The sequence below is a fragment of the Pinus tabuliformis genome, chromosome 1_1 (assembly GCF_031772625.1).
Source record: "Pinus tabuliformis cultivar Carrire ecotype Pingquan chromosome 1_1, CPIR1, whole genome shotgun sequence".
Lineage (NCBI taxonomy): Eukaryota > Viridiplantae > Streptophyta > Pinopsida > Pinales > Pinaceae > Pinus > Pinus tabuliformis.
Window position 1 is genome coordinate 688,821,512 of NC_142297.1, and position 72,089 is coordinate 688,893,600.

The 72,089-nt window shown below is 40.0% G+C and overlaps 1 protein-coding gene across 1 annotated transcript; it reads right to left on the reverse strand.

Moving 5' to 3' along the window:
* Positions 1-21,923: 21,923 nt before the first annotated feature.
* LOC149215288 (uncharacterized) lies at positions 21,924-22,835 on the reverse strand. The gene is made up of 2 exons (XM_089391063.1): positions 22,708-22,835; positions 21,924-22,583 (listed from the first exon to the last, which is right to left on the reverse strand). Exons 1-2 carry the CDS (start codon positions 22,833-22,835, stop codon positions 22,088-22,090), a joined length of 624 nt encoding a protein of 207 aa, XP_089247189.1. The 3' UTR covers positions 21,924-22,087.
* Between the last annotated feature and the right edge of the window lie 49,254 nt (positions 22,836-72,089).

Genomic DNA, 72,089 nt, shown 5'->3' on the forward strand with positions numbered 1-72,089 from the left:
CCAAATTTCCTAAGTTTAGACTTAGGAACCATTAAAAAAAAGTTAATTATTTTAATTAAGTCGTCTCTAGGTGGAATTTCCATAAACGATTTTTGGGTTTTGGATAATACATGTATTCTAGCCTCTCCACCAAATTTCGTGGCTAGAACACAAACGATGCTACACAAATCAACAAGAAGGACCTTCTAGTAGGTTGATATTATCATCCTTCTTTTCAATAGGGGGAGGTAGAGGAAGGTCCCTTGCTTTTCCAAGGTAGCATCTTCATCAAAATTTACATCCTTGCTAAAGTTGATTTTCCTTTGACGTTGCGCATGTATTCTAAAACCTTTAGAATTATCACAATACCCAACAAATGTACCTTTCTTTTTGGTGCCTTCTAGCTTGTTCCTCTTGTTCTTCGCCACATGAAAGTACATGTGGCAACCAAATATTCTTAGATGACCAATAGTAGGCTTCACACATGTAAACACTTCTTTGGGAGTTTTGTTACCGAGGGCTTGATGAGGAACCCTGTTTTGAACATAAACCATTATATTTGTGGCTTCTCTCGAAAGGAACTTTGGCAGCTTTTGATCTTGTAACATGCCCTGCGCAGCTTCCATGATAGAATTGTTCCTTTTTTAGCCACACCATTCTGGTCAAGATTATATGGTACAATATTCTCTTTCTTGGTTCCAGCCTCCTTGCAAAAATTCAACAAACTCATTTGTGGTATATTCTCCACCATTATTGGATCTGAAAATTTTGATTCTCTTCTGTGATTGATTCTTTATTAGTTCCTTGAAGTCTTTGAACATGTCAAATGCTTCATCCTTGTGCTTCAAATAGAATATCCATGTCTTTCTAGAGAAGTCATCAATAAAGATTATGTATTAGAGATGGCCGCCAAGGGAGTACACTGGCATGGATCCAAATAAGTTGGAATGAATGAGTTGTAGAATATCACTGGTCCTGCTTTTGCTGGAGTGCAATGGTCCCCTAGACTTCTTTCCACTAGCACATCCCAAACATACTCCTTCATAACTAGCTTGAACATCAGGCATCCCAGAAACCAACTCTCTTACTTTAGGCAAGGCTTCATAATGTAGATGTGCCAACCTTTGGTGCATTAGCTCACTTTGATGATTGATATTGTGGACCATAACTCACAGTGGTCTTCCATTGACTCTATAGAGTCCTTTAATTCTAAATCCCAATGTGAAAGCATCCCTCGTGCGAGATTCCATAGGTTAGGTGAGGACCTTTCCTCTTATGAAGGCTATTCTCACCCCTTTGTCTTCCAAGGCAGATATATATACTAGGTTCTTCTTTAGTCCTAGAACATACATAACATCATGAAGAAGAACAAATTCCCTAGAGTCCAAATGAAATTTGACAAAACCAAATCCCTATATAGGATGAGTAGATTTGTCTCCAAGGATGATCTTTAGATTTGTCACCGAATTCCTTGTACCCAGAGAATTGTCTAGAAGCCCCACTATCTACCAACCAACTATCATACAAATCTGGAGGAGAACTAGAAAGAGCAAAAATAAGAATATATTCAAGTTGAGTAGCAATTGCATTATTTTCAACTGAGGTCAAAGTCAACGATCAATTGAGGTCAAATTGCTAAAAAATATCGATCTTTGTGCCAGTCAACTTGGCCTTCTAGAACAAGTCCAAATTTGGTCAAAGCAAGTCAAACTTTCCATGCTCAAAGTTGGTCAAACCATCTCAAACAAAAGTAATCAACTTTAGATTATAGAGGTCAAAGTAAGCGACCAACAAAGGTCAAAGTTCAAACTGCTAAAAAATATCGATCTTTGTGCCAGTCAACGCGGCCTTTTAGAACAAGTCCAAATCTGGTCAAAGCAAGTCAAACTTTCCATGCTCAAAGTTGGTCAAACCATCCCAAAAAGAAGTCAAACTTCAGTCAATAGAAAGAGACGACCTCTTCCTCACACGTGTGAAAAGAACTTGCAATTTTCAGAGCTATACGAACAATAGAAGAGAAGAAGTGAATGTGTTGATGATGATCCAAGGTGATGTGCCTTGAGGTGTATTTATACAGGCTTTAGGAAACCCAATTTATCTTTAAAGCCAACCTGTACTTTTAGTGCACATGTGGGTCTTCCTTGACCAAATAAAATTCTTCCGCAAAAAGGGTCTTCTCTGGATGAGGAAGGCTATCTAAAGGAGGGAATTTTGCCTGATCTGCCAAATTAACAATGCCTACCAATTCCATTTCACAAAAGTGCTCGGTAATTTGTCCTAATCACTGCTTTGGGCATAACCTGTAATAATAAGGGTCCATGAATAACATTAGGCTTAATGCGTGATAACTACATGATGAGAAAAATATCAAGGCCTCAATGCAATTCCCACTGTGGGCATAACCTGCAATAATCAAAGTTCATTTAATTGGGTCCAATTTTACTCCTCCTAACCACATTTCTTTGAAGAGCCCAATTGGCTAGCCAACATGCCTATTCTTAGTGTCAAAACAAGTCTTGGTTCCATACCAAGTGCATATAACCAAACAACTTGCCAGTTAACTAATTTGTTGACACCATGCATATCATCATTTTGTATGGGTATTTTTCTAAACAAATCACAGGCATCCTCCATGCACCTAAATTCACCAAAATACTACAAGCTGCGAGAACCCTAGCAATGGTAAAATTATTTGGTAAAATAAGTTCAAGGCCTTGCCACCAGATTCATTTATGGCATATGCCGGTATCATTACATCCTTGGAGACCACATTGTATATAGGCATTTCTTCAAACACTTGCTATGCTCTCTCTTAAGAATGCAGGGAAACATGAAATTATTAGGCTGAAGTCTTGCTTTTCACATTTATTTAAACAATCTCAAATCTTCCTCTGAATGCCATGCTTGGCATAGATAGCAATCATCATCGTTCATGAAAGCAACATCTTGCATAGGTAGTTGATTCAAAACTACATAACCATCCACCAAACTGCCACACTTAGCATACAAACTCACAAGCTTATTTCCCAAAACAATGTCTTTCCATTGAAATCCCATTTGGATCATGTGGGCATGTACTAGTTTGCCTTTTATCAGGGTTTTATTGTTAAGATAGACCTGTAAGAGAAAATCATATGTAGAAAAGCACACGAGTTTACCTATTACATGTAAAATCAACAAAGCCTCATTTGTTCGGCCTTGTTTACAAAATGTTGTTGCGTCTCTAGGAGAGATAATGTACATATTGTCTTCAATTGTAATTATATTAGTTCTAGTGTTTTGGTCCTTAATCTGAAGCTCTTTTTAAAGAACAAGGCTCCCTCCTTGCAATTAACTCTTGAATATTGGTGTGATTTCTATGGCCGATGTTGTTTCATACTATCCCTCTCCCTTGGGCTTAGTTATTGGTAAGTGATGTGAATTTAGTTGTTAAGGCTTGAAATTAGCTTCCTCATACATTAGTTTAAAATTTTATAGAAATGATGTGGACCTAACAAATCACTAAATAACTTCATTCCCTCAGGGCTTCCATAAATATTAATATGGCTTCTCCCTCTTCTTTTTTGAAACAATCTCAAGGCCTCCTCAAGTATCGTTGTTCTTTGCAAATGCCATAATAACGACCTTCCAAGAGAATATATTTGGCTGATGGATTTTGAAGAGAGAATTGAGGGCTGAATAGTAATGAGTAGTTCTTCTCCCCTAGCATGGATGTTTCTCAACCAAAATGATGGGCATCTTTCCAACAACCTCAATATTAAAGTTTCGATTTTCTTACTGCAATTAGGGTTAGCACAATATTTATGAAATTCTAATAATTAATTTTGATGTAGATCTTCTTTTAACTTATTCCAATATATCATTCAGTGATTATACTTCAAAAATTCAATCATAAAGAACATTAGAATAGTAGAGATCACAACACACAAAAGACGAGAAGATTTGCCTTGAGAATGTTAGAAAATTGGAAAGGCAGAAAGATTTTCTTATGTTGACAATTACTTGTGATGTTCTTGTATCCTTATTCACTTTCTTTATCTTCTTCTTTTATACTCTTCTCATCAAGTAATCATCAAATCAAAACATGAATATCAATGGCACAAAATATATGCAATCAACCAGGAATAAAATCCGTAAGAAAGGGAAAACCTAGTCAAACTCTTCCACTAGTATATCCAAATCAAACTGAGACAAACCAAGACCTTAAACTTGACCAAAAGACCTCCCTCACTCCACCAAGTCAACCTTCCAAAATGATTAACCAAATACGAAAAGCCAATTTTAGTCAAACTCCTTCAACCTAGCCTCAACTTAGAATTTCGGTCCTCTAGCTTCAAAATTGCAGCCCTACAACTTCAGCCCCCCTGTAGCATCATAATTTCGCACTTGTGAAAGATAAGAGAGAGAAAATGAGGTTTTTCCTTCTTCGCTTAGGTTTTATTCTTCTTCGCTTCGTCTTCTTCCTATTTCGCATTTATTTTTGCCCTCCTGGAACTACAGATCGAATTGCTTGATTGACTCTGCCAAATGAGTCGAGTAGCTGCCTATTTATAGTGGTTTCTGGTTCATGTTTGAAGCCAACTTTTAGAACTTGAGGTCGACTTGGTGGAGGAGCCCTAATTGACTTATTTTACATCAAAATAATTTACTTTCTTGATTGATAAAGTCCAAGAAGGGTCTAATACATGATGACAAAGTCTAGTACTCAAGACATAAACCCAAGAAGCCTACAATGAAGGCTTTGATCTAGAAATAAAATAATAAATCAAGAAAGCCGTGCTTAATAAATAATTTTTTTTTCACAATAAAATTTCCTTTCCTTGTCTTTGACAAATACATTACATTATGAGTCAAGTCTCAAATACAATTATGAAGACTGACACTAGGTACATTATTAAACACTCCTTAACTAGGGAGGTATTCATCATATCATATATACATATGTACATGGAAGATCTCAAAATGATTTTCTCTATGAAGAGTCACAACACACAGTGCTACATATTAGATACTTGACCAAGGTATCTAATCGGGTGGGACTAAGGTGTGTTCCAAGCTTTAACCTTTCAAGGTACCATCATAATTTATCTCTAACACCAACCCAAGGATCTAGGTGCGTATCCAAGGTCGGAGCTCCAAGACCAACACCACCCTCCCTTCTTCGGGATCTAGATGTCATCACAGGCCAACCAAATGTCCCCCCAAGTGTCTTGTCGCCCCAAGAAGCTTCATCTCTCCGTGTAAACTAAATCAGATATGTCCATCAATTACGGCATGCTTCAACATGTTCAACCTTTTTATGGAGAGATTAACATGTACATTCACAATCCCAATTAGCAATAAACATTCAAATATATATACAAGTTAACAAAAACCTCTGGGATCTTCAAATATACTGATGCTCCTTAGGTCATCATCATATCAAACACATGTAGTCGGAAGCTTTACTTCAATTTTTCTCAGCAGCATCCAACTCAGCCTCAACACTTCTTCCAAAAACATCTTGTTGACAACTTTATCAATCACGAATAGCCATTAGTATTACTTCAACTATTTTCCAATTTCAAACATCCTTATGGCCTTTTCATTAAGTCATTCACTTCTTTTCAAGTTCCCTCTAAAGTAGGGAGATACACTTTCCTTTATCCAGGAAACTAGGGGACAAGTCCCTCAACTATTTATTCTAGTCACACAGGCTCTTCCTTTTTGCAACAACAATTCATCGAAAAATTTTGGACCTTTCAAAACTTCTTCATTCCTTAACATGGCAGGAAAATTACCTATCGACTCTAATGTCATTAAGGTTCTCACAACTCCCTTTTTCCATCATGCTCAACATCATCATCAAATTATCATCAAATATGAGGTAAGCATTTTCATCACCTTGAAGACTTTGTACCTGTAAACTTTCAGCAACAAGTACAGCCAAACACAAATAGTACAAGAGCATGAAGTCAAGCATGTCATTATAATAGGAGCATAATAAATAAGTTTTTTTTTTTTAGACATTCAAGACCTAAACCTAGTTAGGTTTTACAATTAATCAAGAGTTACATCCATTAGACTCTAAGTTGCACAAAGCACCGAAACATTTCAAAGATTCCGAAACAGGTATGTTTAGAAATGTCACCTCCCAAAAATGGAAATGTTGGCCGAAACGTCATATATATATATATAGAAATTTATATATAAGTGAATAACACACTATCTTGCAAGAAAAGAGGGAATGAAACCCATAGATGACAATTGGGAAGGAAAACCAAGTCTGTATTAACTCTCATAGATGATTACACGATGGTTGAGTTTTAGCTGAGTTTCAACCAAGTTTCAGAGTTTCGGGTTTCGGGTACAGGTACGTCGATGCGTCCATCTGTAGTGCTATGGTCCCTATCCTCTTTTCCCAACTCATTGGCCAGATGAGAGGTACTTCGCATGAGTCCCAAACTACATGGGTAAGATGTATGTTGGGGCCTCTGCAGGAGAAGGTGAACCACTCATCTTGCTCATCTGTCATAGGAGAAGGTGAACTATTCATCCTATGCATATATCATCAATCGTGGGGAAAGGTGAACCACTCACCTTATGCTCACATATATCATCAATGGGTATCACAAGGGAAGGTGAACCAATCACCCTGTACATAACATACCCTAAGGGAAGGTGAACTACTCACCCTTTGGTCGCACATAGCTCCATGAAGTACCCCAGGCCCCTAGGAGCTCCCAGAGCTCAATGTTCAACTGTGACCCTCATAGTAGGGTCTTTCCACAACTCCTAGCCTCTCTCTGAAGGAAGATAAATTTGACCTTACCAAAAGGCTTTTTGAGGATGTTGGTAACCTGCACATCCATCCTGAAATGATGGAGCTTGATTGATCCTCGTTGTACCATATCGAAATAAAGTGGTCCCTGATGGCAGTAAACTTGGAGCGGTCATGGAACATAGGATTCTCTAAAAGGAGAATCCCACTCTAATTATAACAACATACAACGGTGGTTTCTAGCAAATGCTCAAATGGCTTACTGAAGAGCTTCCTAAATCACTTCACAATAGGCCATACTAGCTATAATATATTCGACCTTGGCAGTGCTTAGAGTGTGAAAATTCCATAACTCGGAATCCTATTGCAACAATTGGAAATTATTCACCTAATTGTTATTTTTAATTAATAATTTATTTACTCTTTCCTACAACAAATACTTAATAACTCACACTGCAACCTACACAAATAAAACTGTGGAATAATAAATGCTGGAAGAAATGCTAGCGCACACACAAATTTACATAGTTATTTTTGGACCAATGTCCCTGGAAAAACCCAACTTGGGAAAATCGTTGCAGCAGTGAGGGTTTGATTTATTATGCAAAAATGAAATCTGAGTACATCTATGGAAGCCCAACTGGAAATCCAAAAAACAAGCAAAACTGATCAAAACACTGAAGGGAGTTACCCTTCTCCCACAAGAAATCTCTGGCTTGACTTCCCCTATCAAAAACTTGGCCTCCTAGAGCACTGCGACAGCCTCTACGCTGCTTTGTGTAGCTAGCTGGACGACTTGCTTCGGACTGGGCTCTGATCAAGTCGTTTTGCCTATGGATGCTGAGAAAATCGTCTCTCTGGCTCTCTGGGACTCCTTCCCAGCCTCTGGAATTGAGAACGATTTTTCATCTCTCCGTATCGAACTACCTGACTGAAGCAATTGCGCTGCCCATCGACACTGCCTCTCTCGGATAATTCGACTCACTTGCTACTGCCTCTCCGAATGTGGAAAATCCTCCAAATCACTATCTCTGCCCCACTTATTGGTTTGATCTCACAGGTTCTCTCTCCAACAACTGATTGTTGCTACTCTAGAAATTGATCTTCTCATGAAATCGAACCTCTCAAGTGTCTTCTCCAAGTGCCCATCGAATTCTTCTTATAATCCTCTTTTGGGACCCCAACGACCAAGATTAAATCTTAGTCAATGGCTAGGATTAACTTGAAGTCTATCTGTGTGAGTTTCTAGATCATTCACGCCTTGACTTAATTAATTATGATTAATTAACCATATTCCCTAAGTCTAGACTTAGGAAATATTTAAAAACTGGCTAATTATCTAATTATGTCATTTCTAGGCAGAATTTCCAGGAAATGATTTCTGGCTTTTGGACATCTCTTTTATTCTAGCCTCTCCACAAACAAATCCGATGCAACAAGAACTAACACTCCTTGTTAGTGAGGAATGTGTTCTAATGCTCTAGTGCACATCTTGTAGCAGCACCCTATGTCTGCATCATCTCCTGTCACGTTGCATAACTCTGATATTTGTTGCATCTGTGCTGCTGTTGACCTTGCTTAACTGTTGCCAACACTACATCTGCACTGCAACTCACTCTTCATCTGTTGCTGCTGAGATTGCAACATCTGCAATTGAAAAGCATCATAAATACTGAATTAACTTTGATCAGTATGATGCAACTATCTCTTGAGTCTCCGACTGCTACTAGCTACTGTTAGTTTTTGTTAGCATTGGAAGTGCTCTAGCCTTGAAAATTGGTGGAGAGGCTAAGGCACATGAGTTTTAAAGAACTCAGAAACCATTTGGTGAAATTCCACCCGGAATGTATTTTATTAAAATAATTTATATTTTTAATGGAGTTCCTGAGTCTAAACTTAGGGAAATTAAAATATTAACGGGTATTAATGAAAACATGGGTGGGAATGATCTAGAAGGCAGATCAAGTCATGTTTTAATCTTAGCTGTTGATTAGAGACTTAATCTCAGCCGTTGAAGACTCAACATGAACAGTATAAAATGGAGGCTTGGGGGTTCAATTGGAAACACACACAGAGGGAGAGAATTGATCTAGAGTTTGATTTCGAGGGCTAGGAAGCTCAGAAATTTGAACTAAGTGATCATTCAACAGCAGAGGGGTAGTGAAAATCCGGAAGGAGGACTTTCCAGAGAATACTGACAAAGAGGCAGAGAGAGCTTGCAGAAAGGAAGCACAGGAGTCGGGAGAGCTAACGCAGAAAAGCTATCTATCACGCAGAATCCAGAACTTCTGGAACAACCAAAACTGTCGGGAATTGCCAGAACAGCCAGGAGAGCTGACGCAGAGGAAACACAGTAGCTAGGAGAGCTAACGTAGAGGCAACACAGTAGCCGGGAGAGCTGACGCAAAAAAGCTGCCTGTCACCTACAATCCAGAACTACTGCAACTACCGGGAACTACTGGAACAACCAGAAGAGCTGACACAGAGGGTAGAGAAGGTGACGTAGACCCAATGTAGAAATAGTCAAGGTTAGCCAGTCTTGTGTTGAATCAACTAGAATTCTGCCAGGTGAAGTGACGTAAAATTCACTCACATTTTCCGCCATTATTTTTTTGTCTCTGACTGCATTAACTGGCACTAATCCATCCTACTACTGAATACTGTAGTCTCCCATAGCAAGGTATTGATCCAAGAGGTGGACTCCTCAAGGATCCTGCCCATATGTGTTTATTTGGGGTAGCATCAGATTTGCTCTAGCCACGAAAATCGGTGGAGAGGCTAAAGCACATGATATCTCCACTACCCAGAAATGGTTTGGGCAGATTCTAAACAGTTTGGAAGATATTAAAATAATTAATATTTTTAATGGAGTCCTAAGTCTAAACTTAGGGAAAATAAAATATAATTGTAAATTAATATAAAACTGTGTTAGAAAAGTCCAAAAGTCATAGATGAAGCCATAGTTAATCTTCATCGTTGATTAGGGACTTAATCTTGGCCATTGAATTCTCAATGAGAAAAGTATAAGAGGAGGCTTGAGGGTCACTTTGAGAACACACCGAGTTGATCAAGAATTCGATTTTCTGAGGCAGGGCTCGCTGAAGAAATCGAAGGAGTGATCAGAGTTGCAGCTGAGGGGTAGTGAATATAGAAGCAGAGAGGTAGAGAGGGTACCAACAGCATTAGCGCAGAAGCCCGGAGAGGGTGACGCAGAGGCTCTAGGGGCTGACGTAGTGCCTCTAGAGACTGACGCAGGGCGAGTTGGGCTGACGTTGGGCTAGAGAGGCTGACGTTGGGAGATTTCGTGGGGCAGATTGGAGCTGAGAGTTGTGGGATTGTTCATTCGAGGTTTTTAGGCGAAATATCTGTCTCCAACTGAGAGGTACTACTGTCGAGAGCATTCTCTGTTGGGTGAGAGCCATTTCTAGCACCCAGATTGTATTATGAAACTGATTAACAATAAAAACCCTCATATAGCTGCACCGTTTTCCCTCATTGGGTTTTTTCCGGGGACATTGGTCCAAAAACAACGATGTTGCTTGTGTGCTTTTGTTTTCCTTCAGTTGATGATTTGTAATGTGTTGAGCATGTACTTGTATTTATTTTCAGTATTTACATGGTAAATAACTTGTTAATTAGACAGAACAAGTAGGCAGAAATAAATCAGAAAGTACATGAAGGATTTCTAACAGTTAGACTTAGAAATTCCAACATGGTATCAGAGCGTGGTTGCAAATCACAGGAGAACTGAGGGCATCAGTCGAGCAGAGCAATAGCAGCAGAAACAACTGTCCCGAGTGACAGAAGTTGTTCCTAGCGGAGAAGCAACAAGGAAGGGGTGATGCAGTGCCTGCATCATCAAGTTTGAGTCGGGAGAAGGATCAGAGCAATGGCAGAAAGGAAGCAGACTTGACCTACGTAGTGCCCGATCATATTTCTCAGTCAGGAAGGATTGAAGCCCGTGGCCAGGGGTTGCGTATTTTGCTGGTTCTGGGATTGTGCGAGTCTAGAGGCTCTAACCTTCAGTTCGTTGGGGCATAGGAGGCTGTGGAGAAGTTGCGAGTGAAGCTGGTGGGGTACTGTGGTCAGAACAATACCTAACAAGGCAAGACTAAGGAGGAGGAAGTTGTTACCGAGGATTTCTAGCCAAAAAATTTGGATCAGTGGTGCAGCTGCACTAACGATCGGAGTGGGGGCATCTCGACATTGGCAGAGGGGTTTCTAGGAGGGAAATCAAGGCTCAGAGGGAGTCACGCCGAAAACTTCCAGAAGGGAAGTATAGGAGCAGCGAATTGGCAGTGAACGGGGTAAGAGACCAGGAAAAACTGGATGGAGCTTAAAACTTCATAATCTAGAAGGCCACTATCTTGTCCGTTCTAGACAGGAATTGTCTCAAGGACTTCGCCTTGAAAACGATAGCGATCCTAGTTGACCCAGTTGAAAATGACAAGTACAAGGAGGCAATGGCGAGGGCCAAGAGCATCATCCTTAACTGGGTTAGGGACCATGTAGTACCACATATTGCCGAAAAGGAAATGAAAAATGCGGTGTGGGAGGCCCTGACGAAATTGTATCACCATACTTCCGTGCAGTGGAAGATGCTACTAGAAAATCAGTTGCGGTCATACCAGATGTAGAAGGGAGAACAGATCGACATCTTCCTCGGTCGATTGAAGGAGATCCAAGATCAACTGACTTCCATAGGGGCCACGCTGGATCAGGAATTAATGGTGAGGACTGCATTAAACGCAGTCTCAGAGGACTGGGAGGTATTTGTCCAGAGCATACTGGGCAGATTGACCCTTCCAGATTGGGAGGAATTGTGGGCGGCTCTTCATCAGGAAGAGATCAGAAGGCTAACCAAGGCAGGAAGCAGCGAAAAGGGGATCAGAATCAAGGAGGAAGAGGAGGATGTTGCCCTAGAATTTGAGGGAAAGGAGGAGAAACGAAAGAAGAAGGACCTCTCCAAGGTCAAATGCTTCCACTGTGGGGATCTGGGTCATTATGCGAGTCAGTGTCTGAGGAAGAAGAGAAAGGGAGAGGCTTCTGCGACCAAAGTTGCACCAGCAAGGGCAGAGAAAGAAGTGGAGACAGATGATAACTATGCCATGAGTGCTCATGCACCTCATGAGAGGAAGTGGGGAGACATCGAGCTATAGTTAGACAAACTACAAACGATAAGGGGCAGGATCCTTGAGGTACGCAGCCGCTTGGATTATACCTTGCTACGGGAACCCCGAAGAGGAGTAGCAGTACTAATGGATGTCAGTAGAGACAAATGTGGATGGAACAACAGAGGGATCTACAGTGCAGGATTACAAGGACAATGTGAGGTAGCAATGCAAGATGCATGGAGTTGTTGCAGCAACGCAGAGGTCAAAGAAGGGGCACTTGTCAGCAACAGAGGGAGTTTCAGCCAATGTTTTTAAAACCGTTTTGAAAAACCGGTAACCGGTCAAACCGGCCGGTTAGATAGCTGGCCGGTCCGAACTGGCCAAAAAACCCGGTCCAACCTTGCATTTCACCATATTTGAGGCCCTAACCAGTGAAAACCGGCCGGTTTGTATCAAACCGGTCGGTTCCATCCTAAACCGGCCGGTTTATGGCATGCCCACCGATTCATGAAAAAAAGCGTTGGTGGTTTGTGGTTTAGGGGTTTTGGGGGGGAGGTAAAGGTATTTTCCCTCCAAAAACACCCTCTCCAAGCTATAAGAGACCCCTCTCACTCTCATTTGTCTCACACAACTGATTTGGAGTGTTTGTGAGTTTGTTTGTGAGCTTGGAGAGTGTGGAGTTTTTGCTGAAGTAGTCATCTTGGAGTTGGAGTTGGAGCTATTTTGGAGATAGTGTGTAGCTGTCAGTGGAGTTGCCATCTTCAAGAGGAGGCTAAGGGAGCTAGTTTGCCTTTCCAGGTAAGGATTTGCACTTGATAATTCCTCATTTGAGTCTGTTGTCCATGATTTTTTTTTTTATGTGTTATAAACTTCTCACTTCTATGATCTATCATGTATGCTATAAACTCTCTAGCTCTATGCTATCAAATTTTGTAGCTTGAGCCTTGCATGTGCATTTGTTTTCCTACATTTATCTTTGGTTTTCCATTTTGCTTAGCTGCAATTTTTTTTTAAATGGCAGATTTCTTTGCAAATTGTTATTATTTCAAGCAAACATGGCTCCAAAAGGAAAGGACAGTGCATGGGCTCATTGTGATGTAATTGATGGAAAAATGATATGCAAATTATGCCATAAATCTATTGGAGGTGGGGGTATTCTTAGGTTGAAACAACACTTGGCTGGGATAAGAGGCCAAGTAAAGCCATGTGATGCACCAAATGCACTGTTAGGTCCTATTAGGGCAGAATACATTTCCAATCTTGAAAAATTTTATGAGGATAAGGCTAGGGAGAAGGCCATCCAAGATGACATTGCAAGGAAGAGGGAATTAGTTGAAGCCATGAAAGAGAGTGGGTATGATGATTATGAGATTCAAGACTCCACTTCTATCCCTTCCACCAATGACCCCTTTCACTATGTTCATCCTTCTATTGGCCAACCATCAAAAGGAACAAAGAGAACAAACATCCAAAGTTATTTCTCATCTTCTGCCAACATTGCCTCTTCTAATCCCACTTCCTCCCAGCCAAGTTCTCAACCCACTTTGGATCAACATTGGAAAAGACAATGCAAAGAAACTTCTCACCAATACATTGCTAGATGGTGGCATGATTCAGATATCCCATTTAATGCTGCTCGCTCACCTTATTACCAAGCTATGTGGGACTCTGTTATAGCTGCAGGAAAGGGCTTCAAAGGCCCTAGTATGCATGACTTGAGGGGAGCTCTTTTGCAAAAAGAGATATCTTCCATTGATGAGTATTTGGTTGATTTAAAAGATTCATGGCTCAAAACAGGTTGTTCCATTATGTCAGATGGATGGTCCGATGGAAAGAACCGCACTATCATTAATTTCCTTGTTTCTTGCTCTCAAGGAACCATGTTTTTGAAATCAGTTGATGCATTTGATAAGGTAAAGGATGCAATCCTTCTATTTGAGCTTTTGGATAATGTTATTCAGGAAGTTGGGGAGCAGCATGTTGTGCAGGTCATCACTGATAATGCCTCAAACTATGTTCTTGCTGGAAAGATGGTTGAGGCCAAATATAAGACCATATTTTGGACTCCATGTGCTGCACATTGCATAGACCTCATGCTTGAGGATATAGGCAAAGTGGAGTGGGTAAAAAACACTGTAGAGCATGCCAAGTGCATTACAAAATACATTTACAACCACTCATGGGTATTGAACGTAATGAGGAAACACACTGGAGGCAAAGAGCTTGTTAGGCCTGCAATTACGAGATTTGCAACTCACTTCCTCACGTTGCAATGTCTCAATGGTCAACATAAAAACTTGCAGAAAATGTTTTCCTCTGATGAATGGTCTGAATCTCCATGGGCTCGTAGACCAGATGGAAAAGACACCAAAAAGAAAGTGTTAGACACTTATTTTTGGAAAAGGTCTGTAGAGCTTGTGAAAATTACCGAGCCCCTTGTTAAGGTGCTAAGGTTGGTCGATGGGGAAAGATTGGCCATGGGCTACATTTATGAAGCTATGGATCAGGAAAAGGAGCAGATACGGGCAGCTTACAAGGACAGGTTAGCTAAATATGGCCGTATATGGGAGATCATTGATAACAGATGGAACAATCAACTCCATCGTCCTATACATGCAGCCGGGTATTTTTTGAACCCAAGGTATCACTATAAAAATTGGCTAGGAGATCAGCATGATGGGGAGGTCACAGCTGGATTGATTGATTGCTTGGAGCGCATGGTCCCTAGCCATGTAGACCAGTTGGAAATACATAGACAACTTACTATTTTCAATATGGCAAGTGGTACTTTTGGCAAAAACTTGGCAAAGATGGCAAGAGATGTGGACCAACCAGGTAAGCAATTCCAATTTCCATTTTGTTTTTCATTTCAAGTTAAAATTGTTTACGTTCTTGAATCTTTACAATTCAAATTATAAACTAAGTTACTAATTAATGTCTTTTTCTTTGCAGCACATTGGTGGGAGTCATTTGGTGGCCAGTGTCCTCAATTGCAAAGGTTTGCAATTAGAGTCCTCAGTCAAACTTGCAGTGCTTCAGGTTGTGAGCGCAATTGGTCTGTTTTTGAGCGCATACACACGAAGAAGAGAAACCGTTTGGAACAAAAACGGTTAAATGATCTTGTTTTTGTGCAATACAACCTTCGACTGAGGAGGAACCAAATGATGAGCAAATCACCTGATCTAGATCCTATTGTGTTGGACGATATTGATCCAACATCAGAATGGGTGGAGGAGACTGAAGATCCTGTGTTTGAGGCTAATTTTGATATCGACATGGCTTTAGCGGGGGATGAGGCAGATGATGTGGTGGCATCAGAACCAGGATCAGTAGCAGCGTCAGGAAAGGCAAGGAACCAATGGAAGGCACTAGTCGTGCAGGTCGACAAACTCGTGCTTGCATTAGGTCCACTTCTATTGTCATTGGTGGCATTGATACTGAGGTTGCAGATCAGGCTAAGGCATCCTCAGACTCTGAACCAGATGATGTCTATGTAGCTCCTGATGATGATCCTGTGTCTAGTAGTGGTGATGGACTTGATGATTGATCATGTGTACACTGTAGACTTGTAGTAGGCCAATGACCTCATAGCTTGCAGCATTGTTTTTAGACTTTATAGGCCATTTAGAGCCTCATTTCTTATGTATTTTGCTATTTTGTCGATGATATGTATTGTACTCGGTGCCATTTTGATATATTCACCTTTACATGGTATATAAATGAGCAAACTTTGCATATTTTGTCTCTATTGGCTTGGAATCATGTTTTTACATCTTAAAAATAGTTTTGTTTCATTAAAAATTAATTATTTAATGTATTTTTTTAAAACCGGTTCTTTTATACCAAACCAGTCCCGGTTAGACCGGTTCCGGTCGATAAAACGGTTCATTAGGTGGACCAGTCCAGTCACCGGTTCCGGTTTTAAAAACATTGGTTTCAGCATCATGGGTGTCTCTAGCCTGACAGAGATGTTAGAGTTTGGAGATCAGTTACTTACTTCTCAATAACTGAGTTGTAGTGCAGCAGTTAGCAGTGGCAGTGCTATGGGTAGCATGATGCAACATGATGACAGCGGCTGTCGTACAAATGCAGCAGTGGTAGTTGCAGGGCCATGGGTAGCAGTACAGGGGATGTTGGGCAACAGGCCTAGCATCAGCACTGGGACCGATGCTGGATGATCAGGGTGTTTCTCAGTGAAGAGTATTACTAGAGCACAGTCCTCGCTGAGAGGGAGTGTTGATTTCGGATAGCATAGGATGTGCTCTAGCCACGAAAAATGGTGGAGAGGCTAAAGCACATGAGATCTCCAATACCCAAAAATGGTTTGGGCAAATTCTAAACAGTTTGGGAGATATTAAAATAATCAATATTCTTAATGTAGTCCCTAAGTCTAAACCTAGGGAAAATAAAATATTAATGTGAAACAGAAACAAGCACACACAATGACATTGTTATTTTTGGACCAATGTCCCCGGAAAAACCCAATGTGGGAAAATCAGTGCAGCTATCTGAGAGTTTTCTTATTAAGCAATTTCAAGTACAATCCGTTGGCATTATGATTCAGATTTGGCACTATGACACAGGTGTTGTCCTTGATGGCAACTCACTCAGATGACAGATCACAGTTCAACAAGTTAACAGCTCAAAGTTACAGATCAGACTTCACAGAATGAGGAAAGAGAAGTATATGCATGTTCACCTTGACAAAGTAGCATATACATGCGGGTTAACAGACCAAAAAGGGCGTATACATACACATGCACTTTCATAGAATGAAAGGCGTGTATATCTTGGAAAACTAAGTTTTGGTCCATGGTATTTTGATCCATGGTATTGGTCCAAGATATATGGTCCGAGGTATTGACCCTAAGTATTTGGTCCAAGGTATTGGTCCTAAGTGATTTTGGTCCATGGTATTGAATAAGGCCTAAGACTATAAAAGGATGAAAAGATCCTTAGCCGTCAACCTCCACTAAACGTTATCGTGATGTAGCAAAGAGCAGTGAACAGTTCGACAATCGTCAGCAAAGGCATAAAGCAGATCACCAGGTGAATCAGGCTCAATTTACTTCAAGGATGAACAGAGGCCACAATCAACCTCAGGTAAATCACACTCAATTTGCTTCAAAGAATATCAATGAACAGGTCAGTAGAAGGAACTTCAACTACAATCATCAAGGCAGTAGATTCAATAATAGCAGGAACTTCTTTAATGGTCAATGTTTCTCATGTCATAATTTTGGACACAAAGCTGTTCAATGTGTTGCTTACAAAACTATCATGACTAGAGAAGCACGAAATCAAAGAAATGTGATAGGGATCAAGAAAAGTTCCTATAATAGCTTTTCTCTTCTTGAAAATGAAATGGAATGCTCGATCTGTAACAACTTTGGTCATGAAGAATCTGAATGCAAGAGTAAATTTTGGCAAATAGCTCAAAAGGAGCAAACTCCATTAAATCCTAAAATATGGAGAAAGAAAGAACCACAAACAGAAAGATGTGGTATAGCCTTGTATGCAGAAGGACAAGAAAACCAGTGGTACATCGATAGTGGATGCTCAAAACACATGACAGGTGACAAAGAAAAACTACACTCATATAATGCCTTAAAAAAGGAAAAGAGTGTCTCATTTGGAAACGACACTCCTGTTGTCATAAAAGGTAAAGGCTCTGTTTTCTTGAAAGAAAAAGTTAAAGCTGGGAATATTATGTATGTTGATGGCTTAAAGCATAATCTGTTGAGTGTGAGTCAAATGTGTGATCAAGGAAATGAAGTAGTGTTTCGATCAAATGGATGTGTTGTTCGTGAGATTGATACAGAAGAAACCATGATTAAAGGGACAAGAACTCCAAACAACCTATACATACTCAAGGGAGGACAAAAACAGTGCTATCTAAGCAAAAATGATGAACAATGGTGATGGCACAGAAGATTGGGGCATCTAAGTTTTTCTCAAATAAGAAAAGCATGTAGATTCCAGGTTGTTCGTGATCTTCCTGATATTAGCATTCCAGAAAATACAATATGCAAATCATGTCAATTTGGTAAGCAAACCAGATCGCACTTCCCTGAAATGGAAGGATCAGCTAGTAAGCCTCTTGAACTTGTTCATAGTGATTTATGTGGATTATCAAGGAAAAAGTCACCTCGTGGAGAAGAATACTTTATACTGTTCACTGATTTTTTTCCAGAATGTGTTGGATAGGACTTCTAAAGCATAAAGATGAAGCACTTGAAAAGTTCAAAGCCTTCAAAGCTTTAGTTGAAAATGAATCAGATCGCAAAATCAAATGCCTCAGATCTGATCGAGGAGGGGAATTTACTTCGGATGAATTCTTTGACTTTTGTGAAGAACATGGAATAAAAAAGCAATTCTCCACCGCAAGGACTCCTCAACAAAATGGAGTGGTAGAAAGGATGAACAGAATTGTTCAACAAATGGCTCGTGCTATGCTAGATGAGTCTGGAACTCCTGCAACCTTTTGGGGTGAAGTTGCATTTGCTACTGTCACTATTCTCAACCAAGCAAATGTTCGGGTAAACAACACTCAAACTCCACGTGAACTTTGGTATGGTAAGACTCCTACTATAAAATATTTCAAAGTTTTTGGAAGCAAATGTTACATCAGAAGGACTGATGAAAAACTTGGTAAGTTTGAACCTAGAGTAAATGAAGGTATTCTCCTTGGTTACTCTTCCCGAAGTAGCGAATATAAATGTTATAATAAAAGACTTGGGAATATTATTGAAAGTATTGATGTTGTGGTTGATGAAGCATGCAAAAACCCAAAACAAATAAAAACAGAAGATTATGAAGAAGATGAGGATTATCCTTCCACATCAAATCACACTAATTCTGAAGAAGAAACCAATGAAGCACCAGAAGAAGAGATAACGGTAGAAGAAAAGACTTCGTCCAAGTATGTTCAGAAAAATCATCTAGAGACTCAAATTTTGGGACAAAAAGAGGCAGGTGTACAGACAAGAAGAACTATTACAGAAGCTTCACGCTATCTAACATTGCTATCCTCCACCGAACCCCAAAATGTAAATGAAGCATGGAAAGATGAATGTTGGGTCAAGGCCATGAATGAAGAACTTGAGCAAATTGAAAAGAATAATACTTGGGAATTAGTTCCTAGACCTCATGATAAAAATATCATAGGAATTAAATGGATATTCAAAAACAAGTTGAATGAAAATGGAGAAGTTATTAGAAACAAGGCCAGACTTGTTTGTAAAGAATATGCTCAACAAGAAGGTATAGATTTTGAAAAACTTTTGCACCTGTTGCTAGACTTGAAGCAATAAGAATGTTCCTTGCTCTTTCTAGTTGTCAGAAATTCAAAGTATACCAAATGGATGTAAAATTTGCCTTTCTTAATGGAGACTTAGAAGAAGAAGTCTATATTGAGAAACCAGACGGATTCATTCTTGGAAATGATGCAAAACTTGTATGCAGACTCAGAAAGGCTCTCTATGGTCTAAAACAAGATCCAAGGGCCTGGTATTACCGTCTTGACAAATGTCTCCATCAACAAGGTTTTTCAAATGGATCAGCTAATAGCAATCTATATACAAAGATTGACAATAATAAATTACTAATACTTGTTGTGTATGTTGATGATATCATATTTGGAAGCAATGAAGAAGCCATGAGTCAGAATTTTGCTTCGGTAATGCAGCAAGAATTTGAAATGTCCTTGCTTGGTGAGCTTACATATTTTCTTGGTCTACAAGTTCAACAAAATAAAGATGGTATTTTTCTGTCACAAACCAAATATCTCAAATAGATCTTGAAAAATACGGCATGGAAGATTCTAAACTAGTATGTACCCCAATGGTAACAGGATGCAGTCTCAGATCAAATGATGAATCAGCAACAGTACATCAACCAACTTACAGATCCATGATTGGCAGACTGCTTTATCTAACGGGTACCCGACCAGACATCATGCATGTAGTAGGAATAACTGGAAGATTCCAAGCAAATCCAAAGGAATCACACCTTCAGGCAGTCAAAAGGATTTTCAAATATTTTCAAGGGACACAGAATTTTGGTTTATGGTATCCTAGAGATACGGATCTTACACTTCATGCATATACAGATGCATATTGGGTAGGAAGCATTGATGATAGAAAAAGCACTAGTGGTGGTGCATTCTATATGGGTTCCAGATTAGTGTCTTGTTTCAGCAAGAAACAAAGTTCAATTGCATTATCTACAGCTAAAGGAGAATATGTGGTTGCTGCATCTTGCTGCACACAACTCCTCTGGATGATGCAAACATTGCAAGACATTCAGATCACATGTACTCCACTCATCTCCATTCTATGTGATAATACAAGTGCCATTAGTATTTCAAAAAATCCAGTCATGCATTCCAAGACCAAGCACATACCCATCAAATATCATTTTCTACATGAACAAGTACTTGAACAAAAGGTCAAATTGGAGTATGTTCCCTCCAAAGAACAGGTTGCTGATATATTCACCAAACCACTGCCCAGAGAGACATTTGAATATCTCAAACAGAAGCTGGGAGTAGTTGATGCATCATCCTGTTGTTAAAACCTACCTGTTTCAGAGAAAGGTGGTTATATGCGAGTTTCATGAAGCGTAGTCGCGTACATACATCAGTTTTTGTGGATACAGTCACGCATATGTTGGTTTGAAGAAAAGCAGTGGGCCAAACTCAGGAAGAAAGGGGTCTGATATGGTTCAGTGAATTATCTGCTCTGCTTGATGATGGTTACAGTCTGTGGATGACATGTGGAAATATGTTAGCTCTCATAAGTTGTTGATAACTTGATATATATCTGTTTGATGATGATGCCTTGATAACTCTTCTATTATATGAAAGGATCAGATCTGACAGTGATCATCTGGCACAGGTTCAAGGGGAGCATATGCTTCTAATAATGCATTGTTGGCACTATCTTAGATGGTACAGATTCACATAGTTTTTTTTTTTATTCAGGTGGAACAGGTTCAGGGGGAGAACATGGTTATTGGACTGGATGCTGATTGACAAATGCTGCTGATAATAGTTGTTATTGATCTCTGTTATATATGTCATGTATATATTTTAATGAAAAGGTCATGAAACGACCTATTTTGTTACCCCACTATGCATGGGATGGATGATGTAATGTTTTTGTTTTGACATATATAAACAATTGGTATATCCCCACTTGGTTGGGAGATGGATGTATGTATGAGTCATTGGTGATAGGAAGGTCATTTATGATGTATGTATAGACTCGTGTTCTTTTAGAACATCTTTTTGTAGACCTTGCTTATATTCAGGGGGAGCACAGACTCATTCATAAAGCTCAATCAACACACTTCAGCATATCAGAGAACTCAGCATGTATTCAGGGGGAGCATGACCCTTTGCCTTTGATGACAAAGGGGGAGAGTGACTTGGGGTTGCCATCAAGTCCAAAGGGGGAGATTGTTGGCATTATGACTCAGATTTGGCACTATGACACATGTGTTGTCCTTGATGGCAACTCACTCAGATGATAGTGTTGGAAATAATACTGAGAGGGGGGGGGTGAATTAGTATTATCAGATCAATAAAACTTTTTCAATTTCATACTCAGAAACATATACGCTACTTCAGTTAAGTGAACCAGCGTGTACACGCTACTGTGTCTAAAGCAACCAGCGTATAACCAGAAATCTTATGATTCAGTTAGTTTATCTTCAGTAAATGCATCAGGACATTATTAACCATATTAAAGATAAACAGGTGCAGTATAACAAAACAGATCATCACACAAAAGCCACACACATGAACACCATGATATAAGGTGGAAACCCCATGTGGGTGAAAACCAGTGTTGCACACATCGCGATCGGGATTTAATCGGCGCCAGGAAAAAAGCGGAAAAAATCGTTAAAATCGGGAAAAAATCGGAAAAAAGCGGGAAAAAATCGTTTGGCACAAAAATATTCATTTTTTTTCAATTTTTTTCAATTTTTTTAATATCTAAACCATCTACAACATAAAATAAATACATTGACACATAAATATGATAAAAAAACTAATATATAAGATGTTTAATATCATTTCTAGCGCTAAAATCACACATAACATTGAATCATGTCCTGAATAGTAAGTCCTGAGTCCCAAGTCCAACTCAGCCTCAAAATATCAACAAAAAATATGATAATGTATCTCATCATGTCATAATGTCATATACAATAAAATGAAAGTCTAATCCTATTGATTTCCTCTGCCCCTCTTGCGAGAAAATGGCACAACTTTCTCTTTCCCTCTAGATGTAGAAGCTGGTGCCTGTGGTGGTGGAAATGGCAGTGGAGTCTGACGTGCTCTAGAAGCTGAAGAACTAGTAGTAGCAGCTACAGGAGGCTGAGGTGGACGGAGACCACGTCCTCTACTGGTGGTAGTGGTAGCCCGGGTAGCCCGGGTAGGCGGTGTCACCTCCTCCTCCTGCTCCTCCAACTCCTCCTCCTCCTGCTCCTGCTCCTGCTCCTGCTCCTCCTGCTCCTCCCCCTCCTCCTCCCCCTCATCCTGCACTAACCAATCCTCAGTGGGATCCATGAGAGGCCTCTCGGTCTCAACCCTCCATTCAGCAGTGGTGTCAATCCCATCCAATGAGATGGCTTCCGTATCAGGTGTCTTCTCTAGTTGTTTCACCCACAATCGAAGATTGTAGTAGACATAGACCATGTCATTAAGTCTATGGGACTCCAACCTGTACAAAGTTCATGAAATAATAAATTAATAATTAATATTATAAAAAAAATATTGTTTAAAACTTTAATGAATTCAAAAATTTATTTGGAAATTTGCAATATTTTAAATGTTTAAGTGTTAACCTATTGCGCTTCTTGTTGTGTATTTTTTCAAATACACTCCAATTGCGCTCACATCCCGAGGAGCTGCATGTTTGGCTGAGGATGCGCACGGCAAGATTTTGCAAAAGGGGTACTCTGCCACCATACATCTTCCACCATGCGTCTACAACAAAATTACAAAGAAAATTTTAAATAAACATAAGAAAAAAATGGAATTTGAAGAAACAATGAAATTTGAAACAAAGTTACAAAGTACATACTACAAACTAAAAAATACCTGGGATTTTAACCGTCCTATCATTGATAGCCATCTCAAAGCCAAATGTGCCAGCTGACAACTTATATTGCTCAATTTGTCTAGAGACCTCCATACGTTCTTCTGGAGTTCTCACCATCTTCTGGACACAGGTTAATAATCCTTCCACGACCTCAACATCAAAATTAAACCCACATGCATAAGAAAATGCAGGGTTCAGGAAAAGGCCAGCAGCATGAATGGGACGATGGAGTGTGTTGTTCCATCGCTCATCAATGACGTTCCATAGAAGGAGTTGTCTCTGGAACCCATCATCTCCCTTGTCATCATAGTAGGACCGAATGGCTTCTTTGGCCCTATCCATGGCTTCATACAAATAGCCCATTGCGGGCTTCTCACCATCTACCAACCGAAGAACCTTTACCAAAGGTTCAGTGACAGCGCACACCTCCTGCACTCCCGCCCAGAAGTCTTCTTGGTATGAAACAAGTCTGCAGACGGCCTCTCCTTCTGGTTTGCGGCTCATTGGCGAAGAACGCCACTCCTCTGAAACAAACATTCTCTTCAAATCCCACATAGAATTCAAGAGGGATTGAAGAGATATGAAACTCGTCGCAAACCGTGTAATGGCGGGGCGCACCAACTCTTTGTTGTTGGTGCATTTTCTCATCAAGCTAAGCACAGATGTGTGATTGTAAATAAATTTTGTGATGGTTTTTGATGAGTCAACAGCCTCTTTGACAAAGGGAATTTTCCCTATGTCCTCTAACATCAAATCAATACAATGGGCAGCACAAGGTGTCCAAAATAAAGTAGGATGCCTGTCCATAAGCATTCTACCAGCAGCAACATAATTTGCAGCGTTGTCCGTTATGACTTGGACAACATTTTCTGCACCCACCTCCAAAATAAACACATCCAGCAAATCACATAAATTTTTTGCATCTTTGATTTGATGAGTTGCATCAACAGATTTGATAAACATAGTCCCCAAGGGACAACTAACCAAGAAGTTTATAAGGGTTCTCCCCTTTTGGTCAGTCCAACCATCTGACATAACAGTGCATCCTGTTTGTGCCCATGATGCCCTAAAATCCTCCAATCTTTGGGTGCAGTCACGCTTTTCATCTTGAAGAAGCCGGCCTCTGAAATCATGAAGAGAAGGGAGTTTGTACCCCGGGCCAACACTGGCAACAGCATCAAGAGTAGGTTGGAAAAATGGATTATTCCTTATAATGCTGAAAGGAATATCACTCCAGAGGAGAAATTTTGTCATCAACTTGTCAGCTTTTTCTTTTTCAGTTCTTTTCATCATTGAACCGATAGTTGGTTGTGAACCAGGTGTGGTTCGAGGAACAAAATATGATGATGCAGCAAACGGATTGACTGACGCTGCAGTAGAACCTGTGCCACTTGGCCCACTTCCTTCAACTGACCTTCTTAGTTGCCTTTTGAGTTCTTCTTTGGCGTCTCTAGTGTGCTCTAATTCTCCCAATGCTCTCATGGCTTTTTGGATAATTTCAGCATTTGTCTTTAGACAGGGCCCCACATCACGTCCAGGGATTTGTGCAAGGTGGAACTTCAACCTGTACACCCCCCCGAATATTTCCTTTCCACACAACTTGCAAATCAAGTTTTGTCTATCATTCGGAGTTTTAGGGTCACTATATTCCCAGAAAGGATCCAATTTCCTTGGCATGTTTGTTTTTGAATTTTGAATTTGCAAACCTATGGAAAAATAAGGATTAGGAAATAGGAATTTAGGATTACATAAATGATAATAGTAAATACAAATTACAATTTAGCATTTGCAAAATTACAAGCTAATTATTTCCAAAATCCCAATTTCTAAACCCAAAAAACAATGAAAAATCAAAAAAAATAAACAATGTTTAAAGAAAATGAGAAAATAAAAATCAAAAATTGGTTCTCATAGTCATAACAAATAACCCATCCCAAATCAATGAAAAATTTCCAAAAATTCTTTAAAAACAATGAAAAACAAAGTTTTTATAGAACCAAAACAAAAAAAAATTAATCTACATACCTGGTTTATGGACAAATTGGCGATCTTGGCTTGGATTCCTCCTAAAATCGCTTCGATTCGCTCCCACAACCGACGGCAACCCTCTCCCTCCCTTCTTCTCCTTCTCCTCCGCGGCGGACTGCTGAATGAATAAACAAAAAATCGAATTTCCATATAAAACCCCCGCTGCCCGCGCCTCTGGCGATTTTTAAGGAAAAAATCGCGATTTTATCGAAAAAATCGCGATTTTTTCAAAAAATCGCGATTTTTTCGATAAAAATCGCTATAAAAAAAATTTGGCGATTTTTTGGATAAAAATCGCGCTTTGAATCGGGAAATTCAAAAAATCGCGATTTTCCGATTTTATCGCGATTTAATCGCGATGTGTGCAACACTGGTGAAAACCACCTGCTGCAAGTCGTCTCTATCTTTCTTTAATAAGAAACTTCAGTTTACAATCTTTTGTACTGGTGCAACCTTATACCAGTACGCAGGCTACAACCTGCAGAAGGCTACAACCTTATCTCGTTTTCCAGACTCCCCTGGAAGGGAGCTCCAACCCCCTTTGCTCTTGTACTAGCTAAGATACTAGTACGTAGGTGTTGGCCTACAATCTTCTTTCCTTCAGGAACCACTTTTCATACATTTTCAGACTGGATATCCCTGAAACACAACATTACAATCTGAAGACCACAATTCATCAATTTACATAACAGATCATACTAGCATCATCAATCTTTGAATCATTGAACCACTGAAACCCTGTCAAACACCCAGTCACCAGAACACAGAGCAGACTACAGAACTTCTGCAATAATAGTCAGACCCAACTGCAACCCCAAAAATTAAGCTTCAAAAGGTATACGCTACTTCAATGAAACCAACCCGCGTATACACGCGCTTTTACCAAAGACAACCTGCGTACAGATCTAAAAATAATTTCTCATAACTTGCAGCTGTACCAGACATCAGTCATACTCAGAACATAACATTGCGTCAGTATGCAGATCTAAATATATGCGTAATCAACCATATACCGATAGTTCATTTCAAACCATTTGATCCCGATCTATCCTTAGATCTAGTCTTCCATCAACCGGTGTGATCTCTCCTTAGCTTAGATCAAGCAACCCAGAACCTGCATACTAGATCTCTTTCTTTATCAGATATTCAAGACTTTTTTAGTGCTATTTCCTAATGATCTTCTTCTCCTTATATAGCCTTAGGCCCTTCACAATACCACGGTCCAAAACCATAGTAACACAATACCATCGACTTCAAAACTAGGGATCAACACGTTTGTCGAGATACCTTGGTCAAAAACATAGGCTCAAGTACCGAGGACTAACTACCACGGACCAAAGGGAAGCTTCTCGATATGTACGCTCTTTTCTGTTCATGAAACTGCATGTATACGCGACTTCGTATATAGCGAGCCTGCGTATCCGCAACTTAGTATATAGTGTACCGGCGTGTATACGCAACTTGGGCTTATATGAAATTTCTCTTCATTCTTGTAGTCTGGATTGAGATCTGTCATCAAAGAGAATTGCCATCAAGGACAACACCTGAACCGTATTGCCACACCTGTGCCAAAATGCCAACAATGTCCCCCTTTGGACTTGATGGCAACCCCAAGATCCTTAGAATCATTCTCCCCCTTTGTCATCAAGGGCAAAGGGCTGTGCTCCCCCTGAGAACATGCTGATATCTCTGCTCTGCTGTGCTGAACATGCTCCCCCTGACTGTAGGCAAGATCTGTAAAAGATGTTCTTCAAAAAGAACCAAGACTTATACATCATAAAGGACCTTCCTATCACCAAAAGACTCAATACATACATCCATACTCCCAACCAAGAGGGGATACATCAGAAATCTACATATAACAACCAATTACATTACATCATTCATCCCAGGCATAGTGGGGAAACCAACATAGGCCGTTACATGACCTTGACATCATAAAAGAGATATCACAAAAGAGATACATGACATAGAGACGAAAGATCTAGACCAAGACTTATGAAAGTCACCAGCAGCATCTGATAATCATCTTTTAGATCAGCAACCAAGATTTCCTTCTGTGCTCCTTTTCCTGAAACCAATCAACAGTTGTGAACTAGAACCAAAAACATCTAAATGCCAACAATGCTTTATTAGACTTTAAGCTGCTCCCCCTGAAACTGTGCCTGCTGCACCCCCTGAAACTGTGCCTGAAGGACTCTGGCATACCCATTTCAAACCTTCTCCAACCAGAGTCTGCCCTTGCTGCTCAGAACTCCATATACGCGACTTCACCTGCATAAATCAGCGTATGTACGCGGATATCCCTTATACAACACGCGTACACCAACTTTTCTTTAGAACAGATAAGATTCAATAGCATGATGAAGCATCAACTACTCCCAGCTTTTGTCTGAGATATTCAAAAGTCTCCCTGGGCAGTGGTTTTGTGAGAATATCAGCAACTTGTTCTTTAGAAGAAACATACTCCAACTTGACCTTTTGTGTAAGCACTTGTTCCCGGAGGAAGTGATACTTGATTGGTATGTGCTTGGTCTTTGAATGCATGACTGGATTCTTTGAAATGCTGATTGCACTTGTATTATCACATAAGATAGAGACAGGTGGAGTGCAAGTGATTTGAAAATCTTGCAAGGTCTGCATCATCCAAAGAAGTTGTGTGCAACAAGATGCCGCAGCCACATACTCTGCTTCAGTTGTAGATAAAGCAATCGAACTCTGTTTCTTGCTGAACCAAGATACTAATCTGGAACCCATGAAGAATGCACCACCACTTGTGCTTTTCCTGTCATCCACACTTCCGGCCCAATCTGCATCTGTGTAAGCATGAAGAGTGAGATCTGTATCTCTAGGATACCATAAGCCATAGTTTTGAGTCCCTTGAAGATACTTGAAGATTCTTTTGACTGCCTGAAGATGAGTTTCCTTTGGGTTGGCTTGAAATCTTCCAACAATTCCTACTGCATGCATAATGTCTGGTCGGGTACCTGTCAAATAAAGCAAACTCCCAATCATGGATCTATAAGTTGGTTGATGAACTGCTGCTGATTCATCATTTGTACTGAGGCTGCATCCTGTAACCATGGGGGTACATACTGGCTTTGAATCTTCCATGCCATACTTCTTCAAGATCTGCTTGAGGTACTTGGTTTGAGACAAGAAAATACCTCCTTCATTTTGTTGGATTTGAAATCCAAGAAAGTATGTCAATTTTCCAAGTAATGACATTTCAAATTCTTTCTGCATAACCAAGGCAAAGTTTTGACTCATAGCCTCTTCATTGCTGCCAAAGATAATATCATCTACATACACAACAAGTATTAGCAATTTGTTATTTTCAACTTTCATATAGAGATTGCTATCTGCTGATCCTTTTGAAAAACCTTGTTGGTGAAGATATTTGTCCAAACGATAGTACCAAGCCCTTGGAGCTTGTTTGAGACCATAGAGAGCCTTTTTCAATCTGCATACAAGGTTTGGATCATTCCCAAGAATGAAACCATCTGGCTGCTCAATATATACTTCTTCTTCTAAGTCTCCATTCAGAAAGGCTGATTTCACGTCCATTTGAAATACCTTGAAGTTTTGAAAGCTTGAGAGAGCAAGGAACATTCGGATGGCCTCAAGTCTTGCAACAGGAGCAAAGGTCTCTTCAAAATCTATTCCTTCTTGCTGCGCATACCCTTTACAAACAAGTCTGGCCTTGTTTCTAATTACTTCTCCATTTTCATTCAATTTATTTTTGAAGACCCATTTTGTCCCTATGACATTCTTATCTTTTGGTCTAGGAACCAATTCCCAAGTGTTGTTCTTTTCAATCTGCTCAAGTTCTTCATCCATTGCTTTGACCCAACATTCATCTTTGCATGCCTCTTTCACATTTTGTGGTTCAGTGGAAGAGAGTAATGCCAAATAGCTTGAAGCTTCTGCAATTGTTCTTCTTGTTTGTACTCCTGCTTCTTTCTGCCCCACAATCTGAGATTCTGGATGATTCTTCTGAACATATCTGGATGGAGTCTTCTCTTCTATTCTTGTCTGCTCCTCTGGTTCTTCTTGAGGTTCTTCTTCATCATTCTGTCTTTGAGGGTAGCCTTCATCTTCTTCGATGTCTTCATGATGAACTTGCCTAGGAATGTATCCCTTCTCATCAACCACAACATCAATGCTGTCAACAATTCTGCCAAGTCTTTTATTGTAGCACTTGTATGCTTTGCTATGTGGAGAATAACCAAGAAGAATGCCTTCATCTGCTCTTGGTTCAAGTTTGCCAAGTTGCTCATCAGTATTCTTAATATAACATTTGCTCCCAAAGATTTTGAAGTGCTTCACCGAAGGAGTCTTACCACACCAGAGCTCATGAGGATTTTGAGTGCTGTTTACTCGGAAATTTGTTTTGTTGAGAATAATAACCGCAGCATGTGTAGCTTCACCCCAGAAAGTTGCGGGAGTACCTGATTCATCAAGCATAGCACGAGCCATTTGTTCGACTGTTCTGTTCATTCTTTCCACAACTCCATTTTGCTGAGGAGTTCTAGCTGTAGAGAATTCTCTTCTTATCCCATGTTCTTCACAGAAATCGAAAAATTCATTCGAGGTAAACTCCCCACCTCTGTCAGATCTGAGGCACTTAATTTTGTGTCCTGATTCATTTTCAGCCAAGGCTTTGAAGGATTTGAATTTTTTGAATGCTTCATCTTTGTGCTTCATAAGTCCTAACCAGACAAACCTGGAGAAATCGTCAATGAATAATATCAAATATTCTTCTCCTCGAGGTGTTGTTTTTCTGAATGGACCACATGTATCTGTATGTACTAGCTCAAGAGGCATGCTAGCTGATCCTTCCTTCTCAGGAAAATTAGTTCTGGTTTGCTTTCCAAACTGACATGATTTGCATATGGTGTTGTCTGGAATTTTGATATCTGGAAGATCACGAACTGCCTGATATTTGCATGCTTTCCTTATTTGTGGAAAGCTTAGATGCCCCAACCTCCGATGCCATAGCCAGTGTTCATCATTCTTGCTCAAATAGCATTGTTGTTGTCTTTCTTCAAATATGTATAGATTATTTGGAGTCCTTCTTCCTTTGATCACTATTTCACCTGTATCAAGATCACGAACACGACATCCATTTGATCTAAATATTACCTCTGTTCCTTGATCGCACATCTGACTGACACTTAGAAGATTATGCTTCAATCCATCAACATACAAAACATTTCCAGCTTTGACCTTCTCTTTCAACGGAGCAACGCCTTTTCCTTTTATGGCTGCAGAGATATCGTTTCCAAAAGAAACTTTCTTTCCCTTTTCTAATGCGGTATATGATTCAAGTTTTTCTTTGTCCCCTGTCATATGCTTCGAACATCCGCTGTCAATGTACCATAGACTTTCTTGACCTTCTGCATAAAAGGCTATCCCACATCTTTCTGGTTGCGGTTCCTTTATTCTCCATGTTTTGACATTTGAGGTTTGTTCCTTCTGAGTTGTCTTCCAAAACCTGCTCCTGCATTCAGAGTCTTCATGACCAAAGTTATTACAAATAGAGCATTCAACTTCATTTTCAAGAACCGAAAAGTTGTTATAAGTCATTTTCATGGTTCCAGTCATACTTCTTTGCTTTTGAGCTTCTCTAGTCATGATTGTCTTGTAGGCAACACATTGAGTTGCTTTGTGACCGAAGTTATGGCAAAAAAAACATTGGCCATTAAAGAAATTTCTCCGATAATCAGATCTATCATCCAACCGATTGTAGCTTCTATTGACATCCATTCTTGGGGCAAATTGGGAAGATTTTACCTGTGGCTGATTGTAGCTTCTGTTTGTCCTTAAGGCAGCTTGTCCCCGAATTTCTTGATAGTCTTTATTTGTTCTTGAGGTAAATTGTCCCTGATTCACCTGATGACTTTTATTTGGTCTTTGCTCGCTCCTCCTTGCTGCATCAAGATAACTTTTAGAGGTAGAAGCTTGAGATGTTTCTCCATTATATCCCAGACCTGTCTTGATCAGAGGAGAACGCTGCACATTGATAATCTCATCCAAGGTTTCAGATCCTTTAACAAATTTAAGATTAATCGCTTTTGTTTTCTCAATCTCCTTTCTAAGACAAACAATCTCACATTCCAATTTTTCAAGATGTTTTTCCTTTTCTGCCAGTTGACATTGTAGAGAATCAATAATAGCACTTTTCTCTTCTAAGCAAACTTTGAGATTATTCATTTCTTCACAAAAACCTTCTACATCTATAGCATCCATGTAGTCATCATCTTCAAAAGCCATTAAAAGTTTATATCTATTACCCTGTTCATCTTCGTCACTATTTGAAAGACCATCACTATCTTCATGAGTGTAATAGCTTTTCTTCTTTTCATTCTGTTTCTTGTTCCATTTAACAGGTTCCTTTCCCTTGTCATTCTTATCTTTGTGAGGACATTTGAGAGCATAATGACCTACTCTTCCACAAGCAAAGCATTTAAAAGGTAACTTACCTCTAAACCTTCCAGAACCCCTTTGAAGATTTCTGACAAAATTTGATTCTTCTTCTTCATCTTCTGGCACGTGACTTGCTTCATAATAATCTTCTTTGCCTGAAGCCTTGAAAGCAGCTTCTCTTCTGTCTGATGGACCTCCTTTTCTCATTTCATAAGCAGTTAGAATTCCGTGAAGCTGAGACATAGTAAGAATTCGTAGATTTTCCTTTTCTTCTATTGCAGACACTTTAGATTCAAATTTGGGGGACAATGATCTTAGAACCTTTTCAACCACAATAGCCTCTTTTATTTCTTCACCCAAGTTTTTCATGCAATTAACAATCTCATCTACCCTAAGGAAATAGTTAGCCACACTTTCATCATTATACATTCTGAGAGTCTCATACTTAATCCTGAGAGTTTGAAGTTTAGCACGCTTTACCTGTTCATCTCCTTCATAGCTCGTGACAATTTTGTCCCATATTTCTTTTGCGGATTTATAGTGCATTACCTTCATGAATTCTGATTGGGATATACATCCTAATAGAGTACTGACTGCTTTCGCATTTGTTTCATATTTCTTTTTCTCGGCTGGATCTGTAGGAGTAGCTGAAGGAAAAGTGTAGCCTGTCTCTACGATGTCCCAAACTTTTGTACCAAGAGATTGAAGATAGTCAGTAACTCTTACCTTCCAATAATTGAAGTTTGTCCCATCAAAAACCGATGGCCTGATTGATGCTTCTCTCTCGTAGTTGCTCATGACGAACGATCTACCTTCAAGTGATCAAGCTTCTCTGAAGGACCTGCTCTGATTGTTGGAAATAATACTGAGAGGGGGGGTGAATCAGTATTATCAGATCAATAAAACTTTTTCAATTTCATACTCAGAAACATATACGCTACTTCAGTTAAGTGAACCAGCGTGTACACGCTATTGTGTCTAAAGCAACCAGCGTATAACCAGAAATCTTATGATTCAGTTAGTTTATCTTCAGTAAATGCATCAGGACATTATTAACCATATTAAAGGTAAACAGGTGCAGTATAACAGAACAGATCATCACACAAAAGCCACACACATGAACACCATGATATAAGGTGGAAACCCAATGTGGGTGAAAACCACCTGCTGCAAGTCGTCTCTATCTTTCTTTAATAGGAAACTTCAGTTTACAATCTTTTGTACTAGTGCAGCCTTATACCAGTACGCAGGCTACAACCTGCAGAAGGCTACAACCTTCTCTCGTTTTCCAGACTCCCCTGGAAGGGAGCTCCAACCCCCTTTGCTCTTGTACTAGCTAAGATACTAGTACGTAGGTGTTGGCCTACAATCTTCTTTCCTTCAGGAACCACTTTTCATACATTTTCAGACTGGATATCCCTGAAACACAACATTACAATCTGAAGACCACAATTCATCAATTTACATAACAGATCATACTAGCATCATCAATCTTTGAATCACTGAACCACTGAAACCCTGTCAAACACCCAGTCACCAGAACACAGAGCAGACTACAGAACTTCTGCAATAACAGTCAGACCCAACTGCAACCCCAAAAATTAAGCTTCAAAAGGTATACGCTACTTCAATGAAACCAACCCGCGTATACACGCGCTTTTACCAAAGATAACCTGCGTACAGATCTAAAAATAATTTCTCATAACTTGCAGTTGTACCAGACATCAGTCATATTCAGAACATAACATTGCGTCAGTATGCAGATCTAAATATATGCGTAATCAACCATATACCGATAGTTCATTTCAAACCATTTGATCCCGATCTATCCTTAGATCTAGTCTTCCATCAACCGGTGTGATCTCTCCTTAGCTTAGATCAAGCAACCCAGAACCTGCATACTAGATCTCTTTCTTTATCAGATATTCAAGACTTTTTTAGTGCTATTTCCTAATGATCTTCTTCTCCTTATATAGCCTTAGGCCCTTCACAATACCACGGTCCAAAACCATAGTAACACAATACCATCGACTTCAAAACTAGGGATCAACACGTCTGTCGAGATACCTTGGTCAAAAACATAGGCTCAAGTACCGAGGACTAACTACCACGGACCAAAGGGAAGCTTCTCGATATGTACGCTCTTTTTTGTTCATGAAACTGCGTGTATACGTGACTTCATATATAGCGAGCCTGCGTATCCGCAACTTAGTATATAGCGTACCGGCGTGTATACGCAACTTGGGCTTATATGAAATTTCTCTTCATTCTTGTAGTCTGGACTGAGATCTGTCATCAAAGAGAGTTGCCATCAAGGACAACACTTGAACCGTAGTGCCACACCTGTGCCAAAATGCCAACAGATAGATCACAGTTCAGCAGGTTAACAGCTCAGAGTTACAAATCAGACTTCACAGAATGAGGAAAGAGAAGTATACGCAGGTTCGCCTTAACAAAGTAGCGTATACACGCAGGTTAACAGACCAAAAGGGGCGTATACGTACACACGCACTTTCATAGAATGAAAAGCGCATATATCTTGGAAAACTAAGTTTTGGTCCAAGGTATTTGGTCCATGGTATTTTGATCCATGGTATTGGTCCAAGATATATGGTTCAAGGTATTGACCCTAAGTATTTGGTCCAAGGTATTGGTCCTAAGTGGTTTTGGTCCATGGTATTAAGTAAGGCCTAAGACTATAAAAAGATGAAAAGATCCTTAGGCAAAGTTACTCAAGTATTGAATATCTGATGAAGAGCAAGATCTAGTGTACAGGTTATTGGGTTATGGTGCATAGTTGGATCTGAACCAAGGATGAACCTTAGCGCTTGATGAAGGAGAAGATCTCGTGATGGGTCAAGATCTTAAAGCTTGAAGTGAAGTATCTTTATGTGGTTTGATCATTTATCTGAATAACTGGCGCATGTTGTAGTTTGTAAATATGATGATCTAGGTATAATTGTAGTCTGGGATTGTTGTAATGTTTAAATCATCATTTACAGATCTGTACGCAGGTTCACTTTAGAAAAGTCACGTATACACACTGGTTCTGCATGTCAAAACAACGTATACATCTTAACGTTGATTTGTAGATCTGTACGCAGGTTAGCCTTGAGAAAAGAGTGTATGCACGCAGGTTCGACACATGAAAGTAGCATATACCTTATAAAATATGTTTTAGCTCTTCTGTTTGCTGTTGTAGTGTTCTGGGTTCTAGCTTGGGTTCTGGTTACTGTATTCTGGTCACAACATTCTGAAAGATCAGATTGAAGGGTTGTCAAAGTGATTGATTGATTCAGTTGTGGATGGTGCAAAGGAGATTGGTTGATGCAGATATATTTGATGATTGAATGATGTGATTGATGGATCCAGTCCGAAAATTTATGAAACTTGGTCCCTGGAAAATTCTATAGGCCGACACCTATGTACTAGTAAACATATCAGCTAGTACAAGAGCTAGGGGGTTGTAGCTCCCTTCCAGGAGAAGTTGGAGAAGGAGAAAAGGTTGTAGCCTTCTGAAGGTAGAAGCTTGCGTACTGGTATAAGTCTGCACCCATACAAAAATTGTAAAAAAAAGTTTCTTATTATTAAAAAGAAGATAGAGACGATTGCAGCAGGTGGTTTTCGCCCACATTGGGTTTCCACCTTATATCTTGTGTTCATGTGTGTGACTGTCTGTTCTGTTTTTTACTGCACCTGGTTACTGTTTATATGGTTCTGATGCACTGATTAAAGATCAACATATGATGAATTAATTGAATCATAAGTTTGCGGAATATACGCTAGTTTCCTTAAACACAGTTGTGTATACACGCGAGTTCGATTAATTGAAGTAGCGTATATGAATTTGATTATGGAAATGAAAAATTATCGAATTGCTAATACTGATTCACCCCCCCTCTCAGTGTTATTTTCAACACAATCTGGGTGCCAAATCCAGCTTACCCAACGAAGAATTTCCTTGGCAGTAGTACCTCTCAGTCTGAGAAAAATGTCCTGGTTGAAACCCCATATAAACCTTTCGGCATCTCCTCAGCTCCAATCTACCCCAGAAACCCCAACGTTTGCCTTTCTGGACTGCGTCAACCTCTCTCTGCCCAACCCTAGGCCTGCGTCACCCTGACTAGGCCTGCGTCAGCCTTAGGAGGCCCTGCATTAGCCTTCTAGCCCTATGCATCAGTTACGATGGCCTCTCTGAAGCACTGCGCAGCTCCTGGATGCCTCTGCGTGGCCCTGCGTGAGCCCTGGTTGCTACTGCATCACTCTCTCTGGCTCCTGCGCTGATCTCCCAGCACTATCTCTCCCTCTTTGTCTCTCTATACTCACTGCCCCTCAGCTGCAACTCTGATAACTGATTCTATCTCTCTTAGAGTATAGAATGACTGATCATCTAGTGTACTCTCCAAGTGACCCTCAAGCCTCCTCTTATACTTTTCTCATTGACATATCAATGGTCGAGATTAAGTCCCTAATCGACAGCTAAGATTAGATCCGGCTTGATACATGTCTTTTGGACCATTCTAACACAATTTTATATTAATCCACATTAATATTTTAATTTCCCTAAGTTTAGACTTTGGGACTCCATTAAAAATATTAATTATTTTAATATCTCCTAAACTGTTTAGAATCTACCCAAACCATTTCTTTGTATTGGAGATCTCATGCGCCCCAACCTCTCCACCAAATTTTGTGGCTAGAGCACATCCGATGCTACCACAAATCAACACTCCCTCTTAGCGAGGACTGTGCTATAGCAATACTCCTCACTGAGTATTACTCTGATCATCCGGCATCAGTACTTGTGCTGATGTTAGGCCTGCTGCCCACAATCCTCTGCACTGTTGTATCTTGCTCTGTTGCCCATGGTTCTGCCACTGCCACTACTGCATCTATACGACAGCTCCCTCTGCATCCATGCTGCTACTGGTCCTTTCTCCCAACACTGCATTCGTACTGCAACTCCTCTCATCATGTTGCATCGTGCTGCCCACTTCTGCATTGCAACTTAGTTACTGAGAAGTAAGTAATTGATCTCCCAACTCTGACCTCTCTATTGGGCTAGAGACACCTGCTGATGCTGAAGCTCCTTCTGCCGCTGACAAGTGCTCCCTCTCTGACCTCTGCGCTGCTACAACAACTCCCTGCATCTCACATCGTTGCACACCTCTCTGTGCCATCCTCCACTGGTGCAACACTCCTGTGCCTCTCACACTGCTACAACCGGCTAGCCTCGCGTTGTCCTGGGAATCCTGCACTGTAGCTCTCTCTGCTGCTCCATTCGCATTTGTCTTTTCCCACATCTGCCAATCCTGCTACTCCTCATCGGGGCTCCTGTAGCAAGGTCTAATCCAAGAGGTTGGGTACCTCGAGGATCCTGCCCCTCATCGCCTGTAGTCCATCTGACTACAACTCGATGTCTCCCCACTTCTGCTCAAGTGGCGTGTGTGCACTCATGGCACATAGAACAGACAGGATCTTGGCCTTCCAGATGACAAAGTTGGATGCCTCATCCAACCTGTCTTGATCCCTCAGCCCATTCATGGCCATCTCTCTGCTCTTCTTGTCGACTCCTCTGAGTCTCTCTACTTCCCGCCTAGAAGTTCTCTGTTCGACTCCTGCTGAGTCTACTTCCTGCCTGGAAGTTCTCTGTTCGACTCCTGCTGAGTCTACTTCCTGCCTGGAAGTTCTCTGTTCGGCTCCTGCTGACTCTACTTCCTTCTGGAAGTTCTCTGTTCAACTCCGGCTAAGTCTCTCTACTTCCTGTCTGGAAGTTCTCAGTTCGACTCCTACTGAGTCTCTACTTCCTGTCTGGAAGTTCTTCGTTCGACTCCTCCGAGTCTCTCTACTTCCCGTCTGGAAGTTCTCTTCTAGACTCCCTCTGAGTCCCGATTTCCCTCCTAGAAATCCTATTGCCGATGTAGCGATGCCCCCTACTCTGATCGTCTGTTCAACCGCACCACTGATCTAGATTTCTCAGCTAGAAACCCTCGGTAGCAACTCCCTCCTCCTTGGCCTTGCTCTGTTAGCTATTTTTTTGACTACAGTACCTCACCATATCCACTCTGCAACTTTCCCACAACCTCCTAAACCCTAGCAACCTGAAGGTGAGAGCTCCTAGGCCCTATGCAATCTCGGTACCAGCAACTCGACCTCCTCAGCCAACTGCATCAACCCTCCTAGCTTCTGCGTGGCTCTGCTTGAGTCTCCCTTTGCCTCCCTTAGCTTTTGCATTGTGTCTTCCTGGCTCACCCTTGATGACGCAAGTACTACGTCACCCTTCCTTTGTTGTTTCTCTGCGAGAAACAACTTCTGTCACTCGGGACAACTGTTTTCTACTGTTATTGCTCCACTCGGCTGATGTGCTCAGTTCTTCTGTGATCTGCAACCAAGCTCTGATACCATGTTGAAGTTTCTAAGTCTACCAATTAGAAACCCTCCATACACTTTACTGATTTAATCCTACCTACTTGTTCCGTTACTTAACAAGTTATCTACAATGTAAATACTGAAAATAAACACTAGTGCATGCTCAACATATTACAGATCAACAACTGAAGGAAACATAAACAAGCACACACAATGACACCATTATTTTTGGACCAATGTCCCTGGAAAAACCCAATTTGGGAAAACCGGTGCAGTTATCTAAGGGTTTTCTTATTAAGCAATTTTAGAGTACAATCTGGATGCCAAATCCGGCTTACCCAACAGAGAATTTCCTTGGCAATAGTACCTCTCAGTCTGAGACAAATGTCCCGACTCAAACCCCGGATAAACCTTCCGACAGCTCTTCAGCTCCAATCTGCCCCAGAAACCCCAGTGTCTGCCTTTCTGGACTGCGTCAACCTCTCTCTGCCCAGCGCTGGCCCTGCGTCAGCCTTCTGGCCCTCTACATCAGCTACGCTGGCCCATTGTTTTAAGATCCGGCCGGCTCAAAACCGACTTGGCCGAGTTGGTCCGAGCCGAAAAAAAAATTCGACCTAGCAGAAAATTCGGTTCGATCGGCCGAGTTATGACTGACCCGGTCGAGTCATAGCATGACTCAGCCGAGTCAGTCATAACTCGGCCGACTCGGCCGGATCCGTAACTACTCGGCCGGGTAGCTGACAGTGGCCAGTGAATCATAAAAACATGCCTTTTAAAAAAAAAAAAAAAAAATTCTAAGTGTGGGGGAATCCAAAGGGGTTTATGAATTAGTTTGCTGATCTTTGGGGTCCATTCCCCTCTCCCAAACCCTAGTATTTGATCATATTGCCCTACTAAGGCTATGCTATTCATGGTAATGTTAAATTCTTAAAGTAAAAGTGACATTCTCCTTTATCTTTATTTTCATCCTTTTACCTAAATTTTTAACATTACCATGAAATGACTCAGGATGTTTGAGAGTGGTTCCGACCTTATTGGATTTCATATGGAGAAAGTAGAATTTTAGATGTCATTCAAAATCCAGCAGACTTATCGGTTTTTCAAGATTTTAGGTTTGGGGGATTGCAATGTTTCCATTGAATTTTGTCATGTATTAGGGTATGGAACTCGTATTTAATCAAGAGCACCAATCCCTCTATGTACCTTGATGTTAGTGACATTGGTTGTCGAACTCCTCCAGGATTCGCTCCCAAATCGAGAGTTTCCGTAAATGTCGCTCCCGCTCCCTGCTTTCGCTCCCGCTCCCAAGTAACACTGAGCCAGATGATGTTGGCAACTCTAGTAGTAGCCAGTAGTACTGGTCACAGAGTTTTGTTGTAGAGGCCATTTCTAGCCTCCTTGGTTATGTGTTTTTGTTTTGATCACTATATCATCATCGTGTATGTATTGTACAGTGCACTGGGTGCCATTTTAATATAATGGATATATTCATGAGCCTACTTTGATCATATGTTGTATTCTATCTATATTCTAATGCTGTGTGTTTGGAAACATGAATGAAAATCTTTAAAATTATGTGTTTTTATAAAAAAATAAATATTTAATGTATTTTTTACAACGACAGAGCCGGTCGAGTCGATACCGAGTCGGAGTAGGAGTCGACCCTCGACTGAGTCAGAGTCCGAGTCGGAGTTTTAAAACATTACACTGGCCTCTCTAAAGCACTGCGCAGCTCCTGGATGCCTCTACGTGGCCCTACGTGAGCCCTGGCTCCTACTGCGTCGCTCTCTCTGGCTCCTGCACTGATCTCTCTGGCTCCTGCAATGATCTCCTAGCACTATCTTTGCCTCTTTGTCTCTCTGTACTCACTGCCCCTCAGCTGCAACTCCGATCACTGATTCTATCTCTCTTAGCAAACCCCGCTATAGAGATTAGAATGACTGATCATCTAGTGTACTCTCCAAGTGACCCTCAAGCCTCCTCTTATACTTTTCTCGTTGACATATCAATGGCCGAGATTAAGTCGCTAATCGAAGGCTAAGATTAGTTCTGGCTTGATCCATTTCTTTTGGACCATTCTAACACATTTTTATATTAATCCACGTTAATATTTTAATTTCCCTAAGTATAGACTTAGGGACTCCATTAAAAATATTAATTATTTTAATATCTCCTAAACTATTTAGAATCTGCCCAAACCCTTTCTGGGTATTGGAGATCTCATGTGCCCCAACCTCTCCACCAAATTTCATGGCTAGAGCACATCCAATGCTACCACAAATCAACAACAACTGAATTTCGACTTCCCTTAGCAGGAAACTCAACTTCCCCTCAAGGACTGTGATGCCTCTGTGTTAGCAATATGTGGGCCAGCGTCAAGCTTCCTCTAGACGTCTTTCTGTCCTCTCTCTACCTTGTACTCTCCGTTTATAAGTTTCTAGGAAATAATAATGGAACCCTAAAGATGAAATGATGGTATGCTAACTTGATTGTTGATATTCATGATCTATTTTTTAAAATCTAGGGTTTTGTAGCAAAACCCTAGTAGTTGATATTATAGGGCATGATGATAAAACCCTAGAAGTATCATGTTTTCAATTATTGATATGATTTAGTTTTGATGATGAAATCTAGGGTTTATGAAGAAACCCTAGTAAATGTCACTGCAAGAAGTCTAATGGATGAAACTCTTGATTGATTATAAATCCTAACTAGGTTTAGGTCTTGAATGTCTAAAATTTGATTTATTATAATGACATGCTTAACTTCATGCTCTTGTATGTACATATTTGTGTTCGGTTGTACTTGTTAAAGGTTTACAGGTACATAATCTTCAAAATGATGAAGATGCTTACCTCATATTTGATGATAATTTGATGATGATGTGGAGCATGATTAAAAGAGGGAATTATGATAACTTCGTGACATTAAAGATAATCCTATTACCATGTGAAGGAATGATGAAATTTTGAAAGATCTAAATGCTTCGTTGAATTGTTGATGCAAAAGGAAAAGCCTGTATGACTAGAATAATAAGATAGTCGATGAATTAGTCCTTGGATAAAGGAAAGTGTATATATCCCTGGTTGAGGAGCTTGAAGAAAAGTGAATGACTTGATAAAGAGGCATGAGGATGTTTGAAATCGGAGAATAGTTGAATCACTGTTAATGGCTATTTATGATCAATAAAGTTGTGAACAAAACTTGGATGTTTTGAAAGAAGTATTGAGGTTGAGTTGGGTGTTGCAGAAGAAGTCAAAGAAGATAACTTCCGACACAGATATGTTTGATGATAACCTAAGCAACATCAGTATATTTGAAAATCCCAGAGGTTTGTGCTAACTTGTATATATATTTGAAAGTTTGTTGTTAATTAGGATTGTGATTGTACAAGATCTTTCCATAAGAAGGTTGAACTTTTGAAGCATGCTTGGATTGGTGAATATATCTGGGAGAGATGAAGCATCTTGGGGCGACAAGATGCTTGGGAGGACATCTTCCTGACCTGTGATGATGTCTCCTGAAGTAGGGAGGGTGGCATTGGTCTTGAAGCTCTGACCTTGGATACATGCCTAGATCCCTGGGTTGGTAATAGAGTTGAAGCTTGATGGTACCTAGAGTGGCCAAAGCTTTGAACACACCTTAGTCCCACCCGTTAGATACCCTGGTCAGGTATCTAATTTATAGCACTACATGTGCTATAAATCTTCATATAGCATATCATTTTGAGATCTTCCATGTACCTCTATATATATGGAGTGTTGAAGAATGTAACTAGTGTCGGTCTTCATAATTACATTTGAGTTGTAATGTAATGTATTTGTCAAACGAACAAGGAATTTTATCATAAAAGAAATTAAATTATTAAAGCATGGGTTTCATGCTTGTGTCAATGATTAATAGGTCAAAGTCTTCATTGTAGGCTTCTAGGGTTTATGTCAAGAGTCCTTGTCTATCTCATCATGTAATAGACCGTGCTTGGGCTTTCTTTATCAAGAAAGATATTTATTTTTATGTAAAATGAGCCATTTAGGCCTCCTCCACCAAGTCGGCCTCAACATAGACAATTCAACCTCATTGGAAGACAAAATCCACTATATAAAGGCAACAACTCAACCTCATTTGGAACACATTCATAATAAGTTCAATCTGTAGTTGTTGGAGAGCAAAAGGGAGTACAAAATTCTTGGAAGAAGGAGAAAAACCCTAGTGAAGAAGAAGAAACCCTAGTGAAGAATTTTGGATACTATTTTATCTCTCTTTTGACTCATGCAAAATTATAAAGTTGTTGGAGGGACGAAGTTGCAAGGCTGCAGTAGGGCCGAAATTCTAAAGTTAGTGGCTAAAATTTTGACTTGAAGCAGTTTGAATTCTGGTGCTTGGTTAATCATCTTAGAAGGTTGACTTGGTGGAGGAAGGTCTTTTGGTCAGGTCTAAGGTCTTGGTTTGTCTCAATTTGATTTGAATATTCTAGTGGGAGAGTTTGACTGGATTTTCCTCTTTTTAGGGGTTTTAGCCCTCGCTGAGTTCCTACCTCTGGTGTTATTGATCTTCATTCTTTTGTTTGATGATTGCTTGCTGAGAAGAAGATAAAAGAAGAACATAAGGAAATATAATAAGAATATAGAATATCACAAGTAGTTGTTAATACATGAAAATATTTCTACCTTTTTGGTTTTCTAACACTACTCACTCTCTAGAATCCACTGCAAAAGACTGCTTGCAAAAAGGTTGAGTAATTCCTTCACAATTGGCCTCTAAATTTTCCCACTGTCGTTGGTTTGCAGGCTTTGTTTCCACCATAATACAAAAGGGTTCTTGAAACTCTTAAATTTCCAAGCTCTAGCGCATTGGTATATTGTTCGACCATCATCTGTATAGGAAATTCAGATCATCTGAGGTAGAGAAGAAGGATGAAATCTAAGGAAGACTAAAATCTCTGAGGTAGAAAATAGTCATTTTATGAGCAGATCGAATCTTTGAGGCAAACGAGTTCTTAGGCAGAGGACCGAATCTTAGCAGACTCATTTCTTGGGCAGAGGACAAAATATGAGCATACCTATATCTTTGATAGAGGGCCAAATTATGGGCAGACCTATATCTGGGCAATTTGACCAAGTTTGACCATAGTAATATTGTTGGTTAGGTTGACCTTGTTCTTGGCTAGAATATTTAGATGTATCTTTGTTAAACTTAATGATTGCTCTAAGAAAAAGGTTGTTGAGTTTTTCCCCAAGTGGGTTTTCCCCGAGTAAATTCTTGTGTCTCTTGTTTGATTCTCTTTATGATCCTACTGGCATTTTGTTTCTATTGTTGAGATATTTTGTGTAATTACTTTATGATAAATTTAAATTCAAGAAAATATTAAAGTAAGAAATCATAGGTAATTATCAGTTAGAAGATCCTATGAAAAATCAACAGCTCCCACCCTTATGATTCATCATACAAATCTTGCAAAGGGGGAAGTGATATTTGGTTTCCCTGCCTCAGAATGACTCATAAGGGAAAGTGTTGTTATATTGATCTAATGGTAAATTGGTTATACTTAACTCATGCATTGTATTCTTGTAATGCATGGTAGTGTAGATGCTATGCATATTCTTAAGCATGCTAATATCATACATCTCATGTTCTCATATGGATTAGAGTACATAAATTTACTTTCTATATGAATTTATTATTTTCGTGTAAAACATGGACAATACGCTATGCCCAATGCAAATGCTCCCAAACAAGTTTGTTGCAATGTGCAAGTTATAGGTCTGCATCCCAGGAGATTGCTAAAGTTATCATGAACTCCCCATTCGAGTACATCGATCACATGCTCTATGGTGAGCGCATGTCTTAGTTGAAGCCAAATGTTACCCACCGAAAGTGGGTGACCCAATAGAAGAAAATTTTCTTCTATCATCTCTTTGAGACGGCGAGCCAGTAGTCCCTAAAAGCCAACACTAGCCAATGACAATGTGCAATTCATATCTCCACCAACTACATCAGTCATATATTCCTCACCCATTTGGCAAGAGCGCATGTTGGAAGTTGGGATTCTGATCAAAAGGTACTTTATTCATTTTGCAATCAGATGCTTATGCTTGTTTGTATTTAGGCATTTGTCATGGATTATGGGGTGACTTGGAAGAAATAGGGGTTTTGACCATGATTTTGTTCCCTCACCATAATGTAAAACAAAAGAATATTAAAATGCAAAAGATGGTTGGGACATACACATTAGCACATAGGAAAAGACCTAGCATGAGCTTTACCTCACTCATATGGCCGTCACCTGATTCTTGGGACAATGTTGGCTCACCACATCAAAAGAAAAGGAACCCTTGCATGTCCCAATCCTTGATGAGCGATAAGGTGCCTCATCATTAAGGGAGTAATAACTGCTATACATCATACAAAGCAAGTTCTAACCTTTGAGCTAAGAGCGGTAATACAAATAAAAATCAATAAAAACTAAAAGGTGCACAAGAGGGGTGGAAAAACAAAGGACGAGTTGTATCTCATGCATCCATGATTACTCCCTCCTCACAAATATACGCTCAGTATGATGATACCCATCATGTTGGTCCCTTTGACCATGGCACTTGGCCATGAAGTTTTCTCCCCTCTATTCCATCGTTATTATTGAATGACACTTATCGATTGAAGGGTGGACCAAGGACATGTCTTCTCCCCTTAGGGACTGGAAACACCTAATAGGGTTGTCCATTAGCCAAGGAACCTAGGGAGGTAACACCATTGCAAGTTCAAAGCCCTAATTTTGGAAGGGAAGCCTTATTTGGAGTGTTAAATTAACCTTAACTTATAGGATTGGTCACTTGGATGCAAAAGTGATTATTGTACCTATTGGTGAAGGTTGTAGCACAGGATATTGTGTGTGATTAACAGGTGGTTCCACATCATGGCCTAGGAAACTTAACAGGGGTCTAGGTCCTAGTGTTGCAAAAACCGTAACCCCCCCAGTTCAGGAGGTGGATTCACATCCCTGACGGATCCATGGGTAGTGTTGGGCGGAACCACGGTTTGGACCGAAATTCACGATTCTTGGACTTTTAGAATTGTGATAGTTCCAAACCATAGTTCTGCAAGCTTGAACTACGATGGTTCTGGAATTCGCGCATATGGTTCAGTGAGGCTTTTTTCTAAATTTTCAAACCATTATGAAAGGAACCATGCTTCCCAGACGCTCCCAAGGTGCTCCCTTGATGCTCCCTAGACACTTCCTAGATGCTCCTTAATCGTAATGTTAAATTCTTAAAAGTGGCATTCTACTTTCTCTTTCATTTTCATCCTATTACATAAATTGTTAACACTACCATGAAATGAATCAATATGTTTGAGAGTGCTTCCAACCTCATCGAACTTTATATGGAGAAAATAGAATTTCATATCCCATTCAAAATTCAACAGACTTAACAGTGTTCATTGTTTCAGGATTAATGGGATAGTGGCATTCCATTAGATTATATTATGTATGAGGGTGTATGATTGGCATTTAATCAAGAGCACCAAGCCCTATATGTACCCCAGTGTTGGTGGTGTTGATTGTTAACCTTTGTCATGGTGTTAACAAAAATGTACCCTTCACTCTAGTCAAAATCATTGATTAGGCATGTTAAGATTTTTCTACCATATTATAAGTCTTGGATTAGGTATTTTGATCAAAATTGGGCAATGTTGACTAATTTTTTGAAAGAATTGAGGTAGAGGCAAAGGATAGACAAGAGGAGAGGAATCTAGATTCTAGATGGTTGACGCTCAAATAGTTAATCATTAATGTACTATGGATGCCATTTCTATCATGATTTGTGTACTATATGCATGCTTTGATATATTCTGCAACTAATTTGGCACTCTAGATGTTTTTTTAATATAAATGCAATGATATATATATATATATAATAGGTTCTTCCGGGACGCTTCGCTTCCAAAAAACGTCCCCGCTTTGTCCCCACTTTGTGCAACATTACTAGGTCCTTTAGAGGGATATATTGACACCCACAAGTCAAGCGTTGAGAGCCATGGGAGTCCAAGCAGTTGTAGAGCATTATACACATCTTTGGGCACCTCCAACACCCACAACATTCCAACACTTTTCCTTTCATTGATGAGATTTTGGGATGATGCACCTAGACCTAACATGCCCCTAACCAGCTTAGAACTCTTAGAGGGATGGCAGTTGATCCAAGGCCCAAAGTAGGATGGTCTCACACCTTGAGACATGGAGGCTTGCACCACCTTGGGAGGCCTCAATGTTGGAGTAGAGATAGGAGCTTTGACCACCTAGAAACCCATGAGACCACTTTTGTGCCCCAAGATGAAATTTGGGGTCCTCAAAGGAGCATTGACAGAGACCTAAGGGCCAACCCTTAGGATACAGTTTTAGAGGGCTTCTGCTCACATCTTTGCACTTGTAGCCCTCAATGCATGCCTTATAGCATCCTACACATGGATGATGTCAGCTAAGTCAGCCCTATGACTCAAACGTGTGGGCTGACTTATGAGTTTTGTCTTGGCTACTAGGTTGGCTTGTAACCTAGCTTGTGGTTGTAGCATTATTTTATAATTTTGAGGGACATTTGGCTAAAATTAGAAGTCAAATTCCTCATATAAGTAGAGGAATCGTTCATTGTAGCAAATCACCATCACAACTTGTGTAATTCAGCATCTTGAAATAATTTGACCTTTATTTCTTGTGGAGAATTCAGATCAATTAATGCATTTTGACATTTGGAGCTGATTTGTTTAACTGTGGAGCTATTTTCTGGATCAAATGGATGGAATTCTTTTGCATGTTATCTTGTAAGTGTACCTATTGTTGAATATTTATCTTGTATGTCTAATGTATGAAATGTGTTGAATCTAAGGCTTGTTAATGTGCCCTAATTTGTTGATAAGTTATTGAATGCTATCTATATATCACCACTGCATGCATTGCTCATGAATAACATGTGAATAACATGAATAACTTGTCCTGACGATGAACCACACTGGTTGGTTCGAAACGCGTCGACAAAAGATTGATTATGTGATTTTGCCGAAGATATCCAGACAATGTTATGGATCACAGAAGTCTAAATTCCTTAACATGTGAATGAATATCCTAGTGGTGAACTTTTACTAGCTCTCCCATGAAAATTCCATTATCCATTGCATAGATAATTACTTTAATTTTGGTGCTAGGACATCCAGATTTTTGCCTCCTTAAAAAAAAATTTGTAATGTCCCTTCTTAAATTAATTTGTTACAGGTTTATCCATTCTACAATTTTGACAATTTTGGGAGCACGGGACCCATGGTAATTTTGGTGACGGACCCACGAAGGAAAATGGGGGCCAAAATGTCTTGTTGGCCAAGCATGGGGGCCACCCACATGAAGAAATAGGCACCACTTTTGAGGGATGTTCAAATGGCTAGAGAGAGAGGGTCGAATTGCTAGTTGGATGGATCCCACATGGGAAAAGAGGCTCACGAGTTATAAATAGAGGATGCCCAACCTCATTTGGTATCTTTTGCCTATTAAACTCAATCTTAGTTGCTTGAGCTATTTCGCTGAGTCACTTGTTGTTTAGCAATGAGCTCTCCAAGTGGAGAACTCACCCTCTCTTCGGTGGACTACGAGTGCCACCCTAATGAGGTTCCATTCTACCATTTTGAAGGAGTGCTGGAGCATATTCAGGGCATTAATCTCAGTTGTCACTTAGCCAGTACGTACTTCAGGACACAGTAGAGGGACACGCAAGATCTTTTTCAAGGGTGTCTTCCGAGGTGCAATTGCCGGAGGAATTTTTGGTGAAGGAAGTACAGGGAGACACTAGTCTTTTGGAGGATTTTGGGAGCAGGAGCTTGTTGTTTGAGAGCAGTGTGAGTTGCAGCACCCAGGGCCAACGCAAAAGCTTCTCAATGGGCACACATGGGAATTTGTGGGTCAATTCGTGGAGAGAGTATTTGCTAGGAGAGATAAGGGGTAGTTCATGGCATATTATCTCAGCTATTTTGGAATTATAGGCAGACCGTACCTTTCAGTAGTTGGGAGGAGGACATGGCTCTTGGGAGGCTGAATTTCCGAGGTCAAAACCAAGCCAAACCCTTTATGGGTTTTTGTGTGTTTGTTGAGAGGAATCCAGGGTTAAATTTGCAGAATTTTCCAGGCAGTATTCAGGCTTAAAATTCCCTTTTGGTTCAGCAGTACGTTTTATTATTCATCCGGTGATTGCACTATTTTGTGTGTTTTCCAGGTAGCTGGTTTGGGGAATATTCCTTTCTGGGTTTGGTTGAGTATTTTTGGGAGAAGCTATAGCTGCATTTTCAGGTGATTTTGGGCATCACATAGGGTCAGTCTCAGCATTTCCAGTGCAACAACAATTACCAATTTCTAGGTCTGCACAAAAGGATAATGGGCCGAAGTTTCCTAACTCTTGGGGGTCATCTCTTCCACTTAGGTTGCTCTAGCTTGCTTATGAAAGCCCAGGTTCACTTACTCCTTGCTATATGTACTCCTTATAGCTCATAATTTAATAAAATGGCTCAGCTTATTTGCCCAATTTCTTGATGTTTTTGATGGTGCATGCATATTTGTGATTCCATTTGTTGTAGCCTAGTTCATGTGCCTGTTATTAGCTATAAAATTCAATTTGGGACATTCAAAGCCTTGATCTTTTCCCTCCTATGGGTAACCAACAAGAGCATGGGAGACTTCGGTATGAGTTCCCAGTGACGGGGGAAACTGGAGACAAACCCATGGCTCAAGGGAAATCTAGTATGCAGAAATTCTAGGGTGGAATCCGTTGGGATGATGAGAGGTTGGCCTAGTTGAGGAGGGTGACAGACCAGACCCATCCTCACCCTTACAATAGAAACTCTAAAGGTGAGCACGCCATGAGCCATCTACATCATGTGGGGAAATTTGATAGAATCAGGGTACCAGATCTCTTGAAAAGGAGCAGGCAGGACAGGGACAATTAGAGGGTGAGACCAGGGGGCGTTTTCGCTGGTGGAGACTTGGCTTTAGATATCAGGACCCTGAGGAGGAAGTTGAGCATGATGCTGAGAGCCCACAGGATGGTGAGGAGCACATCAATCTACCCGTGTGGCGCACGAATCACCATTATTAGAGACCTCTTTGATAGCCCTAGTTGACACCTTGGTGGAGAGGATAGAGCCTACACACATAGAGCCCTTTGTTGAGGAGGTGCCACCGTTGGATGAGACGCCGATAGTTGCTGAGGTATCCAGAGCTGTGACCGAGTCTATAGGTGATAAATACCCATGGCAATTTCATCAATTCCAAGTCAAAGTTCTAGCATAGAGAGAGAAGGCCACGGCAATAGGAGAGGCCATTCTATAGCAAAACGAGGAGGTAGAGGGCATGAGAATGGTTTGTGTCGAGTCAGCAACCAAACTGACTCGCATTGGGGAACGATTGGATTCCCTAATGTTACAACTAGAGTGCACATTAGAGCATCAGAGCAACCCTCTTCAAACATACATAGATGGGGCTTGTAGCATCAATAGTTTACCTCTACACCTTGGAGAGAGAGAGGCAGAGCCACCTTGACATATTTTATATGTTGACTGAGATGATGAGATGAGGCAACATGAGCGACACAAGGTGCAGCATTCGCAGGATGGAGGGCTTGTCCTACGTGTTGTCGCGCAGATTGGCACGACAACGCTCGGACCGGGGGCTGTCACTCTGATCCCCGATCCCTCCGTTTGAGCCTGTCTCCCGCGGCTAAGGGGGGTAGACCCTGTGAGATGATGTGACCAACTGTCGGCCAGTTGGTTGGGAGACACGAGATACGATGTAAAAAAAGCACGCGATGATTTGATTAACTTAGCAGACCAGTGCCTTGTGGAGTTAATGTTTAAATGATTACTTTTTAAATGATATAGAAACATGGACCATGAACAGCAATCAGCTAAATCACATGACCAAAATGATACCCGGCAACTGAAAATTTGAAAAGATGAATGCTTTTAATCACCACGAGAATCATAAACCCTTAACCAAATATCATTTTCGCATCTCGGCCTGAAAAACCTTAGATCTCAGCAATAAAGATATAACGTGAAAGCAACTGAAATCTGGAAAAAATGATTTTTCAAAAAATTTAATATTTTCAAAAAAAATCTTTTTCAATTTTTAATTTTTTAATATTATAAAAATAAAAAGAAAACTAAAAAATCTAAAATTTACAAAACTTTTAAACTTAAAATCTACTCAAACTAAAAATTAAAACACTAATTATACAAAAAAGCCTTTTTTTTATTTTTTATTTATTTGCTTTTTTATTAAAACAAAAAAAAAAACTAAACTAAGGAAAAATTTAAAACTAAACTAAACAGACAATTAAATTAAAAAAATCTAACAAAAATATTTTTGTTTTGTTTTTGTTTTTTTTTTTTTTTTTTTTTTTTTATAACAAAATTTAAAACATAAAAAATCTAAAGTCTAACTATAGCATAAACTAACGCTAACATTTTAATTAAAACCAAACCAAATAAAAACTAACATAAAAAGAACTATGAAACGAAACTATGAATCTAATTAAAATCTATTTAAAAAATCTAATATACATAACCCTAAAACCTACAATGCGTACCAAATGAAACGCTATGCTAAACTAAATCAAAAAATCAAAGTCGATAAAACGATATATATACAGTCGACGGCCAGCATATTGGTTTGCAGACATAAAAAATTTCTTACCCTAACTGCGATGCGATGGAACATTACTTGCTCGATGGGTCATTACCCGCGCGGAGGAGGAGTCAATGCTTACCTGCGGCTCTGAGACTGTCGATCATGTGCAATCATGCCCTTCTCGATGGCGGATGGAGATCGCTTGAGAGACTGCGGTTTCCAGCGACGGTAACTTTTAAAAAATGCGTGGATATCTTCCGGTCGATGGCCAAAGTGCGGGTTTATAATGATAGATTTTGCTGTGTGCAGGTGCGAGTGGAGCGGAAAAGGAGCCAGCGTTTCAAAAAAAAACGTGACTTTCCTTCGAAAATCAAAACGTTGTTGCTCATAGCAATCACGTCCCCAGCAGAAATAAAAAACCGAAATGCGTTGAATGATATCTTAGCCATCGGAGGAAGGAAATGTTTGATTCAACCTCGAACAAAAAGAATTTTACAGTCGACGGCGGCAAAATGGAGATCATACACCAATGAAAATCCACTGTTTGTCTGACTGATGAAAGGCTTATGATCGAAATTTTGCTGAGGCCCTTTGCTTGGAGGCTTTGGCGCGCTCTTTATTAACAGCCAAGAGTTCTGACGACAGCTAAGGATTTTTCAGGGTCACAAAATTCTTTTCCAACGGCCTCTACATATTTAACTTGCAGCTATCAATATCTTCTACACAAAAATGCTCACTGCCGTCACACAGGAATGATGGCTCTAAACAGTGAAACACGCCGTTATTTACACATTTTCGACAGATCAAACTATTGCAGTTACGTTGAAACTCTTTGTGCGCAGGCAAAGAAAGGCTTCCATACGCCCCCACGGCTAAATCAGAAATAGGAGTATTGGCGCATAATAGTCATTTTAAGCTGCTGGTCAAGAAATGAGAAACTGCCCCAGAAGTAAGCCGGTATCTGCAATTGCAAAAAAGACAAAACCCTAATGAAAACTGAACAAAATAAAAAAAAATCAAAAAAATAAAACCCTAGGTCAGCCTAATAATTTACAAATTATGGCCCCTGAAATGCCAGATTTAGCTGTAACAGCAATAATATTTCAAAGAAACAGAAATTTGAACTTTGCTGTAAGCAGAAAGAAAATCTCTCATGTAAAACAGGAAATAAAACTCTTAATGATTAACCCAGGGCCAAAATCAGCTGGGCTCTGCAAAGAAAAGCCTGTGGGAGTCTGCTGGTTCAGCCTAGAACTTCCCCAAACGCCCACGATTTCCTTCAGAAAAAGTTGTCCTGCACATCTCAAGCAACCATCAGCAAAGAGAGAGAGAATGTTGCTAGATCTCAGGAAATAATGGAGATACCTGCCATTATCCCAGAAACCCTAGCAACACTCAAACCCTAGCAAGTGAACAAGATACCTGTGCTCACAATACTCTAAAAAACAAGCTATAACTAATGGCTGAAAACTGAAATATGCGGAAAATTAAAACAATCTCACAGCAATCCCAGAGAGTAACACCAGCACGATTTAGACCCCAAAGTTTTCTTTTATTAACCAGAAATCAGATTACAAGAGAGTTTTTCTCAGTCCAGACTCACAGCTCCGATGACTTGAAATGACCCCCTAAGACCCTATATAAAGGAAATGATCCTAACGGCTAGTTCAAGTGATCCATGTAGAAATGATCTCGACTGTTGATGAGGATCAAGACATCTCTTGATCTCATCCGTCGATTTATTAACTTAAAATATTATTATTTTATTAGTTAGGGTTTTTGCTTGATTTTTTAATTTTTTTTATTATTTTTCATTATTTTATTATTTTTATTCATTTTTATTCATTTTTTAATTTTTTAATTCATTTTAAAATGGATCACTGAACTAAACCTTCGGAAACATCACCTAAGACCTAGGACTTAGGACTCATGAGGGGATTTAAAACATTTCTCAACCCTCAGGACACATTACATCATGACTTTTACAAAATTACATCTTAAGGGACAAACCCATTTAATACAGACCCTCACAAAACACCCAACTCTGCGACACAACGATAATCTAGCAGATCAACACACTAGGATTCTCCTAAAGTTCTAGTGACAAAATCAATCCCGGCTTTGGGGTCAGGTTTGAAGGAAAACTCTGCCGATCCGTGGATCGGTGAGACAAAAAACCTTCCGGGACGTAGATTATCATTAGAAAGTTAGGTCCACCTAGGCAAATTACATACATGACTTCATGTCTGCTAAGATTATTTACAATTAATACATGCAGACTAGGTTTACAATAAAAAAGATCAAACTGCTGATGATGGCAGGATGGCACGGACATGCTGATCAGGTGCTGCTTCTTTCTGTCAAGAAAAACGGGGTGCACTGCATGGGTAGTTGACCAGTAGGGGTCAACATCTGGCTCTACTTGGGGACACGTTGCTACTTGCAGGAATGTGAGAATCCAGAATCTGCATCCATACAACACAAAATAAGTAGCGTCCATCCAAAAATCAGCATATACGTTAAGCACAATAAAGATAAAAGCTCTTCATTTATTAACTATCTAAAACAGAAACGAAAATGCGGAAAAAACAAGGAGTAGGGTTAGAAATACGATACAAAGGATGCCCTACGGCATCAGATGTTTTCAATATAGTGCATACTGAGCATTTGCCTGCTTTCAGGCAAATCTGTCGGCTGCTTGTCGGATGTGCCACGTCCAATTTTGCATATGGTAGGACTTTTTCCTATCCGAAAATCAAGCAGCTCGCGGCCGTCTGATGCGTCAAATCTTCTTCTCATTTTCTTCCTCTTGCGCTTTTTCTTTCTGGCAGGATGAATTACTGATGATCTGGAACTTTCTGTTTCGAAACTATCAGATGAAGTGTGTAAGTTATGCATGCTAAGTCTTTTTGTGTCCTGCATCTGATTTTTATCGCTTTTAAGCTTATTTGGATCACCTTCAATTATCCACTTAATGACCTCCTCATAGTAAGATGGAACTTGTTGCGGCAAATTAGAAGGCTCCTGGTTTCTCTTATCATCTGACCATTGTTGAATCTTTTGAACTTGTATTCTAATGGCATCCATCTGACTAGAGCATTCATCCCTTATAGCGCTGATTTGCATGGCATGGTTTTCTTGCATGTGTTTTATTACCTTATCATTCTTTTCCTCTATGTCCATCAAGCAATGTTGCATGAAATTTATCTCTTCTTTATGATTCGCTTGCATGTCAGCCAACTGATTGTTATGATTGAATGTCATAGAGTCAATTTCCCTATCATGATCAGCTTTCATGGTCACCATATTTTCCTCTAAGACTGACATCTTGCTTTGCATGCTTCTAATTTCTGTTTCATATTTAATTTTCATGGCCTCAATTTCCTTAGCATGCTGATTTTGCGTGTCCTCAATCTCCTTATTACGTTTTTCCAGATGGGTGCGTAAAGTTTTAACATCATTGATAAGATTAGTTTGGTTGCTTTCCAGATTTTTCACCAGCATCTTTAAATCTTGTATTATTTGCTTTTGCTCCTCCTTTTCATTGTCATTTATCCCTGATTTTTCACTATGATGATCTGCAATATTTCCGGTGGATGACACATTCTGATCTTGAAATCTTTCTTCAACAGCTGAATTACTTTCTTTCTGTTCAACAATTTTAGAAGTAGAAGGCAAGCTGTTTGGACTATCATATCTATCTTTAAAAGCATTGAGAATGTCTTGTAAAGAAGTGAAAAAATCATCAGGAAAGTTATTAAACCAATTCAAGGCATCACCCTCTAAAGAACGGACAAATAGACGCATCTTGAAATCTTCATTATTATATTGAGGAAATCTACAGTATAAGATCATTACACAAGTAAACATGTTTAAATGCCTTTTAACAGCGACCGAATCATCACCCGAGAACTTAAGTAATTTACCAATGGCCTCTTTCGGAAGATCATGAAGATTATCAGTAAAATGACATGGTTTAAATGAATAATCCATGATGAACAATAAGGGATGATAGAACTAGATCTTTGCTCAAGAAAATCAAAAGATGAAAGAAGTGGAGTCGCCACTTGAACAACAAATCTGATTCTAAGATCCGAGAAGCAATCAACAAACAGATATGTGGTAGGCTTCTTGTCTGGGAAAAAATAAGAAAATGGAGTCGCCACCCAAACAAGAAACACACCGAAGAGATGCTGCTGATATGTGATGAAAAGATGCCAAAATATTGAATCTGCCAGCTCAAGTGAGAGATGAGAAGATGAGAAGATGCATGAAAAGTCGATGAAACTCCAGGAACAGAAAAACTCTGTCCCCGGCAACGGCGCCAAAAATGTTGTCGCGCAGATTGGCACGACAACGCTCGGACCGGGGGTTGTCACTCTGATCCCCGATCCCTCCGTTTGAGCCTGTCTCCCGCGGCTAAGGGGGGTAGACCCTGTGAGATGATGTGACCAACTGTCGGCCAGTTGGTTGGGAGACACGAGATACGATGTAAAAAAAGCACGCGATGATTTGATTAACTTAGCAGACCAGTGCCTTGTGGAGTTAATGTTTAAATGATTACTTTTTAAATGATATAGAAACATGGACCATGAACAGCAATCAGCTAAATCACATGACCAAAATGATACCCGGCAACTGAAAATTTGAAAAGATGAATGCTTTTAATCACCACGAGAATCATAAACCCTTAACCAAATATCAATTTCGCATCTCGCCCTGAAAAACCTTAGATCTCAGCAATAAAGATATAACGTGAAAGCAACTGAAATCTGGAAAAAATGATTTTTCAAAAAATTTAATATTTTCAAAAAAAATCTTTTTCAATTTTTAATTTTTTAATATTATAAAAATAAAAAGAAAACTAAAAAATCTAAAATTTACAAAACTTTTAAACTTAAAATCTACTCAAACTAAAAATTAAAACACTAATTATACAAAAAAGCCTTTTTTTTATTTTTTATTTATTTGCTTTTTTATTAAAACAAAAAAAAAAATCTAAACTAAGGAAAAATTTAAAACTAAACTAAACAAACAATTAAATAAAAAAAAAATTTAACAAAAACATTTTTGTTTTGTTTTTGTTTTTGTTTTTTTTTTTTTTTTTTTTTTAACAAAATTTAAAACATAAAAAATCTAAAGTCTAACTATAGCATAAACTAACGCTAACATTTTAATTAAAACCAAACCAAATAAAAACTAACATAAAAAGAACTATGAAACGAAACTATGAATCTAATTAAAATCTATTTTAAAAAATCTAATATACATAACCCTAAAACCTACAATGCGTACCAAATGAAACGCTATGCTAAACTAAATCAAAAAATCAAAGTCGATAAAACGATATATATACAGTCGACGGCCAGCATATTGGTTTGCAGACATAAAAAATTTCTTACCCTAACTGCGATGCGATGGAACATTACTTGCTCGATGGGTCATTACCCGCGCAGAGGAGGAGTCAATGCTTACCTGCGGCTCTGAGACTGTCGATCATGTGCAGTCATACCCTTCTCGATGGCGGATGGAGATCGCTTGAGAGACTGCGGTTTCCAGCGACGGTAACTTTTAAAAAATGCGTGGATATCTTCCGGTCGATGGCCAAAGTGCGGGTTTATAATGGTAGATTTTGCTGTGTGCAGGTGCGAGTGGAGCGGAACAGGAGCCAGCGTTTCAAAAAAAACGTGACTTTCCTTCAAAAATCAAAACGTTGTCGCTCATAGCAATCACGTCCCCAGCAGAAATAAAAAACCGAAATGCGTTGAATGATATCTTAGCCACCGGAGGAAGGAAATGTTTGATTCAGCCTCGAACAAAAAGAATTTTACAGTCGACGGCGGCAAAATGGAGATCATACACCAATGAAAATCCACTGTTTGTCTGACTGATGAAAGGCTTATGATCGAAATTTTGCTGAGGCCCTTTGCTTGAAGGCTTTGGCGCGCTCTTTATTACCAGCCAAGAGTTCTGACGGCAGCTAAGGATTTTTCAGGGTCACAAATTATTTTTTTCCAACGGCCTCTACATATTTAACTTGCAGCTATCAATATCTTCTACACAAAAATGCTCACAGTCGTCACACAGGAATGATGGCTCTAAACAGTGAAACACGCCGTTATTTACACATTTTCGACAGATCAAACTATTGCAGTTACGTTGAAACTCTTTGTGCGCAGGCAAAGAAAGGCTTCCATACGCCCCCACGGCTAAATCAGAAATAGGAGTATTGGCGCATAATAGTCATTTTAAGCTGCTGGTCAAGAAATGAGAAACTGCCCCAGAAGTAAGCCGGTATCTGCAATTGCAAAAAAGACAAAACCCTAATGAAAACTGAACAAAATAAAAAAAATCAAAAAAATAAAACCCTAGGTCAGCCTAATAATTTACAGATTATGGCCCCTGAAATGCCAGATTTAGCTGTAACAGCAATAATATTTCAAAGAAACAGAAATTTGAACTTTGTTGTAAGCAGAAAGAAAATCTCTCATGTAAAACAGGAAATAAAACTCTTAATGATTAACCCAGGGCCAAAATCAGCTGGGCTCTGCAAAGAAAAGCCTGTGGGAGTCGGCTGGTTCAGCCTAGAACTTCCCCAAACGCCCACGATTTCCTTCAGAAAAAGTTGTCCTGCACATCTCAAGCAACCATCAGCAAAGAGAGAGAGAATGTTACTAGATCTCAGGAAATAATGGAGATACCTGCCATTATCCCAGAAACCCTAGCAACACTCAAACCCTAGCAAGTGAACAAGATACCTGTGCTCACAATACTCTAAAAAACAAGCTATAACTAATGGCTGAAAACTGAAATATGCGGAAAATTAAAACAATCTCACAGCAATCCCAGAGAGTAACACCAGCACGATTTAGACCCCAAAGTCTTCTTTTATTAACCAGAAATCAGATTACAAGAGAGTTTTTCTCAGTCCAGACTCACAGCTCCGATGACTTGAAATGACCTCCTAAGACCCTATATAAAGGAAATGATCCTAACGGCTAGTTCAAGTGATCCATGTAGAAATGATCTCGACCGTTGATGAGGATCAAGACATCTCTTGATCTCATCCGTCGATTCATTAACTTAAAATATTATTATTTTATTAGTTAGGGTTTTTGCTTGATTTTTAATTTTTTTTTATTATTTTTCATTATTTTATTATTTTTATTCATTTTTTAATTCATTTTAAAATGGATCACTGAACTAAACCTTCGGAAACATCACCTAAGACCTAGGACTTAGGACTCATGAGGGGATTTAAAACATTTCTCGACCCTCAGGACACATTACATCATGACTTTTACAAAATTACATCTTAAGGGACAAACCCATTTAATACAGACCCTCACAAAACACCCAGCTCTGCGACACAACGATAATCTAGCAGATCAACACACTAGGATTCTCCTAAAGTTCTAGTGACAAAATCAATCCCGGCTTTGGGGTCAGGTTTGAAGGAAAACTCTGCCGATCCGTGGATCGGTGAGACAAAAAACCTTCCGGGACGTAGATTATCATCAGAAAGTTAGGTCCACCTAGGCAAATTACATACATGACTTCATGTCTGCTAAGATTATTTACAATTAATACATGCAGACTGGGTTTACAATAAAAAATATCAAACTGCTGATGATGGCAGGATGGCACGGACATGCTGATCAGGTGCTGCTTCTTTCTGTCAAGAAAAACGGGGTGCACTGCATGGGTAGTTGACCAGTAGGGGTCAACACTACGTATGGGAGTTTGTACATTCAATCCGTCTCTTGGGGTTGGATGGCAAGAGATTCTGAGTTGGTACCCGGTGGAGTAGGCTATGAAGATGGTAGTGGACCGGCATGAAGCTCAACAAGAGATTTCAGGCATTGGGGATACTAGAAGCTCAGACTGGCATTGGGATCCATGTGGGACTATATATCATTCCCTAGATATGTTGGTTGACTACAACTGTGGTGGTGCAGTTGGCCTACCGGTTGAGCACATACATTAGCTAGGGGAGTCTCGGTCAGCACTAGTGGCCAACCAGTTTATGGACAGACTCCCTAGGTCGTTTTGGTATGATGGTTGTACATGGGATCATAGGATGACCAACATACTCTGGCAGGAGTTTTGTCAAAGGAGTTGGCATTGGCAGGCCACCAGACAGTGCCTTGTATGGAGCAGGGGATTCCTCACATTTGTGTAGGGCACAAAGGACACCGAGGAGCAGAGAAGTAGTGGCATCACTACTAGTACCTAGAGAGATTCACTTCTTAAGCCCCTTAGGGAGGATTTGGAGGGGAGATCCCTTCATCGAAGAGCATGGTGATGCAACAGTGGAGGTGATGATACAGGTCGGGTGTGAGCTGACGCATATGGACACATATTTAGGCCATCACATCCATGGATGGGTAGGAGAATATAGTGTGGAGCAGTGATCTACAGATGGGCATGGGGATGCATGGGGTAGTGTCATAGTATGTTGCACTGTGTTGTGGAGGTGGAGTGCCTCATCACATTCAGTACATGCGAGGAGTGATAGGTGCAGTGACACAAGACAGTACAGGATGGTATAGCCATAGCCGGGAGTATCCAATGGTGTACAGAGACAGGTTGTGGCGTACATTGGCATGTGGAGGAGTGCAATGATACAAGGTGGTATGCAGTGGCAGATGATGCAGCCTAGTGGGCGCTTGGAGTGTTGCCTCCAAGGAGACTTATGGACAGGGGCATTACATGTACCATTGGATGCAGCCCACCTAGATCGATGAGGACATTGTTGAGCATATGGGGACACCATGTTTAGGGGAGACAGGGCTTGAAGGGGGTTATCAGCAGATTCGAGATAGAGAGAGGCACATCCGTAGGATTACTCTTGAGCCTTCCGGCGGACTCTTGATCATAACCATCCTCCTCCAGTGTTGCTTACATACGCAGAGTGTTTGGTTGTTGCCCATTTGCACTTTCCATTGACGCAACAGGGCAAGGGAGGCTCACCCTAGGCAGTGGAAGGAGACTCTCCAGTTGAGACATTTGGTAGGTGCACAAGTTAATGGATACAAGCTTAGGGATGGCGTGGTTGATTGTTGGGGTAGCCTATGTTCCACCCTTGGGCTCACACTTGGGGAGGTGACCGAGAGGGAGTTGCATGGTGCTTTTTCAGTTGGATGGCTTGAGGCATTAGGTGAGCATGAGGTGTGGGGGATGGTAGTCCTTGTTCGCAAGATGGTGCCTAAGCTTCTGGCAATACCCGGGCACATCATCAGGAGCTGGGACAATAGATCTTGTTGTGTGATTTGGCAGGGGTGGAGATCTTGTTGTGTGATCTAAGTGACCCCTCGGTGCCTACCTATTAGATACCTACAAGAGTCAGAGATGGGGCACAGAGGAGTCCCAACAACTAGCAGCATATCACAACGGCAGGTAAAGAGGTTGGGGGTTGTGGACCTCCAGTATGGTTATGGGATCTAGGGATCCAGTGGATTGGTGGGATACTCCATTCCTTAGTGAGCCTTATCAGGATAACAGGCGAATTGATTCATTCACAGGCAGACACATAGGGAGTCACCTAAGCCCTCACCATAGGATGAGGCAGATTGTTTATCAGAATTAGGGCCAGCCATGGAGTGATAGGCGCTAGTACTATTGAGGCACTTTGGCAGGTTGGGCCTAACCTCGATCCTCCATAGATTGTGGCTGAGAGTTATGCAAGAGGAGGCTTGCATGCTAGACAATTAGTGATAACTAGGGTGTCGTCGGGTCAACACGATAGTTTCTTGCTGCGATGGGCATGGGGCCCTAGTGTCACAGTACTTAGCGGTTCAACTATCCATGGGGGTGAGTTGGTTTCTACAGGGGAGGGTCATCCATATTTTCGATCGAGTTTCAGTGATTCGCTAATGGCGTGGGAGACTTCATCAGCATGGCAGGTTGGCCAACAAGAGGATTTCAGGAGGAGCTCATGCATGAGAGACTTCATCTGCATAGTGATTGAGTTGTATCTTCAAGGACCTGTTGCACTCAAATTGCCAAAGTTTTGGGGAAGTGGAAGTACCAATTTTTTCAACAAGGATCAGATCACTTATTAGCAGTCTGTGTGTCATAGTCATCCCATTCTGCAAATTATATATTGTAAATGATATTAGTAAAACCATGAGTCTATGTAACAACTTAGGTAAGCCTATAATTTGATGACGAATTCCATCCTAGGAGGTTTTTTAACTTCACTGGTTACTTGTGTTTTTCGATAGGCGAATCAGAAGAGTTTTTCCCCTCCAGCTTAAACCAAAGCTAGGGTGAAATTTATTGTCAAATTATTAGGCGAGTCCTAGTGTTTTAGTCGAGTATGATGTAAAAGTGGGTTGGGAATATTTTAAGCTAATTCGCTAAATTATTTTATTACAAATCACTTGGTTTACTAGATCATATTGAGTCGCAAATGGGTTATGTGTCCTAGGGGTCTAAGACGAATGTGTATTCCCTCTTTGAGTCTTGTAAACGAAAAATCATATGTATTAGAGGGTTGGAAAAAATAATTAATCCCCTCATGTGTAAATTAAATAATTTTTTTGGCAAAATAAAATTAAAATCCTATAGCCCCAAGGGATAGCTCAATTGGTCAAGTTCCCATTGCTAAGTACCTTTCCAATTGGGAGGTCACGGGGTCAAATCTCCTCGATGCCCTTGGGGTTAGGCCCGACCAGATAAGCTGATGGGTAGATCGCTTCGGGTGGATATGGTCGGATTATTAGCCGTAGATGTAGTGGCCACTCAGTAACAGTGAATCACAGTTGAAAAAACAAAATTAAAATCCTAAACTAGAAAATTAATTAATTAGAGTCAAAATTAAATTGTCTAGGAAAATAAATTCTCCAAATGGAAAAATTCTTGGGTCTTGAAAGAATCAATTTTTAAAGGTCCGACACCAAGGGAATATTGTCTTTTTCAAAAAAATTAAGACCCTTGGACTTTGGTGGTTAAGTCAAGGTCAAATTTTTTAGGAAATTAGCTCTAAATAATTAATTTTGAGCTAATTAAAAGTAAATTAAATGATAAATTCAAAAATTCCTCAAAAGTATGAAATCAAAGGCCAAAATTAAAAGATCTTGAAGTATTTATCAATGGCCAAGATTATTTTGACAAGGATCAAATAAACTAGCCATTATTTTTCCATGTAGAGAATTTATTTATAAATTAGTCATTTGAGTCTCTAGTCATCTTGATCTCTGGCTAGAATTATTGCTAAAGCAGTGTGTAAACTATTGTCCCGCTGGGAACTATTTTTTCTATTATAATAAAAGACTTTGGGGTGCATTTCAAGGTGTTCTTGCTTATTGATTTGTGGTATGTGTTGACTACGGCCATCTCTATGTTGTGTTGAATATCGGTAAGATCTGTTTTTTCATTAGATGGAGATAAAATCATGCTATTGATAGTTTTGGGCTAATATTAGGTGGTTTGATTTCCCATGTGATCCAACAGATTATTTTTTAAGATAAATACAATGTTTGTAGGTACTTCAATCCTTGGCCTCAAAATTCACAAACTTGGGCAAGAATCACTATTTCTTGGATCTCTAGTTTTTGTAAATTATTTTGTAAACTTGGGTTGGGGTTTTAGATCTATTTTGTATATATTTGGGGTTTGGTTGTTTTTATTTTCATTTTTTGCAGGTTGGATCAAGGGTTCAAGTGAGAGAAGAGCCAGATCTAGGCCCTTGAGGGTAAGATCTAGTCACTAGACAATTTTGCAGCTCCATTTACTGAAGATTTGATGGCAAAATTCAGATCTGGAAATTTTTAGACATGGGTTTTCAATTTTTGGCCTCCTCTTGCCCTTTCAGTCCTCAGTCTATCATTTCAGCCCTTTTATCCCCACAAATTTGCTTTCCTTATCCTTGTTCTCCAATTCTTGGCCTCTTTTGCCCCAAAATGGACCTGAAACCCTAAGCTAAATTTTTAAGGTTAAATACTTGACGGTTTTGCTGGATTAAGGTCTCAAAATTCATATCTAGCCAGCGTTAAAGTAATCCCAAAATTTCAACGATTTTCAACGGTGGGATATTCAAGGCCTTGGGCCTAGGGTTTGACCTCCAAACCCTCATTTTGCTTTAGTTTCATTACAACAATTAAATCACAAATAATTACGCCCTAAAATCAAATTCTATATGGTCAAAATTGTTTAGAATTGCAAAATCCTCGTTTTCACAATTTTTTTCCACTTGGGCATTTACTTAGATATGACATTTTAGCTTGCTGGAAATTTCTGCATAACTGTAAAAAAATCAGATCTGAACATTTCTGAATCACATCCTAATTAAAGTCTAAAAGATCTGAATTTTCATTTTTTTCGGCAAACTTACTATTTTTATACATTGTGGGGATATTTTGTAGTATTTTCAGTTTGCTGATCTTTCATAAATATACCGCTGTTATAAACTTATCAGTTCTGAAAATTGCTGAATCAAACTCTCCTAAACCCCTCAAATTGGAAATTTTCAAGTTCTAGTGTATTTTTCCATTTCTGAAAATATTGGTTATTTATTTTTGGTAATTTTATCTTGCTGATTTGTCACTGTTTCACTGCTGAAATAAGTATATCAGATCTGAAATTTTCTTAGTCAAGCCCTAAAAAAATCCTAAAAATTGATTTTTTTTCAAGTTTGGCAGTTTTTACTATTTTTAGGCATTTTTGGGCATTGGTGCTGACACCACTATTTTTTAATCTGTGGATTAACTTAATGTTGCAAATTATACTTCAGATATCAAATTTTACTGAAAGATATATCTTTATTGACTACTGGTGGAATTTGACGTCTTGAGTATCTTGGTATATTGTTGAAATTTGCACATCATATAAGTTAGTTAATCATTCAAGCAACGGGTATCCATCTAGTCATTTGGTTTCAATTCATAAGAAGCAAGAATTTGTGACTCCATTAAGGCACTAGTCTTATAATAGAAAATCTAATTTAATCATAATGTTGCTTAATTCCAACCAATTGGCTAGGCGACTCATCTGTGTGTCACAGGTAAGTTGATTTCTCAACTTACTTTCCTTCACCTCTTTCCATAGGGACTACCCCCCATAGCCTGTTGTTGGGAGATAGCTAGAACGGAGTGGGCAGGGATCTGAGTGATAACCCCCGTCCTGAGCGTTGTCGTGGTGCCTGTACAATCTGGGCAACAACAGGGCCCACAATCAGAGTGCATGAGGTGGATTATTCTGTAGGGCAACTTCATGAGGATTTGGACAGAGTTTTACATCGTCAGGATGATCTACTTATTGGCGATAGACAAATGGTTCTAACACCCATATCTAGCAGGATAGTGAGTGGAGAAAGAGGTTCTTCACATTGATCAGGTTAGCTTGGAATCCTAGTATCGAGGGACTCCTTCACTATAGGATAATACAATGATTAGAGACGATCAAATGGCACATTTGGTACCCTCGTGAAGTTTGCTTGTTCAGGCATTGCTTGAGGACAAGCAAATTTTGGTGCATTGGAGGAACTTGCCGGATGAGGATGCCGCCTGGGAGGGTGAACACATACGTGAACATCTAGCGCTAAAGTTGCTTGGGGACAAGCAACATTTGGGAGGGCAGGACTGTAATGTCCCTTCTTAAATTAATTTGTTACATGTTTATCTATTCTACAATTTTGACAATTTTGGGAGCATGGGACCCATGTGAATTTTGGAGAGAGACCCACGGAGTAAAATGGGGGCCGAAATGTCTTATTGGCCAAGCGTGGGGGCCACCCACATGAGGAAATACGCACCACTTTAGAGGGAAGTTTGAATGGCTAGAGAGAGATTCAAATTGCTAGTTGGAGGGGCCCACATGGGAAAAAAGGCTCACGAGTTATAAATAGAGGAGGCCCATCCTCATTTAGTGTCTTTTGCCTATTGAACTCAATCTTAGTTGCTTGCACGGTTTAGCTAAGTCACTTGTTGTTTAGCAATGAGCTCTCCAAGCAGAGATCTCACCCTCTCTTCTGTGGACTACGAGTGCCACCCTATTGACGTTCCATTCTACCATTCCAGAGGAGTTCTAGAGCATATTCAGGGCAATAATCTCAGTTGTCACTCAGCCAATGCGTACTTCAAAAGGACGTAGTAGAGGAACATGCAGGAGCTTTTTTAGGGGTCTCCCAGGGTTCAATTGCCGGAGGAAATTTTGAAGGAAGTACAGGGAGAAGCTAGTCTTTTGGGGGATTTTGGGAGCAAGAGCTTGTTGTTTGAGAGTAGTATGAGTTGCAGCACCCAGGGCCATTGCAGAAGTTTCTCATTGGGCACACGTGGGAATTTGTGGGTTAGTTAATGGAGTGAGTATTTGCTGGGAGAGATAAGGGGTAGTTCGGGGAAGATTATCTCAATTATTTTGGAGTGTTTTGGAGGGCTCTTTCTATAGTTATAGGCAGACCGTACCTTTCAGCAGTTAGAGGAGAACGTGTCTCTTGGGAGGCCGAAATTCTGGGGCCAAAACCAGGCAAAACCCTTTCTGGGTTTTTGTGGGTTTATTGAGAGGAGTTTGAGGGTTAAATTTGTAGAATTTTCCGGGCAATATTCAGGCCAGAAATCCCCTTTTGATTCAACAATACATTTTATTATTCAACGGGTGATTGCACCATTTTGTGGGTTTTCCGGGTTGTTGCTTTGGGGCAGATTCCTTTCTAGGTTTGGCTGAGTATTTTTGGGAGAAACTACAGTTGCATTTTCAGGCAATTTTGGGCACCAGAGAGGGTCATTCACAATATTTCCAATGCAACAATAGTTGCCAATTTATGGGTCTGCGTAGAAAGATATTGGGTCGAAGTTTCCTAACTCTTGGGGGTCATCGCTTCCACCTGTTAGGGTCCAATAATAATAGGATTCATAATTTTGAATTGACTATGGTTGAGTCTTGTAATATTGTACATACCTTTGCTTTCTGCAAATGTTCTCCATATTAAAATTAAAAAATGTGAAGAGGGTATGTCCTAAAAGAAATATCAAAGGACAAAAAGAATACGAAAAGATAAAAAAATAAAGAAATATGAACCCCAAACAAAAACAGATAATGAAAGTGTGCAAGTCCAAGTGTCGCTACTCTTTACTTTACTGTCTAAAATAATGGTTGTGTGCAACTTGTCATACATGCCACAACCCATGATAGTCAAACTGTTTAATCTTGACTACTTCATGCTCTAAATTTCCTGTTTATAGTTAGAGAATAAAGATCTGGCCAAATTGTTTAATCTTGGCAAATTAGTAGATAGGTAGAGAAATAAAATGTGCTCATAAACTTAATCTAAGTCATTGGAAGACATAAGGTTAGAAGTAGATAGTTTACTTTTCAAAAGAAAAAGGAAAGGAAAGGGTTTGCTAGCTTAAATGCACCCAACAAAGTGAAGAAAAAATGTTAGGGTAAGTAGAAGAAAGGTTGCAGAAAGTACAAAGTTCATTTAAACAAAAGCATACTTATCATGTTTAATCATGTGGTTCAGTGTGCAGGAGCAGTTATGAAAGCAAAAGGATGTTCACAAGTTCATTTTGCTAACTTCCCATCATTCCATTTCACCCCCACTACATACTTCCTAGTTTCCCCTTTTACCCCTTCATTTCTTATGCAAGCCCCTTTTCCTTGATTTTGACTCCTACCCCTTGGTTTCACACAATTCCTTAGCAAAATACCCTCCAAACTCATTCCCCTACCCAAGAACTCTTTTTCCCTAGCGTGAAACCTTTTCCCATGCAAAAAATCACTTTCCCTTGATTAATTTTCCTAAAAACCCCAAAAAAACCCACTAAAACCTCTTATCCTAATTATTATTCCCCCTCCGCTTTATAAAGTTAAACCTCCGCCAAACCCATCTAACCCCGCAAATTCACTTTTCTCATTAAAATCCCTTTAACAAACCCCCTTGGTGAGGTTAAGTAAACTCCTCTGCAGTTTAACCCCAGTTCTACTCTATAAACCTGCATTATAGTTTAACACTGCAATTATCCATTGATTAATTACACTTAAGTGTAATTAACCCCTGGGCCCCGTTAATATCCGCCCCCATTTCCTACCGCGCAACTCTGCCACACGATGGTCGTTGGATCTTGCACCCCCAGATCCTACGGCCCTCGTCCATTCATCTCCCGACCTGAGAGCACGTGATATGGGCGGTATTGCTCGAGCCCCCTTGGGTTACGTGGCGGCATCGCATTAAGTCGCGTGCTCTCGGGAAAAAACCATCCATCGCTCAAAAGCGGTGCGATGGCCCCCGAAACCACCTCCCCACCGAAAGCAAAAATCGCTCACTGTTCACTAATTTAATCTCACGCCAATTTCTAACCGTTCCTGATTAAAAGCCCGCAGACCCCCAGTTTCACCCTTTTCGCTCATTTGCTTTGCGAAAGCGTCCTAAGCTTTCTTGCACCCCCCGAGCTTCTGCAACTAGTTCTGACCACCAATTGCCTCCTGAACAAGCACTGAAAGCCCAGTTTAGCCCTCCAGTGCGCGACTACAGCTGCCATCAAAACCAATTTGCAGTCTGAACCTCAAACTCCAGGTATTTGACAACAAACCACAAACAACCCTCTCAAATTCAAAAGTATTCAGAAAATTCAAACATTAAAGTAATTGAATTTAATAAATTTTCCTTGAATTGAGGGTATTTCCCCCCAAATACCAAAACCCCTATCCTGCAAATTGCCATTACCTTATCCCTATACCAGAGTTGTCAAGACTCCATTTCCACAAGCTGTATAAGCCCAATTCCCACATCTTATCACAAAGATGGCTGCCTAGACCTCTCTAGATGTCAGACCTATATCAAACCCTCACCTGGACATCCACCATTTGGCCCTAGCAGACAAGGATTTCCAAATTAAAGACACTGCTACTCCAGGCCACCTTTTGAAAATCCACCACTGGAGTAAGGATATGTTTCTAAACCATGTAGATGACATTCACCTTTGGGAATCCAATTTTCCCAAGTATACATTCCTAGAAGTTCACCCATTCCAAAGGGCTATTGTTGCCCCAAACCATGAGTTATTATTCACCATTACACCTGAGTTAATCAACCAGATGCTTCAAATCTGGCCTATCCCTAATCAGACCCTTCTCTCCATTAGAGATTTGTTGGACCTGTACATCACACTAGACCCAGTGAAAATCAAACATATTTTCTAGAATTTCATCATTGAGAAACGCCATACTCCTATAGTCACTCCACCCTATGCTGCCACTATTTTTTCAGAGACTGGCAAGCGCATAATCACCATGCTCTCATGCATCCTAGGATACACATCAGATGAGCATGTGGATGAGGTCATCATGGCCTTCCTGTCCATTTTCACTCCAGGAAAGCCTCCTGCTATTATGTATGATTATGCTCAATTCATTGCAGACAGAATGCATGAACAATTCACCAGATTGCCCACTGAAAGAGTTTTCAAATACTCTTCAGTGTTGTTTTATATGTTCTTGTATTACTAGACAAACAAGTTCCCTATGAGAATCCAGAAATTGGACACCAAGGGAAAGGAGAGATCAGTCATCTACTGGACACCCTTGGTCCAGAAGTTTTCCACAGCATTCACCTATAAAGATTTCATAGACTCCTTTGTGTACCCAGTGATGAACATGCTGACTTCTAAGACACAGCCTAGAATCAGCCTAGAGATCAAGAGAGTACTGCAGTTGGCCAAGAACAACAAGGTGGGAGATTGGTGCTTGTACCAAAACCACACTGAGATCAAAATTTATGGCTATGAGCTAGCCCCCTATAAGTTTTCCAAATACCTCCCTATGAGGATATTTGCTCTTGAATACTTGAGACAAATCATCAACTCTGATGAGGTCCACTTCCTAGCTTATAGGAAGAAAACCTAGTTCAAAGTGAAAAACCAAATGGGCCCATTCATTTGCAACAACAGAGAGGCTAGACCAGAGGCTGACAAGTTACTTCAACAAATGAAATTCAGAAACAGTTTCATGTGGCACTATGACCCTGGGGTCATAAACAAGCTTAGACTTAGGGTCAAGTTGGGAGCATACGTCCACCACTCAAGACCTGACATTGAATAGTTTGCTAACCAAGATGAGTGGGTGGAGAACACCTTGATTGATATGGACAACACTGTTGTGGATGTAGAGAACACACTCATTGATCTGGAAAGACAATTTGATCACAACTCTTTCTTGCAGGTTCCAGAACAAGGGGAGCCAATGAACATTCCTCCTGTCATACAGACCCCAGCCAATGAAGAGAAGAATCCTAAGAGGAACAAGGAGGAGGCATCTAGCTCTGCTATGGAGACTACTGATGAGCTGTTTGAGCCAAGCAAGAGGCCCAAGTTGAATCCTGTCTTTGAACAGAAGGAGAACATTGCTTCAAAGGAAATAACTGACACTGAGGCAATGGGGCAAAGAAGTAAACAGCTAAAACAGTTGCATCAGGTGAAACACAACAACCATCAACCTCCAACACACAGATGCTAGAGAAACAAAATAGTATGGAGGTTTCTTCCTATGTCAGGCCAGTTGACAAGGAAAAGGATATCAAAGATAGATTCAAAGAGATAAAGATGAGGAATGAAAAATTAAAGGCAGAGACATATGCCCAATACCTCAAGCTTACACCTCCAATCAGACCAGATTGATGTCAGCCTTTGACATCAAAGCAAGGAAAATGCAAGTATCATTTTTGCAGCGCACTGTACATCAACCAAAGACCTCAGCAGACTACAAAAGACAAATTTTGAGGTGTTGGCCAGGGATTTTCATCCAATTGATCAAATAGAGTTTCACAAACAGGATAGAGAAATGATTTACTCCACCTTCACAGAAAAGGCCATGGATGCTTTTAAGCTAAAAGATTCATTGGATAATGTGACAGCACAATTCAAGCTGGAGAAGGCCTCCTCACAAGCCAAAGACACCAGGATAAAATCCTTGGAGGACTTGATCCTTGAACTGGGCCATGACCCAAGTGATGTTAAGGCCACAGAGAATCTAATAAAAATGAAGAATGAGGACATTACGGCTCTCAAGAAACAACTCAAGTTGCCTCATTTACAGCACCCACAAAGGAGGAAGTCTTGGAAAGCCAGACTTATCATGAGGAAATGATGGACTTAGCGCTGCAACTGAATGACCATTTAAAGGAGATGGAGAAAGAATTAGATAGCTTGATGCAACTCAAACAAGCTAGTCTGGATAATGCTCCTACAACTGTCATTCCAACAGTGACCACAGTTGTACCTTCTACCTTGGTAGCATCATTAGCTCCCACTGCTCCAATGGCCATTGAACTACCGACATCTGCACCGAAAACATCAGCAACAAGATCAACAACAACAACCTCCACAAGTGATGAAGCAAACAAGTTGGTCAAAGCGATGGAAGAAATGTCCATTCAGACCAATGAGATGAACAAACTTAAGGAGAAAGTCACCAGCCTAGAGACAGATTGCAGACTTGCCCAGATCATGCATAAAGAAGAACAACAAAAGGCTACAAGGATGACTGAAAGAATCAAAAGCCTATAAAAAGAAATGACACTAGGTGAACCTATGGGTAAGCCTAAAGAGCAACTGTGTGCCAATATCATTAACTATGTCAATGATATTTGGCCATCCATTCAGGTTATTTTTGAACAGATTGATTTGATAAAGCAGGATACAAAAGCCATTCAGAAAGTCACGGAAGAATTTGGAGATATGCCAAAGGAAGCTGCAAGAATCATCCACTTCCTCAACTCCAAGAATAAGTATGAGCTGCAAGAACTTGAGATACCTGACGGGACAAGTATAATTTTGGAATTCAGAAAAGTCCTCACCAAAAGGAATTTGATGTTGAACTTGGAGGATAAGTGTCAAACCATGCAACTAGCCGTTGACAAGTTCATGACTAAGTTCGAACTTTTGAAGGAAAAGGGATTACCTAATCCCTTAGTTATAAATGATAAGTTAATGACACATGAGGATTACAATAAGAAGATCAGGGAAGTAGCCAGAGATCAGGTAAACACTTCATCCATGAAGGGTATACAAACACGCAATGTACTTTACCAAACTTTTGAAAATTTGTTTTACCTCCAGCGTGAGGTAAAACACCTTTTTGTCAATAAACCAACTTTTGTCAAATATAAAGAGGCAGATGAGATATACCAAAAAATGGTCAATATCTGTTAGGATATTCCGACACATAGGATATAGTTAAGTTCAACTTGGTCTAGTTTAGAGTTAGGTATAGAGTTAGGTAAAGTGTGTTTCTTTACCATTGTACATATTGTAACTTACAATCCGACGGTCACGATATGTAGCGATCCGACGGTTCATTCTCTCCTCGGTATTACAAACACTTGATTCGTGGCTTGACACCCGATTGGTCCATGAGTTCTATTTAAAGCGCATGGAGGGTCATTGTTCGGGTAATCCGTGCATGAGAGAAGCTTATGTAAATTTTCATTCTTTGATTAATAAATTGCCTGTAGTACCCACGTTGGGACAGGCCGTGGACTGTTTCCCTCCTTGCACTTTGAGGGTTTTAACCACGTCAAAAATACTGGTGTATTGATTTGAGATCTGGTTGTGAGCGGTGTCCTTTTGGTGTTCTTTCTGAGGAACTTACCCTGTAAATTCCTACATGGTATCAGAGCTATTTGAGGGTCGCGTCCGTTGGTGATCCAAATCTGAAGCCGGTAGAACTGCATGCGGCTGTCGTTTCCTAGATCTGCTGTTTCTGACTGCTTTCGGGCCGAGAGGACTGCTCTGTTGCGTTCGGAGCATCTGTTCCAGTGAGGAACCCCTTTCGTTTCACGCGAAAAGGTTTCCGGTAGCCCTAGCTGCGTCATTTTTCAGATCGGAAGGTATACAGTGTTTTTTTGCAGTTTACTATTATTTTCTCTCTATTTTCGGTTTCGGTTTATTTAGCCCTTTTTTTTTAATCGGATCTATACCTTTCATTTCTGCGTATGCTCTTTGCCCTGCGACTCTGTGCGATCTGGGCAAATCAGAAACAGAAAGGAAGGATTTTTCTCATGCGTATGCTCTTTTCCCTGCACCTTAGTGTGATCTCGGAAAATCAGAAACATTGAGAAAAATATTTAGTTTTTCGGCTAAAGCTAACTTTGAGATTTTTTTTTTAAATTTCTAGTTTTTTGGCTAAAGTTAACTTCGAGCCGCAAGGGTCATTTTTCTTTGCATATTCGTGTTGGGTTTTGTGTTTTGTGTTTTGTGTTTTGTAGGGAAAAAGAGCTTTCTCAAGGCAAGCACGCAAACCAAGGCCCCCCCCCTCTCTCTCTCTCTCTCTCTCAAATTTTTTGTATAGATCACTTGGTTCAAAGCTATTTTAAGAGAGTAGAGGTCTTGGGTTCAAGTCTCCATTTTGTGGGGGCGGATTTTTTCATTCCCGCACATTCGCGCACTTTGCCGGCAACTTCAACAATTGTTTTAAAAAAAAGCCATAACTTCTTCATCCGGAAGCCTTTTTCAGAGCCGTTTTTTTTAAAACTGCCTATTTTTTCGAGATCTATCCATTGGAACACTTACTTTCAGCATCTTCAGCTTCAGTTTTTTTTAAAAATGGAAAGTCCATGCCAATTCATTCTTGACAGCACTAACTACTTCCAATGGGTAGCCTACATGGAAGATTTACTTAGAAGTAAAGGTCTCTTCAGAATAGCCACA

Coding starts and splice junctions, on each gene's coding strand:
- LOC149215288 (XM_089391063.1), bottom strand. CDS start 22,835: ATGTATGGTGGCAGAGTACCCCTTTTGCAAAATCTTGCCGTGCGCATC. Junction 22,584..22,707: donor CACAACAAGAAGCGCAATAG/GTTAACACTTAA, acceptor AACTTTGTACAG/GTTGGAGTCCCATAGACTTA.